Below are 70031 nucleotides of genomic sequence, written 5' to 3' on the forward strand. Positions count from 1 at the left end.
AAATTCACACATTCTTTTGGAACTCTTCTTCATTGAATTCCCATAGATAATTTTCATCTGTCCAGTTTTTGGAACTCTTCTCCAAACTCTCACATTGGTTTTGGAACTCATGGTCATTTGGCTCATAATGCATGATAACTTGTAACCACCGAAGAATGTCAGTTCAGAATATGGAGCTCCTTTGATAAAATTGCCTGTGTGGGTTCATCCTGCTGATTGATCTGAAGTTTCAAATCTTATAACTTCAAAGCAATATCTATATCTACTGTCACCATAGCATCCACATTCTGTTTTTACACAAAAAAATTTGTGCACATGTATGTAACTGCATCGTAATTGGATGTTTTTTATGTCGAATCACACAACTGATGTCATTACTCCTTGGCAGACTGGGGGAACCAGGTTGATGTTGTTGGTTACTGTTTTTTGAACCTTGGATCAAAGTATCAACCATCTGAAGAATTTTCTGAGTGGATACAGAAGGGATCTCAACCAATTTATATTGGGTTTGGAAGCATGGTAGGTGGTAATGGTATAGTAAAAATACGTTCTCAGCTAATCCAAAACTAATTTCTTGGATTCTGGGGTGAATACGTCTGTCTTCCTCCCATAATGTAGTAAACTAGTTATCCAAAAACCATGTTTCAGCAAGACCTGAAAAAAAAAAACGAAAGCTAATAATATTGGAAGAATGTTTTATAATGACTAGGTTTTTTTTGTCTCACATTTCTTTGGTTGCACGAATATGTAAATTTAACGGTCTAGATTTTCATCTTCATGAACCATTTTATCTGTCAGATGCATCAGTATTGTCTTTGTATTCTTGGAAATGTCAATGGCGTTAAATTGAATATTCTAAATTTCTGGATTTGGATTCTTGGCTAATGACTGATTAGAAATTTGCATTCAGTAGCTTGAAATAAAACTTACTGTCTTGGATTTGAGCAACTGCTACTGGTTCTACACTTTTTCTTTGCAAACATGTTCCCTTCACAAAATAAACAAATACTTATCCAAATACAAACACAGAAAGTTGAAGAACAGTCACACTTGCCTTTCTTTTTTATTAGTATATGTTGGTCCTCTGTTTTTTTGAGGTTTTCAAGAGTTTGGCCGAATTCATTAATAATATGTTTTGTCCGCTTGATAAGCCTCTGGATGATTCAAACAAAACTACTAAGACAATCTTGGAGGCTTTAGAGATTACAGGGCAAAGAGGAATAATTGATCGAGGCTGGGGAGACCTTGGTAATTGTAAGTATCTTTTGCTGGTTCAATCTCTTGGTATTTCTTTCTGCTTCCTCCGTCTAATCCTTACCTTTTCACAAAATTTATGCTGATTATCAAGTAAAGAATGATGTTTCCATTCTACCAAGTACCAATGGTTCCTAAATCCCAAACCTCCAACTGCACACTCGCACTCAAACCACTGTCCATGAAAATATCAAGTACACGGTCTACCAATTTCTTGCTTAAACCCATCAGGAGTCATTGGGATATGGTGAAATGAGATATGTACTTGAGTTGTAGAGACTGTAACGTTTAGTTTGAATTTCGTGTAGCCATAAACACCTGAAAGTAAACGAGCACCATTAAGTTACGAAATACTCAGAGTTTCTAGTCAGAGAGCCAATTGCCACGACTTCTAAGGAGCTTTTTCCCTTTCAGATTCAAATATTCCCGAGAATGTCTTCGTGATTGTGGATTGCCCTCATGACTGGTTGTTTCCTCTGTGCTCTGCTGTGGTATGTTTGTAGCTGCCTTTTCGGTCTACATAGTAACTGCAGATATAATGATCACATATGACATACTTATTCAAACACAGGAATCATATTTTTTTTTTCTGAAAGACTTAAATATCATATGCATTTTCAGGTTCATCATGGTGGAGCTGGGACTACAGCAACTGGACTAAAAGCTGGGGTAATCTTCCTTTAAATTTTGAAGCAGTGCTTTTTTGGTGCTTTAAATGTAATGTTACATGAAGATATGGAACAATTAACTAAACATTCTGCATTTCAATATGCAAGACGTAACGTGTTTCCTAATCTACGCATTCTATGCAGTGTCCAACGACCATTGTCCCATTCTTCGGGGATCAGTTTTTCTGGGGTGAGGTAATCTACCAGAAAGGACTCGGACCTGCTCCGATTCCCATATCACAGCTAACTGTTGAATCCCTCACAGAAGCTATAAGATTGATGCTGCAGCCAGAGGTATGTGTGAAGAACATTATGAAAATCCCAACTCAATTCATATGCTGCTGTGATTGCGAGCATTTAGATCTCACTCATTTTCACGTTTTTGTATGGATTCCGGGGTGGAGTGGCGAACATCAGTATTGGTTTTAGTCACAAGCTCACCCTCTCGCTATCTCTCTATGTTGTTCCAGGTGAAATCTCGAGCAATGGAAATAGAAGCTCGTATAGAAAATGAAGATGGCGTTGGAGCTGCAGTGGATGCTTTTCACCGTAACTTGCCAGCAGAGGTTCCATTACCGCCGCCATCACCGCCTCCGGAGAAGGATGACGGCCCAAATCCTCTACAATGGTTCTTCACTCAGATTGGTAGGATCTGCTGCTTGCCTTGTGGTTCTTAGATTTTGTTACGATGTTTCATTGTACATAGGCTACTTATTAGGTTATTATTCATTTATTTTTTTTGCGTTGGTATTTGATTACTAAATCTGTGTGTTGTGATAGCAAGAATATTTTCACCCTACAATTTTTCCCTCAAGAGATATAGATGTAATTTACATCGTTACTAATAATCATAATATTGTACTCTATCTTTTATTCGAAATGGAATGTTTGGCTAAGCTTATTTTAAAGAGCTTATAAGCTCTTGGAGCTTATAAGATGTTTCAAGAGCTTATAAGATGTAGTTTATTAGTAGCTTATAAGTTGTCAAAGTGTTTGGGTAATTTAACTTATAAGCTAAAGAGAGAATTTTTAGTTAATGAGAAAATTTTTGTTAGAGATAGAAAATCGAAGAAAAATGAAATTTAAATGATATATAATGAAAATAAAAATTTATAGTTGAATTATTTTTATAAAATGAGTGTTGCTTATAAGATAATGAGAAAATAAGTTGGGGTAGAGGAACATATTTTTTTGGGAGCTTATAAGCTCTTTAAAGGAGCTTATTTTGTCAAATACTTTAAAGGAGCTTATAAGCTCAGCCAAACACCCTCTTAGATTGAAAAGTTATAAAAATAATGAGAATAACGACATATTGGGTAATTTGCAAAGTTTCAAATATCATTGTGGATTCTATCAAATTTAGCAATATTTTTTTTTTATCTAGAATTTTAACCAGTCACATCGTGTACATAAAAATATATTCTCTAAACATGTTGATTCATTAGAAAGAAAAAATCACTCACACAATTAATTGTCAATATACAAATTGAGAATATTTTCTAAAATGTTACATTTATACGAGCACCAAATTTGGTGCAGAGAATAATAGTTTGGAAATGACTACGTGCGTATATAGTTTGGTGGGGAGTAGTAGGGATATCAATCCATCTTCAAATTCTTGGGTTGATTCGACTAGATCAACAATCTAAAACAATTACGGTTAAAAAAAATTTAATTCCATAAAATTATATATCGAATAGCTCAATATTCGATAGAGTTTACTAGAAAATAGCTTGAATCTTATAAGACTGACACAAAAATAATGTATTTGTTTAATTATACAAATTTTAATTATTTGATTTTCAACTTTATTACTTTGCTTCTGAAAGTTAGTACTATAATGGAGTAAGATTTTTTTTTCAAAAGTTTGTGAAATATATTTTGATTTAATATTAAAAAATTATATATATATATCATTTCAATTCTCTGTGTTTTATATCCAATATTTAACATAAAATGTTCATTTAATAAAAATGTGTACATCTTTATATATCTAAGAATTGCATATTAGTTATTTTATAAATCGATGTTGAAATGTCATTTATTTATGTGTGTATTTGTTTGTTACAAATATAATATTCATTATTTTATAAATAATTTTTTGAGCCTGACTAGCCCGAAACTGAAACGTTTAGGGTTAGGGCTGAAAATTTCTAACCCGAAATTTTTCAACTCGATTAACCCGCACCCGAATAATCTAACAACCCGATAAGGCTCATCCGGAACCCGGTGAATTGGCCAGATTGACATCCATAGAGAATAGTATAGAAATGATTACGTGTAATATATATAGGATTGGGTTATGGTAGAACTCTTTCCCTTAGGTAGTATATAGATCCGAATCTGGACCATTAGGCGGACTACACAGATGAATGACATGTGGTGCTGACATTAAATGATTTCATTTTAAAAAAAATAAACATAAGGGGCAAAAAAATTATTTTTATGTTTATTTCAATTAGTCGTGCATGGTTTTGTTTTATATGCATTGTTATGTTGTGCAATATGCAGTATTCTGTTTTGTCATATGTATGGTTTTTGCAATTAGTCATGCATTGTTCTATTTTATTGTTGTAAGGTTCATTGACACGAGATGCATGGTTCATTAAAATAATATGCAGGATTCATTGATACAATATGTATGGTTCAGTTTATATGAATGCATGGTTCAGCTTAAACATGACAAGTTTCATGAAAAATGATGCATGGTTCATTGACACGATATATTCGACCACTACGAGTTGAGCAATCGAATATCAATGGTTGAGCACTAGTACAAACATAAGGGTAAAAAAGTTCTAAATGGATCGAGCATTAGTACAAAAATAAGGGTAAAAAGGTTCTAATAAGTTACTCCCTCTATCCCACTTCAAATGTCTTGTTTTCCTTTTTGGGCTGTCCCACTTCAAATGTCTTATTTCCTTTTATGGAAAAATTTATTCTCAAAAAGTAAGAATATTTGGGGCTCACATCACCTTTTTAACTCTAGACCACACTATTTAATAATCTAATTAACATGTTCCTAAATAACCGTGCCGAAAAGAAACAGAAAATTTCAAATGGGACGGAGGGAGTACTTTTTAGGATAATACAAGGATTCACTAGCATTGCCGGTGGTATCCGTTTCAAATCATTGAAGATTTAATTCATCCATTTAGTTAGATTCAAATATTTCGTGTTATTTTCTGTTATTTTTACTTGGATCTGTAGAAAAATGAAGAAGATGAATAAAATGTTGAATTTTTTTTTTCATGAATTATACTTCGATTTGTTGAAACAAACTGCGAGTCTATAGTATTTTTGAAAACGAATGGTACGAAAAATGCCTATTCGAACCATTCGTTCCAAGTGTAGACGCAGTGGCGGATCCAGGATTTTTAAATTGGAGGTACAAAAAAAATAATCTCATAAACATAAAAATAATATATCCCAAAACATTATTAAAAATACGAAAACAAAAAACATTATGTAATTGTCTAATATATTCTATAGACTCTCGCAAGTGACAATGTCTTTGTTTTTAATTTAGTTAGTAGTATCTTTTTTATTAAATTAATTAATCATTCCTATTTCTATTCTCTACATCAACACACTTCAGCCGTCGTTTTAAAGAAAATTTGAGGCCCACCAAAGCCCAAATACAATTTAAGAAATTTGCGTCCACCTTATCCTATTGTTTGAGAACTTTTTGGGAATACATAATACATGAAATTTTTTCTTTTAGTACATAATTTATACTGTTATTAAAAGAAACTGGGGGTACAGCCGTACCCCCATCGCCCCACTTGTATTCGTCCCTGTGTAGACGCAACAGACCTTGGGACGAATGGTGCGATAGGCCCTTTCGCACTATTCCTTCCAAATGTTGGTGCGACAGATGTTGGGAAGAATTGTGTGAATAGGCCCTTTTGTACTATTTTCCAAGTGCTAGCGGGACAGTTGTGGCGAATGATGCGAATAGGTCATTTCTTACCATTCATTCTAAGTGCTGGTACGACAGACCTTGGGACAAGTGTTGGAAATAAGCCCTTTCGTACCATTTGTTCCAAGTGCAAGATCGACAGATCTTGAGACAAATGATGTGAATAGGTCATTTCGTACCATTCGTCCAAAGCGCATGATCAAATGTACATATCAAGATGATGCGTGGTCATGGTGCAATTGGTACGAATAAGCCATACCAGATCTACTATACAATTGAAAATTGATTTTTATAAATTTATTTGGAAAAAAATGGTAGGAAATTCGAAGAAAATAATAGTGGAACTCACGTCGTCGGAATCAAGTTGTCAAATTTAAATGGATAAAATGACCAAAAATATAAATGAACATTGCATTAATACAAATATAAGGGTAAAAAAGCCCTAAATAAGTTTTTTTAGGATATTGTCACTCATTTGAAATGATATCATTAATACAATTTGAGCATAAGTCGGAGATTGGAAATGTGACAATTGACAAATAACACTATATTTTGATTATGATGAGATTTATTATTATTATTATTATTATTATTATTATTATTATTATTATTATTATTATTATTATTATTATTATTATTATTATTATTATTATTATTATTATTATTATTTATTGCAGTTGCTGTTAGTGTGTATTGTATAAATATATTTTATGTGTAATAACTTATAAGTCACGTGTATGAATCAAATTATATTAGAAAAGTCATGTTATACAATAAAATAAACTTCAACATACGATAAAATAACGTTGCCTTAATACAAATATAAGGGTAAAAAAGTCTTAAATAAGTTTTTTTTAGGATATTGTCACCCATTTGAAAATGATATTGTTAATATAATTTGAGCATAAGTCGGATTGAAAATGTGACAATTGACAATTGACAAATAACACTATATTTTGATTGTGATGATGAATTTTTTTGTATAAATATATTTTATATATAATAACTTATAACTTATGAGTCAGGTGTATGAATCAAATTATATTAGAAAAATTATGTTATACGATAAAATAAACTTCAACATATATTTAAGACTAAATTACTAATTGTAAAGTTTAGACATAGTTGTTGGGAATCTTGTGGAATATCATAATCCTTGTTTTGATGATACCAAAATTCATAGGTCGTATTTGTAATAGACTAGAATTGTTTTGAACTCAAGTGTTAGAGTTCGGTTCTAGTTTAGCTTGCCGTATCGAAGACTGAAGACTGAAGAACGAAGGACTGAAGACTGAAGACTGCAGATACCAACTGAAGTATCAGTTGAAGAATCAGTTAGGAACTGATTACTTAATGCGCGCAATGGACTGATACTAAAGTCAAGTATCAGTTGAACATTCCTCCTAGGACTGATCTTCCAACGTTCAGAGGAAGCCACGTACTCACAAAGTATAGCCGCATTAAATGCAGAGATCTTAGGATCTTATCTCTGCAGAGGTCATTCCTATCTGGTGGTTACTTTTCAGAGACGTCACATCTCATGTCCATCAAGAGAGCCGTTTTCACCCAGACAATGAACCTCGAAGATTGAAGCCTCAGCCCAAATTCGAATTGCTCTCCAACGGAAGAAATCTTGATGACGTTCTACGCCAACGGATCTATTCAAGAATTCTCCTACAAATAGCGCTCGAGGATCACTTCAACCTTCACCGATTCAACGACATAAGCTGAAGCTCTGCTGAAATTGCTACTCAGCCTAAGCTTAACCTCCCCAAAGCTTGAATCGAAGAAGAGAATTCCAAAGCCAAAATCAGTCACTGCTGATTACACATATTCTCTTAGACCTTAGGCAAACCTCTGTTTACTCAGAAGCCAAAGGTCAAACTTGCTTCAAAGAACTTGTTCTTTGTAGTATAGTTGGCACTCGTTCAAACCTCCCCCCCAAAAGAGTGTTTGAGTGATTCGGAGTTCAGGAAGGTACTCTGACTCTGAGTGAGAAGTCTTAGCACGGGTTGTGCTGAGCAAGAGAAATCCGACGCGAGTGAAGCGTGGGTACTGAAAAAGGGTTTTCTTCAGTGGTACGGTTGTGTGAACCCGGCAAGCACACAGTTTGGTTTGCAGTGCACCTGTTAAGCACTTGCGGAGTGGATTGTTGGTCTGATCAACCGACCGTAGATGTAGGAAAGGGTTTTTCCGAACCACGTAAAAGTCTCTGTGTTGTTTACAGCTTTCAGTTTTACATTCTTACTTGTGTTATTTGAAATTGATAAACTGAACACTAAATAACTGCAAAGAGAAACCTAAAGACCAACAATGTGCTCCACCGAGGCTATTGCGAAACTAAGTTTAATTTCTGCTGCGTATGATATCAGTCTGACTGATCTATCTTGTGATAGTCAGGAAGAGTGTTATCATCTCTGTTTTAGCAAACCCGACTGAAGCCTTTATTTGCATCAGTTAAGTTCCAGAAACTTAACTGATAACTCTTTACTGAAGAGCTTTCAGTATCAGTCGTCAACCCTGTTTGGTCAAAACTGTTTTCAGTAAAACAGGTGTCTTTGTTTGCTTGTAAAGTTTCGTTTTGATCTCTGACTGAGATTCCTCTGATTGAGGAATTTAAATTAGCCCATAGGTGTATTCCCCCCCATACACCTATTCGAGACCCTCAGGACCTAACAATAGTCTTTGCTTCCAAACATGATACTCACATAATATAATTTCATTATTTCGACATCTCCACTCGAAAACCATGTTTTACAAGTGATCCTAATCTTCGACATCACCAACTCGAGGAATATGTTGCTACGTTATGTTTATATGAATCGTCTAATACAATTTGTAGACTATTACATAAAAAATGGTATATTTACTAAATGAACACCGAAGTCAATAGTTACGACATGAACAAAAAGAGAAAATGAAATCTATAAATGACAAGAATTGGTAAGCAAATTCAGTTGCATCTTAGAGCATCTACTGCGAGGCTCCAGCCCCACCTTGGCAAGCCATGCCCTCAGGCTCGCATAGAGGCTCAATTTCACGTTGCACGAGCAACAACAACAACAACAACAATAATAATAGCTTTTGCGATTGTTTTTTTTAAAACCAAATTTCTCTTATAAATACTTCCCACTTTCACTCATTTTTAATACTAAATCCACATATTCTACATTTATTATTCTTCTTCTTCTCCCATTTTAAATTAAGTTATTGTTTTTTTTCTCCTAAAAAAATAGATCATGAATGGAACAATTGGTTCGCCAACCAAACAGGTTGTCCACCAATCCCAAATTCTTCGCTTCTCGGCTTTTCGCCGTTTTCTTCGTCACAAACGCGTTCAACTTGAACGAAATACAATTAGGTAGAGATGACGAAGTCGCCAAAATTTTTGAGCTTTCCAAGGCGATAACGAGGCGTGCTGGCTACACCCATTCCGAAGATCGAGCTCATTCGCACCCTATGGGCCGAGGCAACCCCAATTTTGTTAATGGTGTCGATTAAAAGGTGCTCGTCTATTAGGAAGAAATCACAATACACGTCCTCCCAACACGCCGGTGCGCTACCAACAAATCAAATGTCACTTGCACCACGTCCAAAAAGATGTGAAGACTTGGGTGACGATCATCTACAAGTGCCGAACCAATTGGGGAAGCGACGATCAAACCACCCAAGAAATATTTCAAATAATTAACGAGGCTCAATTGGGGAAGCGACAAGTCCAAGAAATATTTCAAATAATTAACGAGGCTCAATTCAAATACTTATCGGTGTGGCGCATCCTCTGCGAATCTCAAAGATTGGCCTCTGTCGGCGAAGACGTTCATTCTTCAAAAAGGATGAAGAATACCTCTGAGGGAAGTACACGACGACGTCCTCTGAACCGAGCATCACGACTAGATTTGTAGGCCAAAAGGCGACAAAGGAAAGGGAAAAAGGTGAGTCGTCATCGGCCCCAGATAAGGAAAAGTATGAGGGTTTAACGAAAAAGGACGTTGACCAGCCCGACATTATTCAACAAGTGAAGCGCGACGCCCTCGACCACCAAATTTTAAACATCGACACTTCGCGAATGGAAGTTCAAGAATTAGTCATACATAATCAAATCGTGGAGGAGATCATGAAACGTTGAGGATGGAATATCTAGTTTAATTTTTAAGATATGTTTTAAATTAATACTCCATTCGACCCTGAAAATTATGACTTTATTACTATATTGGTACGCCCCTGAAAATTGTGACCTTTTCTTATTTGGAAATGACCTCATAAACTTCCCCTCTCACTATTTAAAAAAGTGTTTGAGTGGACTCAAACACTACTACCACATTTTTTTCTTGAAACTCATTTCATCTCCACTAGGTCACAATTTAGGGACAGAGAGAATATAATTTTAAATTTTAGAATAGAAAGGTAGCTCTCCAGAGGGGCTCTCTGCTATTAGTGCTTTTACAATTTGCAAAATGCAAAACAATAAAAATAAAATAGAAACTTATATCATTCATCTACTATGAAATAATGCTATGAAATATTAGAAGTAACATCCTCTACTGCAACTTTTTTTCTTCTCAAAATAATAATTACAGTAAAATAAAATAAATCTTCTCTACCTCGATGTCATGTGCGCACCTATAGCAGCTCTTGTTTAAAGAAAGAAAGAAAGGAAAGGAAAGGAAAACCTTCCTTGAATCGTCAAGATTTCAAAAATGACTTCCTCTGCAACTAGCAAACTATTTACACAAGAAATGTTTGTGTACTAGTATCTGTTTTCTATTTTTTTTTTTCTATAACTAGTTATAAACAATTATAACTTAAGGTACCTTCAAACATTAGAGATTTCTTTTGTGGACAAGTTCAAAGGGACTAAGCAACAATCATTCTTGCATTTCTCATGCTTTTTCATGTTTTCTGATATATGATGAAAAGTTCTGTTCAGTTTACAGAGTCCCCTTTCAACTGGTTCGACAACATGGGACACAGTGAACTTCACGTCTTCGACTATCTGGAAAAACATGAACCATCCACAAGTATGTGAAACAATAATTTGGAATGTATGGTGTTTTTGCTCAAGAAAAAGAAAAGAAGAGACTTGTCTTACAATCCCACCGCTCCCAAGGACCACATCACAGACGCTCTGATGGATTTTTGGGTGGGTTTCTTCTCCTTCTTTAATCATGGAATCATGTAACGTGGGAGATCTTTCACAGTCTTGAGCCTCTTCGGGATCTGGTGGAGCTTCTAAGGATGCATAATCTGCCATGACAGCAACATTTCGCTCGCATCTCTCTCCATGTTTGTAAGGCTCAGCAGGGAAGACGTGGATATGTATTACAGCAGCCACACCCATCTGACTCACCAACATCCAAATGCATCAGTCACAACATTGAATCCAACAAAAGTGCTAATATCATTACAAGCATTAGACCACTTACGAATATTCGAGGACAACATGTATGATCTAGAAATAAATATACATGTCTCATGTATAATCGTTTGAACAATGTTACACGCTTATATACTGGAATTTGGCAATGGTTTTAGCCTGATCATAATCCTTATCCTCTCTCAACAAGACCTTGGAAATAGAATATAGGATACTGATTGGTAAAGTTGATGAAGCCACAAGTAATATAGGATATTGATTGGCAAACTAGATAAAAGTAGCAAACATTCAATTCTTTCACATTGAAGAAACTAATATCAGATAGATTTGATTATCGGTGCATAATATAGAATAATTATATATAGTTGTACAAATTATCTTAATATACTAAAAGAGAAGTGGGTAATTTTCCACGCACCTCTAAACAGATGAAGTAGTCTTGTATACGGGTTTCTAGAACCTGTGCCAATGACCCCTCAAAAGCTCCTAATGAGAAAAGAAAGGCAACAGCGACACCTTGCCACCACGTCAGGAAGATAATTGACTTAAATGTCAAAAACTTGGCCAAAGGTTTAATCGGTGCCAATTTATTCTTCGTAACAGAATAAAACTGCACAAGGCAATATAAGGCCCAGGTTTGGCAGAAATTTAGTACTACCGCTAAATACGGATAACTGCAAGGAGATCACAAGCTCTTAGATCATGAAGAATTAGTGACTTTTTCATTTTTCCCAAAGACATAACAAAATTTTTAAATAAAATGATTGAAATAATACTAGTTCAAGTTACTAATAATAATATAGGACTCAATCATAATAACACAAAATCCAAGCTAGAAAATTCAAAGCTAAAAGTTGAGCAAGTTGTAGAATAGTAACTTACGCATATCCCCACTCGAACTTTCCTTCGCCATAAACACCCAGAGATTCAAAAATCATCGCAAGTAATGCACATATCATCTTCAATATCATCTGTTAAATTAGACACTTAGTTAATAACATATTAAAGCACCATATTGCCAGTTTCCACTAAAGTGTATGTACATACATACTGCACAATGCCAATTTTTACAGCTTGATAGAATTCAGAACCAAGCTTCCAATCCCTTAAGAAGCAATTTAATGGAAAAGGATGTCGAACAATTCCGTAAGCATAAATATCATCTACAAGAGATAAGTAAGAGGTAACCAAGCTTTGGCCTTCCATAAATTTAATGGAACTTTCCTCTCCACCTGCAAGACATAATTCTTTGACATAGTGAAATATTTCTCTTGGCGGAACACAACAAAAGTAAAGTTTGTCAAACAATTGGCAGATGTGAATATAGAGACTATCATCACGCAATATTGAATCAACTACAATTTCATAGTTTGTATTGACACAATTAAAATCAGACACTATAGTATATGCACTAAGCCCATTGATGAAATTTGAATTTGAGAATCGCTACATTCAAGGAGTTTAACTGGAGGAGAATTCTCTAGAAGAAGAAATAAAAAGAAAAATAAATTAATACAATACTAACTAGATAAGTATGAGATTTAGAAATTGTGAAGGTTTTTAAAGAAATATTTTAAATAAAACAATATTCTAAGTAAAGCGAAAATCGACATACCTAAGCATGCTATGAGATATCTCTCAAAGCAATACAAAGCAAAAGCTTCATAACAATCTCGTAGAATTTCACAAATGAAGGCAAGCTCAGAGTCTAATAGTGATAGAAACTGTTCACATAACCAAACAATCAACAAGAAACAAAATAAGCCCAGGTCGGAAGAAAATAAATCTCAAAAAGTAGAAATTGGCAGATCACAAAATAATGGCTCACAACAAACTGAAGTAGTTTGATTTGGAACAAGTATTCATGTCTGCTTCAAGGGTTTATGACAGAAAGAAAACACGCAATTTAAAAAAATCTGAAATCGCATTTTATGAAACAACAAACATAAAAAGTAGAGGATGACTTTAGAGGGAAAAAGAAAGATGTAAATCTCAAAATTGTGGTGAGCAAGAGGCAATTCCATAGTTCTTAATGTAGAATATCTCATCTTCAGTTGATATCGTCTCTCATAATCACAATGCCCTATTGTTGGAATTTAAATGCATATAATGTTATTCACCAGGCATCATTACCGATTCCATAGCATATACGGGGACCATTAGAATGAGTCCAACCAAGAACTTTTGCTCCTGAAATGAAAAAAGCTCGCTCAGACACTGTATAAAATAACATGGACACAACCAACTAATTATTAAAAAAAAAAAACGTCAGAAGACTCCGAGTCCTGATAAATAATTATGTTTACATGACCACTACTATCAACCAACAACAATACGATCAGCTAAGAAACCGAACAAACACCTATCTCGAAAATGGGACGGACCTCTGGCTGGTTGTAGGCAATTAAATGATCGAAGATTAAGTACATCGATAGAATGAGAGCCACCAATACAAATATGGTTGCACTGCTAACTATCCAACTGTGGAGGGCTGAAGTTCCTACATACATATCCACAGACCAAAATCTCTCTGACCTGCTCATAGCATCAACCAAAGTGGCAATTTGTAGCAACGACAGTAAAACCACCTTCCACCCCATTGCATATCATACAACCTTCTCAAAACTCAAGTAATAGACTCTTCCAACAATAAGGAGGCTGACATGTACTCTTTGATCAATAAACAACCTAAATTTTTCCAAACCACTTGATTAAACCTGCTAAATTAAGGCTGCACGATGAAATTATTCTCTGCGCTATTTCAAAATCATCTATATTTCCAAGTAATGCCTGACCACATCAAGCAATAACCGATTTTCCTGTGCCAGAAAACAAAATGCACTCAAAAATATATTTATGATAATATTTAACCCAAAAGAAACAAAAATATTAATGCATGTTGATGCCGTATTTCACCAGAATACCCTCAAATTCATTTGATAATAATGTAGCTTGGCGCACAAAACTTACACGAGAAATAATACCTTATGCATAAACATGAAAATTAACAAATTCAACAAAAAAAAGCCTGACAAAAAATTAGGGCAAAATAAAACCTTGATATAAATAGCTCCACGAATCTATTTAATTTCTTTTTAGAAATATATAGAATCGTTTCCTTTTATTTCAGGATGCATGAAATTGAGCTGGATAAAATTTTTCTCTTGAAATGCAATGGTTCGCGTTATCATACATTGATCTTCGTTTGAACGGCTGGGAACGAAATCAATTGCATAACTCATTTCGAAAATGAGAAATTCTAAATGCGTGCCAATTTTGTAAAAAGATAAATATATAATATTCCTATTTGTAGTGTTCGCAATATTTCTATTATTAGTATGCCACCCGTTAGAAAAACATAATATTTTAATATAATTTCAAAAAAAAATTATGTAAGAAATTTTGGTATTTACTAATTTACATATTATTACTCTCTTTGGTTAGATATTTACATGAAAATATAGAAGTAGGCTTAATAGTAAATCATCATTTCTTCAAATAATTGCTAAAATAGAAGTTGCACGTGCATCGCGCGTTACCTCTGCTACTTGTTTATCCACCTTTTTTTTTTGGTTGAACTTGTTTATCAACTTAAATGAGCTTTAGCTCACTAAACATATGATTGAGTTTGATCTCAAGTCTGTTAGGTATATTAGTAATTAGATAAAGTAGAATATTTGAACTTAAATTTTGGGAAGCTCTACTCTCTGCGTCTCCGACCACTGCACACCGCAACCGTAGATGCGCTCGCCGCCAATCTCCCAGCGGCGTCGCCGCTTAAGCTCCGCCGGGTTGGGGATCGCCGCAATAGCCTACGTTGGCGTAGACTACCTCCGCCACCTCTCGCCGCTGTGGCACGAGCGCCTGCAGCCAGCTCTCTGGGTGGCTCTCGCGATCGCCGCCCTAATTCGCGTCCCATTTTACAAGCATTGGTCGTTGGAGCTTCGGGCGGCTATACCGTTTATTCTGTCGATTCTTTTCATGCTTTCAGCCCTTCTGTTTGAAGCAATTTCAGTTCGCTCTGTCACCGCTGTTCTAGGTCTAAATTGGCACAAGTATGTATACCTAAATCGGCTTTCGTAAATATTTGTTGACGGAGATTTTTGCTATTTCGGAGAGATGTTTTCGCCTTTTTTGGGGGGTTTGGGTTGTGGGCTAGTTGCCGAGTTTGTTGCCATAGATTTCGTTGGGGGAATGGGGATTCTGTCAACTGCATCTCAGATTTGTAGTTCTGAATTTCGATTCTATTTATAGATTTTGCCCATTTTCAGAATTAGAAGATTTCAGACCATTTAATTATTTGAACAGATCAGAAATAAATTGTACATTGCTGATAATGATATAGGGTCCTAGTGATATTTCCAGAATGATCTCATTGCTATATTTGGCAAGTGCATAATTAAACTTCCATTTTTTTTACTCTGCTGTTTCCTGTGTTTCAAAGTAAGCTGTTAATTGTTGCAGAACAAAATAGTAATTGTCTCTGGGTAAAGAGCTTCCTTTATTTTGTTGAACATGCCATATAGAGATTATTTCTATCTATCATCAGAATTTCTTATATGGAATTTATGGCATTGTTTGTTAATCACATGGTGGGCAATATTGTAACTTATATATGATAAGTTGTGAGCGATATATAATAAGCAGCTGAAGTAAAAGAACTTGTATCTTACTATCTCAGATGTTGCTGTTGTCTAATCTCTAGTATTGTTTGAGCTTTGAAGTCTCCGAACGAGAATATATATTCTTTGAGTATTTTATTGTGCAGTTCTATGTATCTGCATATGGTCTGCTTTGGGTAGATGCCTTAGTAAATGGACAGTTCTACAATTTGATTGGCCTACAAATTGTGCAATTTAGTTTTCTGTTGAAAACCTATCTCCACTTAAACTATTGCTGATAAAAATTCTGTCATTCGATGTATGATGGGGCTTTTTATTAATATTTGGACAGTGAAACGCCACCTCTCCCTGATGTTGGCCAGTGGTTACTGCTAGCTTTGAACGAGAAGTTACCTCAAATAATGGTGGATATACTGAGAGCTCGTATCATTGGGTTGCATCATTACTTGATGTTGTTTATTATGCTTGGATTCTCAGTTTTGTTTAATTCAGTTGAAGCTCCTGGTCTAGGCCTGGGAGCAAGATATATGTTCACCATGGGTGTTGGGCGGCTTCTTCGCGCAATAGCTTTCATATCTACCATCCTTCCCTCAGCACGGCCATGGTGTGCTTCAGCTAGATTCCAAGTGCCTCCACACCCACATCGTTGGGCTCAGAAATATTATGTTCCATACGCCAAAGATTCTAGTGCTATACGCCATATTATTCATCATGATTTTGCATATGGTATTTCTCAAATTTTGCTTCTATGATGTCAAAGATATTGCAATCATTGAGCTAACTTGTCTATGCTCTCCAGCTGTTACAGGAGAATATGATGCCGACTTCATACCAAACTGGGGCGCTATGAACTTTCTTGCTGATTTTCTGCGACCTACAGCTTCCGAAGGATCTTCACCGTGGTACAGTCTTCTAAAGAAAGCTGGAGGCGGGTGCAACGACCTAATATACAGCGGCCACATGCTTGTTGCTGTCTTAACAGCTATGGCCTGGACAGTACGTATAGAATCTAAACCACCCCCACCCCACCCCCATATAATGGAATTCATGGAGATTATATTAAATTATTGCAGGAAGCATATGGAGGGTTTACTTCAGCCATTATATGGATGCTCGTGGTGCACAGTGCCCAACGTGAAATCCGGGAGCGCCACCATTATAGCGTGGACTGCCTTCTGGCCATCTACATGGGCATCTTCTTGTGGAAGATGGTAGGTGTATTCTGGCCAATCAAGGACAGCTCCAGATATAAGCGGCTAAATAAACTGGAGAAAATTGAGAGCAGACTAGTGCAAGCAGCCAAAGACTCCGACATGGTTCGAGTTCGAGAACTTCTAGAAGAGGTCGAGTCGAGCAGTCAGGTTAGGCAGGAAACGAGTAGCAGAGCTTTGTGGGTGTTTTCTGGTGCAACCATGTTGTTTGCATTAGTCGTAGTCATTCTTGCCTTCACATTGACAAGCGACGGCTGATTTTCACTCACTTTTCCACGATGGTAGCTTTACTCAATATCCTCACCTTTTTAATTGTTTCAATTGTTGTAGGTGAGATTGATTTGTATGGAGATGTGCCATGTTCATGTTGTTGTAAGATGAAATTTTGTTGTATGTTTCAACCTTTAAGCATCTATCAAGATAATTTTGACATTACTGATGAATGAAATTTTATCATACCGTATATTAGACAATTGTTTTCTCTAGTACTTGGATACCTCATAGAAGAATATTTTGTATTTTTATACTTTATTCTCAACACGAAGATTAAAGAGAATGTGTAAATTGAATAAAAATAGTAGAATTCACAATTTTTTAAGAATTAAATATTGGATTTTATGAAAATAAGCCATTTAGTGAAATGATACAAAAATAGAAAATAAGTCATATTTAGTTAAACGGATCGAGTGACATTTTTCTGCAAACTCACATTACATACTCCCTCCGTCCCATGAAGCGTAACTCATTTCTTTTCGGCACGAGAATTAAGAAATTGGTATTTTGTATGTTAAGTGTGGTAGGTGAAAAAGTGAAAAGGTGAATAAAGGGTAAATTTTTTACTATTTTTAGAAACAGGTCAAGCTTCGTGGGACAGCCCAAAAAGGAAAGTGGGTCACGCTTCGCGGGACGGAGGGAGTATAATAAACTAATATTGTTGTCTTCGGGTCAACCGGTCAAGTAAATGTTTAACTTACTTTTCGGAATATAGTAAAGCCCAGCTAATATTTAATTCTAATAATAATAAAATGAAAATTCTGCAGATCCTGAATATTACATGGTGTATATTAATTCTTATTTCTTATATAAGGGGTGATTTTTATTATAACGAATAATATCTATATATATATATATATATATATATATAATATACACATGATTTCCAGAAAATGAAAAAAAAAGATAATCGACTGAAAATGAGTAAGTAGAATTTCAAAAACGTACTTCATTGCTTTTTGATCTATCCATACACGTTAAATTATAGAAACCTCCATTTTATCTATTCCTACCTAGCTTCAACTACTACCAAAAAATATTTGAAATAATATATTCACATGATCATTTTGAAGAAGAAAATATAATATTTGACAACTAATTGAAAAAATATACTAAAATTTAGTCATTTTTAACGTTTTAGGACTGTTTTGCCCTTAATTAGAGCGGACCATATTCGGATTTGCGCGCGGGTTAGGCACGCATGACACTATTAAAACCAAAAGTACCAACAGAAAAAAAAAATGTAAATTAGTACACTTGGCACTATTAATGTCAATAGTGTCATGCACAAATAGTACTAGTGGCCATATTAGTGTTAATAGTGCCTAGGGATGTCAATGCAGCCCGAAACCCGTGGGCCGACCCGAATAGCCCGATAAAATTAGAGGGTTAGGGTTGAAAAATCGCAACCCGATTACAAATCGGGCTAATCGGGCTAGCCCGTTCGGGCTGTCGGGTTGAAGCGGGTCAGCCCGTCGGGTTGTCGGGCCAGCCCGTCGGGCTATTGAATTTTTAAAAAAAATAAATCAAAAATAAAATATTATGATTTTAGGCTTGTAGCTTTAAGGTCTGCTTCAGAATTTCCCTATTCAGCGGCGCACCTCCAAGTTCCAACTCTCCAAGTTCTCCAACACTTCCACCGTTCACTGCTTCCGATCATCCAACGCCGTTCATCGCCGTTCGGTGTTCACCGTTGAACCACGGTCAGCAGTTCAGCTCGCCTCTGCAGCCGTGGAGTCCTTCGTTTGCCTCTCATCTGCCGCCATTTGCCACCACCGCCTCCAGGCTCCAGCAACCGGTCCACGTCGTCGGCTCCTCCACTCGCGACAGTCGGCATTTTCGATCCACCTATCACCACCGCAGGACAACCCAGAAGCCGTCACATCCACCGCCGGCGAGCAACAGTAAAAACGGTGAGTCTTTTTTTTAATTTCACCTGATTATTTCATTAGATGTAGTCATCCTCTGGTGCGTTGAGATAGTTGTGAAGAAGATGGGTCAAACTGGAGGTCAAAGAGCCGCCTGCCAGCAGATCCTCTGCTAATTTCACCTGATTATTTCATTAATTTAATTAATTAATCTCAGTCTCTCTCTATATATATAAATATCTAATTAAAAATAGTATATGAATGTATGATGATGATGTAATTAATTAAAAAACCTTGGCTCTGAGAGCTCCGACGTCTGATTTGAGGACTCGATTGTTGGTGGCAGCATTTTTGCACTTTATGTTAATTACATTTTCACTTATATGAATATATGTTTTCAGGGGATTATTATAATAATATTTGTGTCTTTACCCGATTCATGATTCTTCTATGTTAAGGCTTTCAATCTACAACTTTTATGTTTTTTATTATGACAAGTTATATTTATTTATTTATTTTTAAATATTTGAATGTATTCATATTTCAAAATTATACAAAATTATTCATATACAATTATTTTTGTTGTAGGAATACAAAAGTTACAAAGGTGGAACTTCCGATTCAAAATCTCCAACCCGATGGGCTAGCCCGAAACCCGAACGTTTAGGGTTAGGGTTGAAGATTTACAACCCGAAAAAACCTCCAACTCGATTAGCCCGCACCCGATTAACCCGGAACCCGATAGGGCTAGCCCGAAAACCCGATGGGCTGGCCCGATTGACATCCCTAATAGTGCCATATATTTGTGTTGATATATTATCTTGTCTTATATAGATGAGTACAGTTATATGACCATTTTGAATACTTCTCCGTAGGGTTTAGATTATCATTTAGGATTTAGATTCCTCATTTAGGGTTTAGATTATTCATTTAGAGTTTAAATTCTCCATTTAGGTTGTTGCACGAATGATACTTATAGTCATATTAGTGTCATATACCCGTGTATGGTACTATTAGCACTAATAGTGCCAAATGTATTAATTTACTTAATTTTTTTCAGTTGGTACTTTTGGCACTTATGCCATATGTGTCTAATTTGCGCGCAAACCCGAATCCGATCCGTTCTAATTAAGGGAAAAACAGTCTTAAAACGTAAAAACATAATCAAATTTTGTATTTTTTTTAATTAGTGATCAAATATTATGTTTATTTCTTCAAAATGACTATTTCAAAAGCGCTTTCAAAATATTTTACGTCTCGACTCTTCTTTTCTCTTCTCCTTATCATCTTTATTACTTTGAAAAAAAAACACTACACTTTAAAACTTATCGCAAAACAAATATTTTGAGATTTGTTCTTAACCAGTTTTGTAATATTGTCGGTACAAATATTGTTGGGTATACCTACTCCATGCTGCATTAACTAAAACTTGATGCCTTTAATTATTCCAAGAAAAAGAAAAAACAAACTTGATGCTTTTAAGTAACGTTTTCCGCAATGGATAAACTTGATTTGTTTTGCTGTCTATTTAAGAGCATGTGTATCAACGATCACCTCATCTAACATTTTTTATATTTAATTATTTCTGTCTCTTACATATTATTAATATTAATATAAATTTAACAACATCTAATTTTATAGTTTATCAATGACCACTCTAACTACTCAACCACAATATTATAAAATTATTTTTAATTATAATAATTTTAATAGTATTAAATATAAATTAAAATATTGCAAAAATTTTAAGTACAAGAAAAATAACAAACTAATACTATAAATTTAATTTATGACAAACTAAGAACATAAATTACAACAATTCAAACTGATCAAAATTGAATGTAAATAATAGATACTAACATCCAGTTACGTTCATCAAATTTTTGTCATAAATGCTCGATCAAGTCATGTAACAGAGCATTGTGAACTTCTCTATTGTGAAGTTGTGACATAGTTCTCATATAGGTCGCTAGGCTTGCAATCCTATTTGTAAAGTATACAAATCATTATATATTTTCTTCCCCATCTTTACTTCGACAAGTATTTTGTCTAAGTCGATCTTCTATAAATTCTATCAGACACTTAAACAAGTATTTTGTCTAAGTCAATCTTCTATAAATTCTATTAGATCATGATACTTTAGATAAATAATTTTTTTTTTTCTACTATCATATTGTGCATAATAGAGCAAGTAATCATCATTTTTTCTATATTGCCATAATCTCAAATAAGACATAGAGGCTTGATAAAAGTAAAACGAGTTTGTAAAAGAAAAAAATGAGAATCATATGCCAACATCATTATATATAGCTAGTATATACCAAGAGACAAAAGCATGCAGAGATCATGCGTCTTCTTATATTAACAAACATAATTGAAACTACATATACAACATAACTGAAATAAAACAATGATTAAAATTATAAGTAAATAAAATACAATTGCATCTTATATAGTTGTCATTAGACGACGTCAGAGAGCTTCATCTTCTAGAGAGAACTGACCATTTTTCATCAACGTATAAATGTAGATATTTTCATCTATTTTTGACGTGTGATCCTTATTTCACAAAAGGATGTATTTACTTTGGTAGTAAAATTTTCATTTGAAAAGGATGAATAAGAAAAGGTGAGATAATATTATCTTTTTTTTCTTATTTTATCATGTGTTTATTTTGTTAGAAATAGATGGATAAATAAATTAAAATGTTGGAAAATATTTTCACACCCTCCCAATAGGATAATATTATCCTCCCAATAGGATAATATTATCCAATATTTGTGAGAAAATGAGTGAAAAGGAGCTGCCCGAATAAATTTTCCAGCCTGATCGGAGAAAATTATCCATCATAGGAAACATGTGAAAATGATGGAAAATATACTTTTTCTAACCTTTTCTATCAAAGTAAACACACACAGATAATATAGAAGATTGCAATGTCATTTTTTGACGTGTTTTTTCAATTATTTTTAAATTAATTATTAAAAAATATTTATATAAAAAAATCAGAGTATTTAAAAAATAAATGTGATCTTAAAATTATTTAAAATTATTAATTATATACTCTCTCCATTCACGAAATGAATATTTATATTTTTTTTGTCCGTCTACCAAATGGGTACCTATTTTCTTTTTTGGTAAATGTACCCCACATAACTCACTCATACTCCTTTCGTCTCATTTGTATTGGCTCCTTACTTTTTGGCACGAAGATTAAAAAAGCTTTTATAGTGTTTTACTTTTGCTCACTTAGGAGCCCTTATTTTTGTTATTTTAAGAAAGAGGCTAGGCCAATACAATTGGGACAACCCAAAATGACAAAGGGACCAATACAAATGAGACGGAGGGAGTAATAAAAGTGGATTCCTTATTCCACTCACACACACTTAATCAATTTTTTAAAACTTTGTGTCATCCCAAATGAGTATTAATTTCGTGGACGGAGGAAATATCCCAAATGAGTAGTAATTCCTTAAATTTTGTGCCGAAAAGAAATGCACCGCTTATATCGGGATTCAGGACGAAGAGAGTACTAGTTTTCTAGGCTCCTCCAAAATTGGAGTTTGTACATATTTGAAATTATACTATTGATCAAAATTTGACGCATTCGTATGTATTTATATTCATTATAATAAATATAATATTTCCCTAGAAAATAATACAAATAAATATAAAATATATATTTCATTCTAATAAGGGTAAATATCACAAAAACCCCTGAAGTATACCCGCTTTATCAAAAATACCCTGAAACTTTCAAAATGTTCTCTAAACCCTCAAACTATTAGATTTTTATCAAACATATCCCGCATTTATTTTCCGATCACCAAAAACGTGATGTGGCTCGCCGGATGCCACAATGTGATTTATATTATGTTTTTTTTTTAAATGCAATGGCAAAAACGACTTCATTTCGTACCATATTATTTTAAAAAAATTCACTCTGAAATTTAAAATTGACTCCTATCGTGTTTGAAATTCATGCTAATAACCTAGAATTAGGGATAAACACGGTAGAATATGGTACGAAACGAAGTCGTTTTTTCCATGTCATTTAAAAAAAATAGAATATAAATTACATCGTGGCATCCGGCGAGCCACATCACATTTTTGGTAACTGAAAAATAAATGCGTGATATAATTGATAAAAACCTGATAGTTTGAGGGTTTAGAGAACATTTCGAAAGTTTTAGGATATTTTTGATAAAATGAGTATAGTTCAGGGGTTTTCATGATATTTACCCTTCTAATAAATTCCCGGACTTTTATATTTAACCTCATAACGGTCCTTTTTTGATGAAGTTGCTTATTCATCAACTTTTGTCTAAATATATTCAACTTTGTTAAAAAAAATCAGGTTTTAGTATTTATGAATGAATATTTAATTGTATTGCGTTCTCAAGCAAAATAGGTTTTGCTTCATCATCGTTAGTTTCATCCAACTCCAACACGCCATTTCACATGCCATTTTTTATATTTTTTGTTTTATTTTAATTATAATTAGCATTGTTTAAGTTTCCAAATCTCTTTGCCTTCTTCATTGTTTATTCCCATTCTCTTCTGTTACAAAGCAACACAACAAAGCGCATAAAAATGGCGATTTCCACAACGGCGGCAATTCCTATCGTCGGTGAAACGTCGCCGTTTAACAATTCCAAGCTCGCTCACTTCTCCTCTCTCCAGTTTTCCAGTGAGCTCCGTATTTCCCAGTTTTCAAACCGTTGCCTGAAATCTAAGCCCCGCCATCCAACGCTTGCGCCGGTAATTACGTTTATTTGTGTGTTTGTATGCGTTATTGTGTGTGCGTTTGTGTGCAGAAACCAAAATAGTTAGTTGGAACTTTCATTCTATTTCGAGGTTGATCTCCGTTTGAATTGTTGTTAGATTATGATGCAATTTTGTACAGCCGCTGTGGAATCGTTTCTAGTGTTTTTTCGTCGCTGCTCAGAATTCGCATTGATGTTTGGATTATTTGTGATACCTGCTTACCGTTTTTAGTCGAATTATTTGAATCTTGGCAAACAAGAAATTGATGCAGAGTTTCTAAGTTGCACGTGAATTTGTTCAAGATTCTGATTTTACTTGGTTTGGTTACAGAATTGAACGTGAATATTATATGAGTTCTTTAAATTTAAGCATACTGAAAGAAGGCTTTTTGGAAGATATGGAGTTTCGACTGTTGAGCATTTAAATGCTGAGCTTTATCTTCAATTCTTAGGAAATATAGCATCAAAGGTCTAATTTGATGGAGATATAGTTCCCTACATATTGAGCTCAGAATACGTGCACCATATTGACTTGTTTGTGTGCATGATACTACTCTCTATGAATCTTGATGAATATATCCTTTGAGGTAAATGCAGTTTTGGCTGAAGCTCATGTGTCTCTTCTATGCCTCAAACAAAGGGCTTCTATAGCATTAGCTTACATAAATTCAAAGAAAGAAACAAAAATGGAAATGGCATTTTGTTTTTTGTGGGGGGTGAGGTTTTTTTGGGCAAATTCTCTTCCTCGTGTCATTCTATACTACTAGTCCCCTTGGCTGTTGTTCTTTCTCTTCCCCCCTAAAGGCTGTTACTTGGAAAAAGAAAAAGGGTGGTATAGGACAAATGTGAAGAGAAAGTCTGAAATGGATAACTGAATCAAAGTTTATATTACTTTTGAGTGTCCTTCTTATTACTGGAAATTCTTCTTCTGAAATTTCTGTTGCTTGTGCACTGTTACTAGACTATCTGACTTCATAATCTATACTTTGCATTTTGTTCTGTAAGGTTGCATCAAAGAAGCAGTCATTCACTTCATTTGAGGAGTTGTTGGAAAATTCTGATAAGCCAGTTTTGGTTGACTTCTATGCTACTTGGTAATGCCTCTTATATTTGTCCACTTTCATCTCTATATATATCTTTATCCAAGCTGTATGGTGCTGATTTACTCCTGGATTGTATAATAAATTAATAAGCATATAATTGATGTTTTCATAGCTCAATGAACATTTCCCCCTTCAGTGCCTCCCCCCCTTCCAACTAGATTCTAAAGTTTAGTTCCTCGATGCTGCATTTACACACTTCAGTTGGTGAGGCCTTAATACAATTACGTTTTCCTTTTACCTTCTCAAGGTGTGGTCCTTGCCAATTTATGGTTCCCATTCTTGATCAAGTTGGTACTTCAATGAATGATAAGATCCAGATTGTTAAAATTGACACGGAGAAGTATCCCAGCATTGCAAACAAATACAAAATAGAAGCATTGCCAACTTTCATTTTGTTTAAGGATGGAGAACCATTCGATCGCTTTGTAAGTAATTATGTTTTGTTGCATTATTTGATGCTGATTAAATTTCTTACTTCTTGTTTATAGTTTTGTGCTTAGCCAGAGAAGAGGAATGGATGATTGCTTTGAGCAAATGTTTCACTTGTCCAAGTGTAGATTATACAACAGTTAGGGCACACCAAACACCAAGTATAATTCCTTTTGGTGGTATATATAGAAGAAGGCCTATATGAGATGAGATTATGGGTTCTGGAATGAGAATCTTATAAACCAAACTTGTTTAGTTGTGATATCTGTTATTTGAAATCCTATTACTATTTGATTCAGCTGGAAAATGGTACATATTATACCTGAATTAAAACATCATCTGAGGAGAAAGTCTTTTCAATATTTCTCTGATCTGCTTAAATGAACCTATTTTAGTGCATCCAAGGACACATATATATATGTATGTATGTATGTATGTATGTATGTATGTATGTATGTATGTATGTATGTATGTATGTATGTATGTATATATATAGGCAGACGGACGGTAACTAGTAACTTATTATATTATTTTAACATTTTTTATCGATAGAGAAATGCAAGTTAGGCCCCATGAATACATTTGCAGGCCTTGTCACTATATAGGCTTGACACTTTTTAGTTTGATTAATTAAGCATTAAGCTGAAAAATAGGTTTTGCCACTATATCAGGATGTCTATTTTTTTTTTTTTTTTTGAGGCAGATTGGTATCAGGATGTCATATGATGAAACTACTGCAAAATAGTTTTCTATTCCGGATTAATAATTACTCAATGCTTTGCAGCCAGTGTTAGAAATTTGTTAGAAATGTGAACCCTTTTAAGCTCCACGATGATTAATTTGCTGATTTCTTCTTGTGGCATTGGTAATGATTTCTTAAATTTCTTAATTACATTTTTTATTTTTAGGAAGGTGCAATGGGCAAAGACAAGCTTGTTGAACGCATAGAAGCTTCGCTAGAAGTTAAACAGTAGTGCCAGTTTGTGGTGAGCCAAGATGTCTATACATATATAATTCCTTCAGAAAGTATATATAAACTGCAGTTACACCCAAACTGACTGCTCACACTTGAATTTTTCTCATCTACCAGGATATAACGTGATCTGATAACAATTGCAGAAGGTTATAAAGGGAAATGACAGAAAGTGTTGTAACTTGTAATGTGGCTATGATTATTGATTCTTCTATTTAGCATATCAACCAAACCAGACAGATTTTAGATCATGCAACTTGTTTGTTTTTGTTGCTCAAATATGTGTCAAGAAAATGAATTTCATATTCTTGTGAATTGAATTTTATCAGATGATTGATTATGAAAGAAGTCTTCTCATTTTTATATAAGTTATTATATACGTTCAGAAATCATCATGCTCATGATCCATCAGCACCCAGGATCCATCTGCCTGCTGCACCATCCCTTTGTTCTTCTCACACCACCAAGAAACTGGGGCACGATACTCATCCTTCAACCCTTTGATAAACTTGTTGACGAGCATGATATCGTGTTTAATTTCCAGCTTGAATCCCCCCCTACTCCCCTGTGTCCCCGCAACCCCATGCAGGTAAGCCTCCAAGTTGTGCCATATGATTAAGTTCCCTTGCCTCAAGTAGTTCGACTGGTCAGTGTCGATGGCTAACTCTTGGCCGACCTCACTGTAGCCCATGAACGGGTACGTTGGGACTATATCCCGTGCATTCTTTACCCGCAGGATATGCAGATTGTCCAAATTTGTAACGAATGCATGGAAGCTGTTGTCCCCAACGCGAGGGCTGGCAAACACAAAGGCCGTGACCAGACAAGCCTTGTCGGGCATGTCCCGCGGCTTGTTGTAGCCGTTGACAACAATGTCAACTGCGTTTAAGGTAGAGACTGCTCCCCCTAAACTGTGACCTGTGATAGTTATGCTGATCTCCTCATTCTTGTACAGTTCAACCAATCTCCTCACCTCACCAAGAACCTTAAACACATCAAAAACTGCTTATAACTTGCAAGAAAATAATTTTATTTATTTTTTACATGCTAGAAAGAAATCTATATTACCTGATGCCTTGCACTGGTCTTGTTGAATGGTGATTTTGGATCTGCGCAAGTGTAGACGGAATGCCAGCCGAAATGCACCTTCGGTTCATCACTGCCTCCAAAGATTTCATGTGCAGTAGTCAAATTGAACTCCAAATCATTCACCCATTCAAGATTTTGAACCGTCCCACGCCACGCAATCAGGATGTCCCTACGGCCTATGGCTGACTTGCCTTGGTCCGTGGCTACGGCCACGTACCCCATCCAGTTTGACTCCCTGGTCCATGACTCTCTGGACCACGACGTGATGAACAAGGCACCGGCTACTGGAGTAGACGACGTTGCATACAAGTATTTTGTGACCCGATACTTGAATGGATTGCCATTATCTATCCCGACCTTAGTGAAGAGGTCTTTCTTTGCATATCTGCAGCTCCCTGCGTATCTCGATGCCTCCTCGGATATGAAAGCGTCGTAGGTCACCTCGGCCATCGTTCCATAATGAAGTATGTAGCGACGCAGATCGTTGTCTAAAGGGTCTAATAAACCTTCCCATTTCTTTTCCCCACTCAGAAGCTTCCATCTCTGGCCGATGCTTCCTTCTCCGGCGGCAATGCCCTTGTCTCCCGCGACTATCTCTCTCTTCCCCCAATTGAAACTACTCAAGATCATGCCTGAACCAATTAAGCAAATGCAGATCTCTTACAATTGTGGTTTTCATAATTCATGCACGAAAATTGCTCAAGATTTGTTTCATGCACCTTCATCAGTTCACTTGTTTTGTTCATTTTAACTTTGTTACCAAATATTTTATATGACCCATGAGTTAGAATTTATACATATCAAAAAGAAAAAAATAATTAAGGCAACATACCCATATCCGTTCCTGTACACGAACCAAAACAAGAAACTGCTCCTGCATGTACAACACCACGAACACATAACTCATTGATTCTATATATCTAAGTCGAAAGGGATACATAGTTAACAAACATGAAACATGCTGAGATAATAACATCATAAATTAACTTGTAATTACCTCTTTGCCTTGAGCTGAGCAGCTTCTTCTTTTCTGCGTCCGACACTTAGCTAAAACTAAGCATATTATATACACCACGGTGGCAAGAAAAATGCTGAACTTGCTTACGTCGTATGAGATAGCAAACAAGCTAGAAATGGCAACATGTCATCAATGGTTCCGAGATTGTTGTAAAATTAGTGTAAATGCAAATGTCTATTTTGGATTTGAAGGCTGAACCATGCACTCAACGTATAAGCAAAGATTAACTTCCCAAAATCTGTTAAAAATGACGATTTTGCATTATTCGACTCATGTGATTATGTGCCGAAGCAATTAATTTTCCGTGCCTCAAACTTATCTATTTATTATATGAAAACACAGTTTGTGATAAAACGACAATTAAAGAATCATGTTAAGGGTATTTACAAAACTCAACAATACTCAACAAATCTCATATATTTTCTCTCTTCTCTCTCCCCTTTCGTCACAAGTTTCTTTCACTTTTCTATATATACACTATCTCTCTCTCTCATATTCTCTTTTTCATATTTTTGTAATTTTTTTATAAAAACAATCAAATTTTATTTAAAAAAAATATTCAATATATATCTTAAATTAAAGATAAATACAAGATCTTTAATTTGATATAAAAATTATCAAATATGAATTTGAAACAAATAAATTATTATACTTTAAAATTTTAAGATGTTTATTTTTTCTCTCCTCTTTTTATTTATTTTTATTTTTTTTAATCAAATTTTCATATTTTTTGTCTTTTCTTGTTTACACGGTTGTTTTAAGGTTGCCGTTATTATTAATATTTTTTCTCTCTCATTCTCTACAAAATTGTGTTTCTATTCTCTTCTCTTTTGATAAAAAATAAATAAATATCATTGAAACATTATATTTATATGTTGGATTATTTTATTAAGCATAACATAAAGATACCTTTAATTCTTTTTGTGGAAAATATCACATCTCTTTAAGACTAAACAAACGTTTACTTTTTTTCTTTGATTTCCTCATGTATATAAATTTAGTGGCCTTTGCACATTAATTTTAAAATATATATTAAAATTATCCAATTATTATATATATATATTTTTTATTTAGCATACTCGCTTATTTTTTGGTTAAATTTTGTGCTGAAATTCTATATGAAATCTTACGTACCATATTTGTCGATTACTAATACAATATTAATTTGGTCATATTAAAACAATGTCATTTACGTTTAAAATTAGCACCTAACTAAATAAATTAAGAATCGAGGTATTAAATTGAGAGAAAGTGAGATGAATGAAGATAATAAGAGAAAATGACAAGAAGTAATCCAAGAAATCAAAGTAATAGATAGAAACTCTTTTTGCTACAACAAATTTGATTAGATATAAGGATTATGAGAAAACGAAAATAGGAATGAAAATAATTTTAGGGTTTTTAATTGTCTAACACCCTGAAACGACGTTGTTTCCATCCAACTGACATTATATCTATTTTACCACACGGTCATATTTATGTCAAGCTGGGATTATATGAAAAATAGAATTCCAAAAATGATTTTTTTTTTAATTTATGATTGTGAATGAAGGTATTTAATTACTATATAATAATAATGTGTGATGTTGTTGGGAACCTTGTGGAATATCCTAATCTTTGTTTTGATGATACCAAAATTCATAGGTCTTAATTGTAATAGACTAGAACAGTTTTGAACTCAAGTGTTAGAGTTCGTTTCTAGTTTAGTATGCGGTTCTGAAGACTGAAGGACGAAGGACTGAAGACTGAAGACTGAAGATACCAGCTGAAGTATCAGTTGAAGAATCAGTTTGGAACTGATTACTTAATGCGTGCCACGTGGACTCAGCGGACTGATACTAAAGTCAAGTATCAGTTGAACATTCTTCCTCGGACTGATCTTCCAACGTTCAAAGGAAGCTACGTACTCACAAAAGTACAGCCGCATTAAATGCAGAGATCTCGGGATCTTATCTCTGCAGAGGTCATTCCTGTTTGGTGGTTACTTTATCAGAGACGTCACATCTCCTGTCCCTCAAGAGAGCTGTTTCCACCAGACAAGGAACCTCGAAGATTGAAGCCTCAGCCAAAATTCGAATTGCTCTCCAACGGAAGAAATCTTGAGGACGTTCTACGCCAACGGATCTATTCAAGAGTTCTCCTATAAATAGCGCTCGAGGATCACTTCAACCTTCACCGATTCAACAACATAAGCTGAAGCTCTGCCAAAATTGCTACTCAGCCTAAAGCTTAACCTCTCCAAAGCTTGAATCGAAGAAGAGAATTCCAAAGCCAAAATCAGTCACTGTTGATTACATACATTCTCTTAGACCTTAGGCAAACCTCTGTTTACCCAGAAGCCAAGGTCAAACTTGCTACAAAGAACTTGTTCTTTGCAGTATAGTTGGCACTCGTTCAAACATTCTTTCCGAAAGAAAGATTTGAGTGTTTGAGTGATTCGGAGTTCAGAAAGGTACTCTGACTCTGAGATTCTTAGCGCGGGTTGTGCTAAGCAAGAGAAATCCGACACGAGTGAAGTGTGGGTACTGAAGGAGGGTTTTCTTCAGTGGTACAGTTGTGTGCACCCGGCAAGCACACGGTTTGGTTTGCAGTGCACCTGTTAAGCACTTGCGGAGTGGATTGTTGGTCTGATCAACCGACCGTGGATGTAGGAAAGGGTTTTTCCGAACCACGTAAAAGTCTATGTGTTGTTTACAGCTTTCAGTTTTACTTTCCTACTTGTGCTGTTTCAATTGATAAACTGAATACTGAATAACTGCAAAGAGAAACCTAAGACCAACAACGTGCTCAACCGAGGCTATTGCGAAACTAAGTTTAATTTCCGCTGCGTATGATATCAATCTGACCGATCTATCTTTTGATAGTCAGGAAGAGTGTTATCATCTCTGTTTTAGCAAACTCGACTGAAGCCCATAACTGCATCAGTTAAGTTCCAGCAACTTAACTGATAACTCCTTACTGAAGAGCTTTCAGTATCAGTCGTCAACCCTGTTTGGTCAAAACTGTTTTCAGTCAACAGGCGTCATTGTTTGCATGTAAAGTTTCGTTTAGATCTCTATCTTGAGATCCCTCACTTCGAGGAAAAGAAAAATAGCTCATAGGTGTATTTCCCCCCCCCATACACCTATTCGAGACCCCCGGGACCTAACAGGTGTCAATTGCCATTATAAGATAATTTAAATAGTTTACAAATAATTAATTATAAATATATGTTTATATACCATGTTCAAAATTATAAACAATAAAATTTTATAAACTTTGAAATTATACATTTTTAGCAAAAAAATTTATTTTAGAAATGTATTTAAATAAGTATGTTTGAAGGAGAAAGCTCAAGCAAAATGATATATTTCATTTTTATTGGGATTTGTTTTTTGGCATTAAATAATTATTCAATTCTTTATTAGTATTCTAAAAAATTCTAATAATATAATTTATTTTCCTACTGATCAATTGAAGCTTTTCTAATAAGATGACATAGGTGATGAGCTAACTTAGAAAAAATAATTTTATGCATGATTAACTCATGTTTTAAAAATATATATTGTGATGTGAATACTTTTTTTATTATTATTTCTTCGTTTCTTTTAATTTGAATGATGTGTTTATTCTATAATTTTAGGGAAGAAAACAAAGTTATGATACTTTTGAAAATTATAAAATAAAATTAAGGATCTTTACTGAGTAATTGATGTAGATTATTTTATTTTTTAAGAAAAAATAATTTATATTTACTTATATTCTAACTATATTTAATATTTATTTTTTTTATTTATTTGATACATCATTTAATTTTTAATTTTTATTTTTATAGATTAACATGATTAAATAAAGAATTTTAAAGGCCGAGCCACAGGGGACTCGAATCCAAGACCTTCGGTTTTAGACATTAACTCCTAATCGCTTAGCCGATACACACACTACATCGTTTAATTTTAATGCAAAGCTATGTTCGCTGTACATCGCACGGACGAGTGTACTAGTATATTTGAAAGAAGCACTTCTGCAACAACAAGGTCGTGGCTGTCTAACATTCTGATATTAGTTAAAACATGCACCAAATGAAAGACCTTGCTTTGAAGATACTAAGGTTAGGCTAATTTATGACAAAAATAAGAGATGCTTATAAGGCAAGGAAAATAAGCAAGCTGATCTCACTTTTGTGCACAAGATCGTCTACTCAAAATTGGTTTAACTTTAATTTAGTACTTTATTTATTTTGTACTCGTGTGTCTTCGACCAATTTCGAAGGAGAATCACGAAACAAAATTAAAGGGGCGTTTACTCTGAGTTATATGATGGATTGGTAAAAATTATCTAAATTAATCTATCACTAAATTTGAAGGATTAATTAATTTTGCAATTTTTTTTTACTAATATCTTATCATTCAAATATTCAATTTTATGTTTTATCAATCCATCTTATCACGTTTGGTTTGAGTGATAAAGCATGATTGATAAAATAATTCACCTTAATCAAGTGTTTGGTTTGCATGATTGATCCCGTAATTGATAACTCGGCCCGTACCTAATCACCTAAATGTGTGATTGTTCAGCCACTAAATCAAACACCAACATGCCCCCTAAGATATTCACGTGATGGAAGCTGGATTGTATAATTTGGAATTTCTAATCGAATAATCTAAGGGCATGTTTGTTTGGCACGGATTCTGTCCTGGGAAAGTAATCTGATTCTAAAATATTAAATTCCTGTGTTCGATTAAATTTTTGTCAGATAGAGAAAGTAATCATAATCCTAAAAACAAGGAAAGTAGTACAACTTTCCAGGATTCTTATTTCTAGCTTTTCTTAGGTATTCTTTTTCCTCATTCTCAGGATTCTTACTTACATATATATCCAATATAATTTTTTTATAAAATGAAAATTATTATTATTATTATTATTATTATTATTATTATTATTATTATTATTATTATTATTTTAAGAAAATCATAATTTATTTTTTATAATATTGAATCATACTTATTATTATTATTATTATTATTATTATTATTATTATTATTATTATTATTATTATTATTATTATTATTATTATTATTATCTAAGAAAAAAAATGAATTTAATTTTAGAATTATAAATCATTTAGTTAATCTTAATAATGTACTTTGTTGTTACTATAAAATTAAGGGTAAATATCACTTTAAACCCCGAACTATTTTCACACTATCAATTATATTCTGAATTATTGAAAATAATTTTTTAAACCTCAAAAATTATATTCTGAATTATTGAAAATTAAGGGTAAATATCACTTTAATTCTTACATATATTAATTAAATATATTTATTTAATGATACAATCCATAATCCTAATAATTAGTTTTGATATTTCCAAACACTGGATAATGAATCTATTAGGATTCATTTTCCATTGAATCATTTTCCTGGGAATAACAATCTCAATTCAGATTACTTTCCTGATAAACAAACATGCCCTAAAAGTATTGTTCAAATGAAGGTACATGACTTTGGGGATATAATGAATGTGATATTTTTGCCCAAATCAATAACTAAAATTGATTTACATCTTATATTCTTAAAAAACTAGCGATAACATGTCATATAGACCAAGACGAGAAATGGAATATCATTATGTAATTGCAAATGTCATTTCTCACATTCTTAACAGAGAAAACATATGAGTATAAAAACAAAAACTCCGTTGTAGTCTAGTTGGTTAGGATACTCGGCTCTCACCCGAGAGACCCGGGTTCAAGTCCCGGCAACGGAAGATTTTTTAATTGTTTTTTAACTTGGATGTTTATATCTCTACATAAACATTTTTTGAATTAAATATTATTGTATGGTTTAAGATAATACTCCCTCCGTCCCATAAGCTTAGGCTGATTGGGATTTTCACAAAGATTAAGAAAAATCATTGGAAATGAAAATATATAAGTAAATTTCCTAGTATGCCCATATTTATTATCTAATGATGTATTAAAGTGGGAGTAAATTAAAGAATTAAATAGGGATATAATAGTAAATGAGTAAAAAAACATTACTTTTTATGGAAACAAGCCTATATAAATGGGACATTCAAAAAAGGAAAACAAGCCTAAGCTTATGGGACGGAGGGAGTATAATATTAGTGACGGTGGTGTTCATGATAATAATAAAATATTAATGAAAACAGATCGGCTGCTGCGTGCTTCAATAAGTTGAATCAATAACTTACAAATTTACAATTGTATTAATGCACCTATATATACAATAATGCATGCTAACACGAAAGTCTACCAACATGCCCAATTCTTGAAGTATACAAAAATTGACATGATAATTAATCGGTAATACTTATTGCACATTAAGTTTTTCTTGCTAAATCCCTCTTGTGCGTTTACTTTCAACTTAAATAATTTTTTGGAAATTTTGTGGGAAATTAAATTATATGGTCTCTACCTTGCTCGCTCTACATGTAATGTCAATGTGTTTGGCCATTCACTGTACACATTCAAGTTAATTAGTCTTAATTGGTTTAATAAATAAGAATAGAAAAGTGATGGTATAATAGGCAGCCATAGCTTACTTGTTGGTGGTGCGATCGACCATATGTGTGTATCTAGAGACTAGAGTTACGTATACGTCATACGCATAGGGGTGTAAATGAGCCGAGTCGAGTATTGACAAGCTCGAGCTCAAACTCGATCTATATGTATCAAGTTCGAGTTCGAGCTTGAGATTTTTTAGCTCGAGCTTGACTCGATTGCATATTCAGTGAGCTCGAGCTCAACTCGGTTCGGCTTGATTATTGAATCTTAATCGAGCTCGAGCTCGTTTAAACTCGTCTCATACATACTTCAACAAATTGTATATATTATAGGATATATTAGTAATTAAGCTATATAGTATAGAGATAAAATCATATTTTTTTTGAAAGCTTGATTAGACTCGCGAGCCTAATGAGTCGAGTATGATGAAACTCGAACTCAGGCTCGATACATAGTCGAGTAGCTCGAGCTCAAGCTCGACTCGACTTATACCGAGTCAATTTCAAATAATTTTGAGTCGATTTCGAGTAGCTCGCGAGCTAGCTCAATTCACTTACACCCCTACACACCTCTTTGATAAACTATTTATGTGCCCTATACACTCTAACTAGACAATATCCATTTAGCGAAGGGATTGATTTTAATATTAATTACCGTATCCATTTAAGGAGATGTTACGGTTACAAATTACTGCAATTAGGGGTGGGAAGATAGGGTATCGGGTATCGGGTACCCGACTACCCGACCCGAAAAAATCGGGTATAGGGTACCCAATACCCGAAAAATTAGGGTATCGGGTCGGGTTCGGGTATTAGGGTGGTCTAAAAATCGGGTATCGGGTATACCCGATCGGGTATCGGGTATACCCGAAATACCCGAATTAATTCCTTCCCATTTCCCAAGTTTGACTTTTCCTTGAATCCCTTCCCTTCGGCCGCCCCTTCCCATTTCCCATTTCCCATTTCCCAAGTTCCCTTTATTTTAAATTGAAACCAAAATCCCAATCTCAATTCTCTCTCTCTGCTTTCCCATTTCCCAATTCCCCAATTCCCGATTCCCTTCTGCTTTCCCATTCCCCAATTCCCCAATTCCCTTGAATCCCTTCTGCGCCACCACTCGGCGCGCCTCCCACTCACAGCGGCGGCCTCCCACTCCCCGTCGAACCCACCCACAGCGGCGCGCCTCCCACTCACAGCGGCGGCCTCGCACTCCCCGTCGAACCCACCCACAGCGGCGCGCCTCCCACTCACAGCGGCGGCCACCGCCCCGCCTCCGAGCTCGAAGCACAGCAGTCGCCAGCACAGCAGTTCTTCCTGTTTCTTTTTGCAAATTTCTCTTGAAATTTTCGGGTGACTTTGAGGTGTCTAATTTCAATTCATTAGTCGGGTAATTTCGGGTACCCGAATACCCAAATCGGATACCCGACTCGGGTATTAGGGTACCCGATTTCAGAATCGGGTTCGGGATCGGGTAGGGGTTTTGTTCAATTTCCGGGTTCGGGTACCCGATTTTTTCGGGTAGGATACCCGAACCCGACCCGATTCCCACCCCTAACTGCAATATATACAACCTAATAGTTAGTTAAACACCCACACAGATACGTACTCTATTATTATACTAACATAATACTATGTTTACTTTTTTAGATACAAGATATACTCCATATTATATCATAAAATTATACTCCTCCGTTTACAGGGCGTCCGCCCAAATTATGTCAATTTCTTTTTAAGGCAATAGTCCCACCATATGCTTTAATATTTTATCCTTGCTAACACTCTTTATTTACAAAAAACTCATCTCAAATTCAATTTCAACTACACATCTCATAAAGTGGTGGGACAATTTCTTCATTATATCAAAATTATCACCAATTTTATTAAATCTTGTGCCCAAGCAATTTTACATAATTTTGGCGGACGGAGGGAGTATATATATATGGTTGATTATAGTGAAAACCGTAATCTAAAATAAGAATTGAGAATACTACACTGATGTGTAAAGTTATTGCATTCGTTGTTCAATTAATTTTTGCCAAGATGAATCGAGAATTCTATTAGATCTTAACTTTTTTTTTTTGAAGTTACAAGAGGTATTTGAATACAATTAATTATGCAATCGGCACGCAGGCGGGACCTCAACACCACTCAACAGTGGAAAAACATCACATCAACAACAATACATCACCACATAAAATGGAAAAATATCACCGCATGCAGGTGAGAAACGCTTTGCGTATGGGATCTCAACACCGAACAATATAATACAACAACAATAAATCACCACATAAAATGGAAAAACATCATCGGACGCAGGCGGGATTGAACCCAAAACGTGTGGGACCTCAACACCAAATAATATAATACAACAACAAGACATCACCACGTAAAGTGGAAACACGCAGGCCTGATTAAACTCAAAACGTGTGGGACTTCAACACCAAACAATATAATACAATAATAATACATCACCATATAAAGTGAAAAAACATCACCGCACGCAGGCGGAATTTAACCCAAAATCTTTCACAAAGAAAGGTCTTTGAGTCCCTTCGCTTTGCCGCTAGAGCAATGCCTCGTTGACTTTCCTAGAATAAGGACTTCTAATTAGGGTCCAGTTGCTATCTCGGGTAGATAGAAAAAATATAGCAAAATCTCAACTGTTAATTAAATGGCCAGTTAATGCCTCATCTAGCAGTAAGATATGCGAGTCCACATACCCTCAAACATCTTTCCTACATAAATGCCACTTTAAGTAACCCAAATCACATCACAAAAAATAACAAGTGCACTACTACATAGCATATATATATACCTACTAGTAACTCATATTATAATTTTACCTTGAATTTCAATCTATAATATGGCCGAGGAGAAGCGCCGCCACCACCACCACCGCCACATGGAGGAGGAGGAGCCCGTCGAGGCGGCGACCTACTCGGAAACCGCCTATACCATCGACGGCCCCGAGCAGTACACGAAGACCGAAAGCTACGCCGCCGTTGATCAGAACAATGGGTATGAGAAATTTGAGATAGAAGAGAAGCAGCACAAGCGCAAAGAGCACCTCGCGGAGATAGAGGCCATGGCCGCCGCCGGTTTTGCCTTAGTAAGTCATCATATACATTATATTACTAAATATGAATATTTTTAAATGTTATAATTATCTCATCAGCTTAAGTTTATAGACAAATAATATTTTTTGTTGGTGGTATAATAATTATATAAGTATGAGAAGCGCGAGGCGAAGAAGGATCCACAGAACGAACACAGGCATAAAATAGAGGAGGAGATAGCAGCGGCGGCGGCAGTGGGAGGCGGCGGTTATGCTTTCTATGAGAAGAAAGAAGCTAAAGAAGAGGAGGAGAGGGCTGAGGGAAAGAAGCACCGCCACTTCTTTTAATTCATACCAACTAGCTAGTATATGTTTATATATATACATATCATGCTACTTAAATAAGAAAAAATGGTGTGTGTTTGTGCGTTTGTGGATGTTAATGTGTTACTAGTGAGTGACTGTGTGTGTGTGTGTCTGTGAAAAGAGTAGTATCTATCATAAGAATATATCTTGTATCATCCATGTAATTGTTTCTCTTTTGATTTGGTTTGGTGTATTTTGGATCGAGCGGTACAAAAAGATCCTAATATAAATCGATTTTTAACCAATTTCTATTTATACAAATTACCGATTTCGTCGGAGTCTGGAAAAAAAAAATGTTGATAAAAACCGATAAACAACCAGTATCGTAGGTATATAGAACACCTGTCTTTATCAGCGCCATGTTTTGTGCTCACTGCTCATAGGGATTAGGATCCCCTGCTGTGCACAGCACCATGCTGTGCACAAAAATAAGGTGATTTACATTTAAATAAGGAGAATTAAAAAAAGAAAAAGAAAATACAAAAATACTAACTTACCTTGTTTCTGTGCACAGCATGGTGCTATGCACAGCAGGGGATCCTAATCCCTGCTCATAGACACTGCCGGCACTGCAAAAGATGTTTTCTAATAACAAAATAATGGAATGGAATAAAATCTAATTATTAATAAAATAAAAGATATATGTCTTTCATCGTCTTCATATATAAATATAACTAGCATTTGCACCCCGTGCAATGCACGGAAAATATTTTTATATTTCTAAATTTATATAAAATTGATATCAACTCAATATCATATTTATAAATATAATAAAAGTTTACTTTAATTAATTAGATATACTTTATTTGAATATTGAAAAACAAAAAAATAAAAAAACTTCACAATAATAAAAATTGATATTATATAAAGACAAAAAAATAAGTTAAAGATAAAAAATTAAAAGATAGATTTATTCAAAAAAAGATGAGAGAGGAGAGAGATTTTCTTAAAAAAATTAATCTTTAAATATATACTCCCTCCGTCCCTGAAATAAATTCCTCTTTGGGGACGACACGGGTTTAAGGAAAAGTTGTAAAGTGTATTGATAATGGAGAAAAAGTGTTATAATTATTATTGGAAGTTGTGAAAATGTGACAATTAGTATTGAGAGTGGTAAAAAAGTGAAAAGTAAGAAATGGAAAGTTATTTGGGGGAAGTCCCAAAAAGGAAAAAAAAAAAGAACTTATTTCAGGGACGAAGAGAGTATAACTTTTATATTTCAAATAAATTTTTTTACAAAAAAATAGTATATCAAATTAAAATTCTTATCGTGATCTTTAATTTGATATGCATATTAAATATATTATAGTAATTAAGTGGGATCCATAATTTTAGAAAGAAATAAAACAAATAAATAAAAAATTAAAGAAAAAGAAAATATTTTTTTTTGTAGATTATAGAATTGTAAATAAACCTTTTATGAGTTAGTGAGGTTAAATATTTTAATTAGATGTGAGAATGTAAGTGAGAGATAGTGAGATTGTGAATGTATCATTTAATTCATAACCTTCATATTAAAAATATTTTTAAAATTGTCATTTAAATCAATTTGAAATTGAGAACTCCCTTTTTAATATAGTACTAGTATTTGCACCCCGTGTAATGCACGGAAAAATATTTTTATATTATATATATATATATAAAATTAATATTATTCAATTATCGTATATATAAATATAACTATGAAATTAATTTAAATAAAAATATTTGAGTTAAATATTAAAGTAAAATACGCACTTTCCTTTTTTGACTGTCTCATTTCCTTTTTGACAATATACTATCTCTCTATACCCAATATTTAAATAAAAAACACCAACTCACTTTATCTAATTTTACACATTTCTTAATTTCCGTGTCGAAAAGTTATGAGACACTACTATTGGGACAAATGGAGTATAAAATAATAACAAACAATTAAAATATTTGATATTATGAAAAGTAAAAAGAAGTTAAAAAATTAAAAAATATTTATTCTAAAAAGGATGAGAGAGTGAAAATTTTAAAATGTTGATATTTAAACAAATACGAAGTTTACATTTTAAATCAAATATTTACATAAAATATATGAAACTAAAATCACAATTGCATAAGATTTACCTTGCTTGCAGCAATATCTGGAGCTAACCAACTAATGCTGTCACTGATATTTTGTGTCTTAGTGCTTTGATGAAGAATAGCATGTTCTAATAGTCTCTCTTACCTAACTCGCAATTTCTAATAATTATGCACGGATGCACCTACATATTGCAGAATGAGCAACTAACAAATAATGTAAGTTGTGCTTCTTTTCTTTTCTTCTGTGTTTTAGATTTTTGCTCACTGTCCATTTCATTCGACAAACACTCACTTTTACCTAAAGTTATATCAGCTGTTTATACCATATGTTTTGTTTGTGCTTGCGTGTGATCTTATCTACTGCTGTGTCTAACCATTCAATGGGTTTATTTGGTTTCCATGATGTAAGCATTAAATCAGAGTCTTTTATGATTACTCTCTTATTTATATCATGCAAAATGCAATTTGTTTTGTGTTGCTTTAGACAGATGAAGGGATAGCCTTAAAGTTTCATTGAATGGTTTATCGTTGTACAGATGTGTTACTTGATAGTTTCATTACCTGAGATTCATTTCAGTCCTAGCTGTTCTATGTGATCCTTTTTTATTTGATTGCAGTGGATTGCCAAAGAAATTTCTCTGTTGCAAAAGCGTGCCAGTGAAAAAGGATGGCTGCCTACTTCATTTCTTTAAATTTTACAATCGTGTTAATTTTTCATTTAGCATTTGAGCATTTTTTAATTAGAATCTCGGTAACATTATCAGTTTTGGCTAATTGATGGAAAAGAGTTGAATTCAGAATTTAGGAGAATAATATTTTGTAATGTGTCTACTTGCAGAAATGACTAAAGTTTTTCTTACAAAGAATGTTGTCTTATATTGCTTTCAGCGGATCATTCATCTGTTGCTTTGTTTTTTCTACTCCGCAGATGGCTTTAGTGATGTTCTCCTTTTACCTCTACATAATCTTTACCTGAATAACTTTGGACAAATCTATGATGCTATAACAATTGTGATATTGCATCTTCCAGAATATAAACCTTAAAAGTTTTTATCCAACAGCTTCATGTTTCAAGTTGGGCATATTACTTCATTTTGCTGTTTTTTACATTATTTTTGTGTGGGTGGTAATTTGTTATCAGATCTTCTATTCCGTTGTTGCATAGCATTGTTTACTTAACCCCTAGAATTTACAAAGTTCAATACCTAGAAAGAAGAAAAATTATTGCTTAAGGTGGTTAGAGCTTGAATCTACGGTAGCTGCTTCTTGTGAAAAAACAGAAATAAGTGCTTCTTCTCCAAAATCGATTCTTAGGGAGAGTTCTGATGTCTCCAGTGTCTTATCTCTAATCTCCTTGGATTATGTCATTCTACGCTTCATCTTTCACTCCGTCATATATTAGTATATTATACACTTGTCATCTTCTTCAGCTCAGCATCATATTTGATCATTAAAATATGCCAATTTATATCTTTTGGAGGTCTCTCTATCTTTGATAGCCCTAGATAAAGCAAGATAGATAAATAATCATGTTTTATCTAAGCGTTTGATAGCAATATTGATTAACAAGAAGGCCCGCATTAAGCAAGAGCTCCGCTCTTATATCACTATTCTACTGGGAAATTTAATATCTCCTCCCCCGGTATTAGTTATCTAGGTTTTATTTATCTAACTTTTATTTATCACCCTTTATCTCAATTTATATATCAAACACACAAATGTAGCTGTAATCCTTGCAACTTGGTGTGACACTTGTACTAGCTTAAAATATCTGATAAAGATTACTGTCTACACTGTTTTCTTGACCGAATGACTTAAAATTAACCATAATGGATGTAATTATTACAGGTTTGATTCACTTTAAAGTAAAATGGCTATTGTAAATCATTTGTGTTGCTTGGCATAAATTTGATTATATGCCTAAGAAGATTATAGAGAATGAGCATCGGCTCTGGTTAGATTGGTGTTTATGCAAATTGCGAACTTGTGCTTCAATGAGACAGCAGAATTCGACGTTTACTGTTTTATGGTATCTGAAGGAAGTTTGGTGGAGCATCCCTCATCCAGTCTCTAATTTACTTTTATGTACTGTAAGAGGTTTTGTAGCAAAAAGTAGATTTTAAGGGGAATAGTTTCAACATTATGCTGGTCATTTCAAGCAAAGGATATTAGACTTTATCAAATATAGATTCGTATGAGTGTATGGACTAATTAAATTTGTTTGTTTCTTACAAAAAAGGTGTTCTGAAAATGTGATCATTTTCATATGATGAAGGAATTAGAAGTTGTTGCATGAGGTTAGTTGGGACATAAATTGGTATATGATGTGATATTCGTATGTTACTATAGTGGATGAAATTGATTATTTTGTTATTGCATATATGTGGTGTATTTGTATAGTCTTTCTTTTTTGTGGTTAAGGCTTAGGCTGTGATTTTCATGGATTAGGATTTAGGTAATATCTGCTGCCTCCCGAGACTGTTATGGCTGATCTGAAGGGAAGTTAGTTGGCTTAGCTCAACCTGAAAATAAGTTTCCACCCATTTGCAGTTCAGTCACACCACCTAAGCTTCCCGGACTCACTCAGTTATCCCATAACTTGAGCAATTCGAGTTTGTTACTAAGATCAAGCCTCTCTAGCTTTATGCAATTACCAAACAACCGGTTGAAAATGCAGCGACGAGGAATGTGGCCAATGAAATTGAAGCCTCTCTATGTTCCTAAACTTTCCAAGAGCTCGAGTGCTGAGAGCTTTTGAAGCTTCGTATACTCGACAGAAAGACTTCCAGTGAGCAGCTGGTTGGATCCGACTCCGAGGCTAAGGAAATTCAACGTGTGAAATCGACATATATGTGGAGGTAATGATTGAGATGTTGCTTTTGTATCCAAGAAGAGGAGGGATCACACCAATGTTGCTTTTGAATGTCCTTAAGGAAAGGGAGGTCTTGAAACTCGAAAGGAATCGAGCCGGGTAAGTTGTTTATGTAGAGATCAAGCCTCCTCAACTGCTGCAGCTGCCCAAGCTCAATAGGAATGTTTCCTTCAAGATGGTTCTCAAAGAGATAGTATAAAGGTAGACAGTTTCCCTATTTCTCTAGGTAAAGAGATTCCCATTCATTGCTAGCAACTCCAAACTAGTGAAATTACCTAAATCAGGAGGAATCTCACCAGTAAAAAGATTATTCCACAGAATGACAGCGGTGAGTTTTTGCAGCTGAGAAGGGAAAGGGCCCTCTAGCTTATTCTCACCCAATCCTAACATTCACACTCACTAATCTCAACAGGGAGAGGGCCTTCCTCCCAGCCCTGATCATCCTCAGCCTCTTCAAATGCCCAATAGACGACGGGATTTCGCCTGTTAGATATATCACAAGCTCCTCAAGGGAGACAAGATTGCCAATCTCATTTGGGATTTCTCCAAACATGTCATTCTCACATAGATACATCTCCGTGAGGGATGTGATGTTGCAGAGTTGAGATGGGAATTCACAATGGAGCCTATTAGTGCAGAGGTCTAAAACTTCAAGATTTTACAAATGGTGAAAGATAAATTTCCAGACAAGTTGAAGCCACTAAGATTCACAGAGACAACCTTAAATTTGGAGCTACATGTTATGCCTGTCCAGTTGCAAGAATTGGAATCCATAGGATTCCAGTTTTGGAGATTAAGGTAAGGATCAGTGATAGATTTCTTGAATTCCAAGAGAATGGTCCCCTCTTCATTTAATGATTGAATTGGAAAAACTATGCAGCAAAACATTATTGTCAAATGCAAACTCTTGTGGCCTCCCATTAGTGAATAAAACAAAAGGGAACTCAATTAAACAAGATAAACTTACAGATGAATATGATGCTGCCTTTTAACATGTCAAAATGGAAAGAAAGGAAGAAATGTTAAGGAGGAAAGAAATATATTTAAGAAAGAGAATTGAGTTTATGTTGAGATTACTTACAAAAGAGCAAATTTTAGCCATCCAGCTAAATAATCTCACAATTCAAGAAAAGATGGTGCCCTACATTGCTGCATAGTGATCACTTAAAAACAAGATTAATGAATAGAAAAAACAGCAATAATTGATGATCTTGTGAGCCATAAAGCAAGCAGAAAGGCCAAGAAACTGAAATAGGAGCAAAAGAGAAACAAAAAGGAATTGGGTTTTGAGCTCTTGAGTGTTAGTCAAAAAGTTGCAGGCAGAGGTTTCAACTATTATGGCAAAAGTATCAAAAGATGCTGCCATTATTTTCAACTTCATTGTCAAAAGTTGCTGCTAAGTTTTCAACTCTTACGGCTCAGTTTCCCTATAAATGGAGCCTTGCAGCAACACAACCAACACACCAAAAACAGAAATCTTCTTCTGTTAGTTGAGAGAGCAAGAGTGAGTTGAAGAGAAATCTCAAATACGAGAGTTTGAGGGTTTGAGACAAAAGCTTAGTTAGAAGCTTTTGGTGTGAGAAAATTAGATAGTAATTTTCTCGGGGTATAACGGGTTGTGAGTTGAGTGTTGTGAGTGTTGTAAACACTGTATATTTTTCTCCCTTGTTAAATAGATCTGCAGCAGCTCCGGAGACGTAGGCATAATTGGCCGAACTCCGTTATCAAATTTGTGTCTTTATTATTCCGCATTTATCTCGCTCTCACATATCTGGTTAGAGGGAAATTGCACATAATTTCCCAACAACTGGTATCAGAGCCACGTTGGTGGCAGATACTTTCTGATATATTTTTTCGCTGTTACTATTCACGTGAATAGTGAATTCCGTGAATAGTGAAATTTGTCGGCGGTTCCAGTTTGTCGACAAAAAGGTGTTCTAAACACAGGTGGTTAGCTGAAAAAAATTAGAAACGATCCAAGGAGTCCAGATCGAGTGGGAGCGATGGCTGCAGATGAAGGAAAGGTGAAAATCGAGAAGTTCGATGGTGCGGACTTTGGCTTCTGGAAAATGCAGATTGAAGATTATCTGTACCAGAAAAAGTTATATCAACCTCTCTCAGGAAAACAACCAGAGGGCATGAAGGATGAAGACTGGATCCTTCTCGACAGACAAGCCCTCGGAGTAATTCGACTGACGTTATCCCGTAATGTTGCCTTCAACATAGCAAAAGAAAAGACCACGGCAGGTCTTATGACGGCTCTCTCCAGTATGTATGAAAAACCATCGGCCTCAAATAAAGTTCACCTGATGAGGCGATTATTCAACCTACGGATGGCGGAAGGTGCATCGGTGGCTCAACATCTCAATGAACTCAACACAATAACAACCCAATTGAGTTCTGTGGAAATTGAGTTTGATGATGAAGTTCGAGCTTTGATTCTCTTATCATCTCTACCAGACAGTTGGAATGCTACTGTTACAGCAGTTAGCAGTTCATCGGGAAACAACAAATTAAAGTTCAATGATGTTCGGGATCTGGTATTGAGTGAAGAAATTCGGCGGAGGGAATCGGGTGAATCGTCAACCTCTTCGGCTCTACACACCGAGTCTACAGGAAGAACTTCAGAAAGAAATACAAATCGCAGTAGATCCAAATCTAGAAGAGGCAAATCTAGATCGAGAAAGAAAGATCTTAGCTGCTATAATTGTGGCAAGCCGGGTCACTTCAAGAAGGATTGTCGAGCACCAAAAAGGAATGGTGGTGCTCAAGAATCTGCCAACGTAGCCGAGGAAGCAGGTGATGCTATGATTCTAAGCGTCAACAACCCGATTGAATCATGGATTTTGGATTCAGGGGCATCATTCCATGCTACCCCATGCCGAGAAATCATGGAGAACTACGTCACTGGTGATTTCGGGAAGGTTCATCTAGCTGACGATGAAGCTTTAAAGATCGTGGGAAAAGGTGATATACGTTTGAAGCTGCCAAATCAGACTACTTGGAAGCTGCAAAATGTAAGACACATTCCCGGTCTTAAAAGGAATTTGATCTCGGTGGGTCAACTTGATGGAGAAGGTTATTGTACAACTTTCTCAGATCATGAATGGAAGATTACCAAAGGAGCACTCATCATTGCTCGTGGAAAGATGAATGGTACTCTCTATGTAACCTCAAACTTAGAGAATATCATTGCAGTAGCAGACGCTGAAGGGGAATCCAGTTTGTGGCACCAACGGCTTGGCCATATGAGCGAGAAAGGGATGAAGACATTACTGTCAAAAGGGAAGCTGCCGCATCTGAAGAAAGTAGATGTCGGGCTTTGTGAAGATTGCATCTTTGGCAAACAAAAGAAAGTTAGCTTTGCAAAGATTGGCAAGGAACCCAAGACGGAGAAGTTGGAATTGGTTCATACAGATGTATGGGGACCATCACCAGTTCCATCTCTTTCAGGCTCAGTGTATTACGTCACCTTCATTGATGATTCCACACGGAAGGTGTGGGTTTATTTTCTGAAGAAGAAATCAGAAGTCTTTGATACCTTCAGAAAATGGAAAGCGATGGTGGAAAATGAAACCGGGTTGAAAGTCAAACGGTTGAGGTCTGATAATGGAGGCGAATACAGAGATAGCAGATTCAGAGAATTTTGCGCAGAAAGTGGAATTAAGATGGAGAAAACAATTCCCATGACGCCGCAGCAAAATGGCGTGGCGGAGCGCATGAACAGAACTCTGAATGAACGTGCCAGGAGCATGAGGATACATGCCGGCTTGCCCAATATGTTGTGGGCTGAAGCTGTCAACACTGCGGCCTACTTGATCAATCGTGGGCCATCAGTCCCGTTGGACGGGAGAATACCAGAAGAAGTTTGGAGCAAAAAGGAGGTAAACCTTTCACATTTAAGAGTGTTTGGTTGTATTTCGTACATACACATTGATTCTGCTCAAAGAAGTAAACTCGATGCAAAATCTAACAAATGTGTTTTTGTTGGATATGGCGGAGACGAGTTTGGCTACCGATTTTGGGACTATGAAAATCGGAAGATCATCCGAAGCAGGGACGTCATATTCAATGAGAATGTGATGTACAAAGACCGGATGACAGCAGAATCAAGAAGCCCAAACAATGATGCTGAAACAAAGGAGGAATTCGTTGAGTTTGAGGAGATTTCTGAAAAAGATGTTCAGGTCAGTCCTGAAGCAGTCGATGGCGAACCAAGCACGCCAGTACTAAGACGCTCCTCCAGAGTTCCCAAGCCAACCCAACGCTATTCGCCTTCTTTGCACTATCTGTTGTTAACTGATAGTGGAGAACCAGAGTGTTATGATGAAGCCATGCAAGTGGAGAATTCAGCCAAGTGGGAGTCTGCCATGAAAGATGAGATGGACTCACTCATGTCAAATCAGACATGGGAATTAGCTGAATTACCACCTGGTAAGAAAGCACTTCATAACAAGTGGGTTTTCAGGATCAAAGAAGAGCATGACGGGAGCAAACGCTACAAAGCGAGATTAGTTGTCAAAGGCTTTCAGCAGAAAGAAGGTGTTGACTACAATGAAATTTTCTCTCCAGTCGTGAAGCTGACTACAATCAGACTGGTGTTGAAAATTGTAGCTGCGGAGAATTTACATCTTGCGCAACTGGATGTAAAAACAGCTTTCCTTCATGGTGACTTGGAGGAGGAAATCTATATGAAGCAACCAGAAGGCTTCATAAAGGCAGACAAGAAAAGCCTGGTGTGCAGGTTGAAGAAGAGCTTGTACGGTTTAAAACAAGCTCCGAGGCAGTGGTACAAGAAATTTGATAGCTTTATGGGTGACATCGGTTTCACTAGATGCCAAGCAGATCATTGTTGTTATATTAAGAAGTTTGACAATAGCTTCATTATCTTATTGTTATACGTAGATGACATGCTCATTGCAGGTTCAGACATGCAAGAGATTGATAATTTGAAGCATAAATTATCAAAGCAGTTCGCAATGAAAGATCTGGGTGCTGCGAAGCAAATTCTTGGCATGAGGATCAAGAGGGACACAAAGTCGGGGACTTTGGTGTTGTCGCAGGCTGAGTACATCAACAAAGTACTCTCCAGGTTTAACATGCAAGATGCTAAACCAGTAAGTACACCTTTAGGTGTTCATTTCAGGCTTTCCAAGGAACAATCAGCGAAGACGGAGGAAGAACGTGCACATATGGCTAAGGTGCCATATGCTTCAGCAATTGGAAGTCTGATGTATGCCATGGTTTGTACCAGACCAGACATTGCTCAAGCAGTGGGAGCAGTGAGCAGGTACATGAATAATCCAGGCAAGGTTCACTGGGAAGCAGTCAAATGGATCCTCAGATATCTACGGGGTACCACTAACAAAGCACTATGTTTCAAAGGTGGAGATACGACATTGACAGGCTATGTGGATGCTGATTTAGCTGGAAATGTTGACGTCAGAAAGAGCACTACAGGGTATATCTATACTCTGGGCGGAACAGCAGTGAGTTGGGTTTCTCAACTGCAGAAGATAGTTGCTCTCTCCACAACAGAAGCAGAATATGTTGCTGTCACAGAAGCCAGCAAGGAAATGGTCTGGCTACAAGGTTTCTTGGAGGAATTGGGCAAGAAACAACAAGACAATGTCTTGTATTGTGACAGTCAGGGTATCATTTTATCCGGTCACTTCTGGAAGATGGGATTTTGAAACTCGAGAAGATAAGTGGAGCTCAAAATCCAGCGGACATGCTAACGAAGACGGTAACCATTGATAAACTGAGGTTGTGTTCAACTTCAGTTGGTCTGCTTGAGTAACAAGACCAGAGGAGCTGTTGCATTGATCGGGGTGTGAAGACAGATTAAAATCAGTCTTCAAGTGGGAGATTGTTAGTCAAAAAGTTGCAGGCAGAGGTTTCAACTATTATGGCAAAAGTATCAAAAGATGCTGCCATTATTTTCAACTTCATTGTCAAAAGTTGCTGCTAAGTTTTCAACTCTTACGGCTCAGTTTCCCTATAAATGGAGCCTTGCAGCAACACAACCAACACACCAAAAACAGAAATCTTCTTCTGTTAGTTGAGAGAGCAAGAGTGAGTTGAAGAGAAATCTCAAATACGAGAGTTTGAGGGTTTGAGACAAAAGCTTAGTTAGAAGCTTTTGGTGTGAGAAAATTAGATAGTAATTTTCTCGGGGTATAACGGGTTGTGAGTTGAGTGTTGTGAGTGTTGTAAACACTGTATATTTTTCTCCCTTGTTAAATAGATCTGCAGCAGCTCCGGAGACGTAGGCATAATTGGCCGAACTCCGTTATCAAATTTGTGTCTTTATTATTCCGCATTTATCTCGCTCTCACATATCTGGTTAGAGGGAAATTGCACATAATTTCCCAACAACTGGTATCAGAGCCACGTTGGTGGCAGATACTTTCTGATATATTTTTTCGCTGTTACTATTCACGTGAATAGTGAATTCCGTGAATAGTGAAATTTGTCGGCGGTTCCAGTTTGTCGACAAAAAGGTGTTCTAAACACAGGTGGTTAGCTGAAAAAAATTAGAAACGATCCAAGGAGTCCAGATCGAGTGGGAGCGATGGCTGCAGATGAAGGAAAGGTGAAAATCGAGAAGTTCGATGGTGCGGACTTTGGCTTCTGGAAAATGCAGATTGAAGATTATCTGTACCAGAAAAAGTTATATCAACCTCTCTCAGGAAAACAACCAGAGGGCATGAAGGATGAAGACTGGATCCTTCTCGACAGACAAGCCCTCGGAGTAATTCGACTGACGTTATCCCGTAATGTTGCCTTCAACATAGCAAAAGAAAAGACCACGGCAGGTCTTATGACGGCTCTCTCCAGTATGTATGAAAAACCATCGGCCTCAAATAAAGTTCACCTGATGAGGCGATTATTCAACCTACGGATGGCGGAAGGTGCATCGGTGGCTCAACATCTCAATGAACTCAACACAATAACAACCCAATTGAGTTCTGTGGAAATTGAGTTTGATGATGAAGTTCGAGCTTTGATTCTCTTATCATCTCTACCAGACAGTTGGAATGCTACTGTTACAGCAGTTAGCAGTTCATCGGGAAACAACAAATTAAAGTTCAATGATGTTCGGGATCTGGTATTGAGTGAAGAAATTCGGCGGAGGGAATCGGGTGAATCGTCAACCTCTTCGGCTCTACACACCGAGTCTAGAGGAAGAACTTCAGAAAGAAATACAAATCGCAGTAGATCCAAATCTAGAAGAGGCAAATCTAGATCGAGAAAGAAAGATCTTAGCTGCTATAATTGTGGCAAGCCGGGTCACTTCAAGAAGGATTGTCGAGCACCAAAAAGGAATGGTGGTGCTCAAGAATCTGCCAACGTAGCCGAGGAAGCAGGTGATGCTATGATTCTAAGCGTCAACAACCCGATTGAATCATGGATTTTGGATTCAGGGGCATCATTCCATGCTACCCCATGCCGAGAAATCATGGAGAACTACGTCACTGGTGATTTCGGGAAGGTTCATCTAGCTGACGATGAAGCTTTAAAGATCGTGGGAAAAGGTGATATACGTTTGAAGCTGCCAAATCAGACTACTTGGAAGCTGCAAAATGTAAGACACATTCCCGGTCTTAAAAGGAATTTGATCTCGGTGGGTCAACTTGATGGAGAAGGTTATTGTACAACTTTCTCAGATCATGAATGGAAGATTACCAAAGGAGCACTCATCATTGCTCGTGGAAAGATGAATGGTACTCTCTATGTAACCTCAAACTTAGAGAATATCATTGCAGTAGCAGACGCTGAAGGGGAATCCAGTTTGTGGCACCAACGGCTTGGCCATATGAGCGAGAAAGGGATGAAGACATTACTGTCAAAAGGGAAGCTGCCGCATCTGAAGAAAGTAGATGTCGGGCTTTGTGAAGATTGCATCTTTGGCAAACAAAAGAAAGTTAGCTTTGCAAAGATTGGCAAGGAACCCAAGACGGAGAAGTTGGAATTGGTTCATACAGATGTATGGGGACCATCACCAGTTCCATCTCTTTCAGGCTCAGTGTATTACGTCACCTTCATTGATGATTCCACACGGAAGGTGTGGGTTTATTTTCTGAAGAAGAAATCAGAAGTCTTTGATACCTTCAGAAAATGGAAAGCGATGGTGGAAAATGAAACCGGGTTGAAAGTCAAACGGTTGAGGTCTGATAATGGAGGCGAATACAGAGATAGCAGATTCAGAGAATTTTGCGCAGAAAGTGGAATTAAGATGGAGAAAACAATTCCCATGACGCCGCAGCAAAATGGCGTGGCGGAGCGCATGAACAGAACTCTGAATGAACGTGCCAGGAGCATGAGGATACATGCCGGCTTGCCCAATATGTTGTGGGCTGAAGCTGTCAACACTGCGGCCTACTTGATCAATCGTGGGCCATCAGTCCCGTTGGACGGGAGAATACCAGAAGAAGTTTGGAGCAAAAAGGAGGTAAACCTTTCACATTTAAGAGTGTTTGGTTGTATTTCGTACATACACATTGATTCTGCTCAAAGAAGTAAACTCGATGCAAAATCTAACAAATGTGTTTTTGTTGGATATGGCGGAGACGAGTTTGGCTACCGATTTTGGGACTATGAAAATCGGAAGATCATCCGAAGCAGGGACGTCATATTCAATGAGAATGTGATGTACAAAGACCGGATGACAGCAGAATCAAGAAGCCCAAACAATGATGCTGAAACAAAGGAGGAATTCGTTGAGTTTGAGGAGATTTCTGAAAAAGATGTTCAGGTCAGTCCTGAAGCAGTCGATGGCGAACCAAGCACGCCAGTACTAAGACGCTCCTCCAGAGTTCCCAAGCCAACCCAACGCTATTCGCCTTCTTTGCACTATCTGTTGTTAACTGATAGTGGAGAACCAGAGTGTTATGATGAAGCCATGCAAGTGGAGAATTCAGCCAAGTGGGAGTCTGCCATGAAAGATGAGATGGACTCACTCATGTCAAATCAGACATGGGAATTAGCTGAATTACCACCTGGTAAGAAAGCACTTCATAACAAGTGGGTTTTCAGGATCAAAGAAGAGCATGACGGGAGCAAACGCTACAAAGCGAGATTAGTTGTCAAAGGCTTTCAGCAGAAAGAAGGTGTTGACTACAATGAAATTTTCTCTCCAGTCGTGAAGCTGACTACAATCAGACTGGTGTTGAAAATTGTAGCTGCGGAGAATTTACATCTTGCGCAACTGGATGTAAAAACAGCTTTCCTTCATGGTGACTTGGAGGAGGAAATCTATATGAAGCAACCAGAAGGCTTCATAAAGGCAGACAAGAAAAGCCTGGTGTGCAGGTTGAAGAAGAGCTTGTACGGTTTAAAACAAGCTCCGAGGCAGTGGTACAAGAAATTTGATAGCTTTATGGGTGACATCGGTTTCACTAGATGCCAAGCAGATCATTGTTGTTATATTAAGAAGTTTGACAATAGCTTCATTATCTTATTGTTATACGTAGATGACATGCTCATTGCAGGTTCAGACATGCAAGAGATTGATAATTTGAAGCATAAATTGTCAAAGCAGTTCGCAATGAAAGATCTGGGTGCTGCGAAGCAAATTCTTGGCATGAGGATCAAGAGGGACACAAAGTCGGGGACTTTGGTGTTGTCGCAGGCTGAGTACATCAACAAAGTACTCTCCAGGTTTAACATGCAAGATGCTAAACCAGTAAGTACACCTTTAGGTGTTCATTTCAGGCTTTCCAAGGAACAATCAGCGAAGACGGAGGAAGAACGTGCACATATGGCTAAGGTGCCATATGCTTCAGCAATTGGAAGTCTGATGTATGCCATGGTTTGTACCAGACCAGACATTGCTCAAGCAGTGGGAGCAGTGAGCAGGTACATGAATAATCCAGGCAAGGTTCACTGGGAAGCAGTCAAATGGATCCTCAGATATCTACGGGGTACCACTAACAAAGCACTATGTTTCAAAGGTGGAGATACGACATTGACAGGCTATGTGGATGCTGATTTAGCTGGAAATGTTGACGTCAGAAAGAGCACTACAGGGTATATCTATACTCTGGGCGGAACAGCAGTGAGTTGGGTTTCTCAACTGCAGAAGATAGTTGCTCTCTCCACAACAGAAGCAGAATATGTTGCTGTCACAGAAGCCAGCAAGGAAATGGTCTGGCTACAAGGTTTCTTGGAGGAATTGGGCAAGAAACAACAAGACAATGTCTTGTATTGTGACAGTCAGGGTATCATTTTATCCGGTCACTTCTGGAAGATGGGATTTTGAAACTCGAGAAGATAAGTGGAGCTCAAAATCCAGCGGACATGCTAACGAAGACGGTAACCATTGATAAACTGAGGTTGTGTTCAACTTCAGTTGGTCTGCTTGAGTAACAAGACCAGAGGAGCTGTTGCATTGATCGGGGTGTGAAGACAGATTAAAATCAGTCTTCAAGTGAGAGATTGTTAGTCAAAAAGTTGCAGGCAGAGGTTTCAACTATTATGGCAAAAGTATCAAAAGATGCTGCCATTATTTTCAACTTCATTGTCAAAAGTTGCTGCTAAGTTTTCAACTCTTACGGCTCAGTTTCCCTATAAATGGAGCCTTGCAGCAACACAACCAACACACCAAAAACAGAAATCTTCTTCTGTTAGTTGAGAGAGCAAGAGTGAGTTGAAGAGAAATCTCAAATACGAGAGTTTGAGGGTTTGAGACAAAAGCTTAGTTAGAAGCTTTTGGTGTGAGAAAATTAGATAGTAATTTTCTCGGGGTATAACGGGTTGTGAGTTGAGTGTTGTGAGTGTTGTAAACACTGTATATTTTTCTCCCTTGTTAAATAGATCTGCAGCAGCTCCGGAGACGTAGGCATAATTGGCCGAACTCCGTTATCAAATTTGTGTCTTTATTATTCCGCATTTATCTCGCTCTCACATATCTGGTTAGAGGGAAATTGCACATAATTTCCCAACATTGAGCCAATTACAGTTAAAGAAAATGTGGGATATTAAATATGCATATAAATAAGTGGTACAAGAGATAAGGCAGTCTAGTAGCTTCCACAGAGCAACTCTCTCTCTCTCTCTAGAGCTAGCACAGCACATAAAAGATGGAAAAAAGAAAGGAGTGATTGATTGACAAGGCAAGAAGCAGGAGAAGAACCATGAAAGTCACAATCTAAAGCAGGAGAGAATTAAAAGGGTCAACTATATAAAAGTCGTCATCAGAGAGAAACGTGGTGCATGTGACTCTCTCTCTCTTTGAGTGCTGAGTTCTGAAGCTCCACAATCACCCTCTTTCTCAACCTCCCTTTAAAAAAAATTCTTGTGAAAATTATCATTTCATTTATCTCTATTATTGGTTGCAATTTTGAAATGAAATATCTGCTGTTTTGCTTTATACTAGCACGTACCAAGTGGGATAGAGATGGGACGTGGGAATACTAGGATTATAATCTGTGCCATTGTTTTCTGGGATTTGAGAAAATGGGATGAGATTTTTAGAGGAATCAAAAGATTGAATTTTTATTTTATTTTTTTTTATTTCTTGGAGAGTTCTATTTTGTAGTGTTGTGATGAGTGATAGAATTGAATTGGGTGTGAAAATGGTGATGATTTGGATCGAAGGTGGGTGAGATTATAAGTGTTAGTGGATGACTGAATTGGGTTTGGCATCCTTGGAAAATTCTTTGCATGCTTACTGCTTAGAAGATAAAAACAATTGGATTATCCCAAACGCTATCTCCAATTCAATGTGGGTCACTTCAATACTAATAAAATTTAACTTTTTTGGAACTTGCTTATATATCTCCTTATGGATTGTTTATTGGTGGAGTAGGTAGTTTGTCTTAAATTAAAGCTTAAGAATATTTTATATGTGGAGTATGTCGAGCTAAAAAAATTTCTCGTACGTGATTTGTAGACTATTGCACAAACATTGAAGTTCACGGATTAATCAAACGGGATATTAATTATAGCGTTTAGAATTATGATAGAAAATGATTAATTTCCAAAAACTAATATTTCGAAAAATATATTGTGTCCCAACATTGTCGAATTTCCAACCTTATAAATTTAATACTCAATGTATAGATATATTATAACTAAAATGTCTCGGGTTTGGTTTCTAGATCAAATTATTGGGCATATTAACTACAACGAAGATGGACATGTATAATTCTTCACTTGGCATATTTATTACTCCCTCCGTCCACCAATTAAAGGCCTAGGGGAAAAAACACGGGTTTTAAGAAAAAGTGTATTTTTATTAGTTGAGTGGAGAAAGGGTCCCACTTTTTAAGAAAAAAATGTATTTTTATTAGTTGAGTGGAGAAAGGGTCCCACTTTTTTGTAAAGAATCTTTGACTTTTTTGATTAAATAATGAATAAAAACTTACCAAAAATAGGTAGGCCTTGTTTTTGTGGACGTCCCAAAAAGGCAAGTAGGCCTTGAATTGGTGGACGGAGGGAGTAAATGATTAAGTCCCACTTCATATGTTGATTTTCTAATCTCAGAAATCAGATTCTCGACATTTTAGTTATAATTGAGAAACATTATATTTTTCCTTCGTATGTTGCGGCAAATTTTGATATTAATTTTGCTATTAGAAACATAAACAAGCTATGAGAAATTCTTTTAAACATAATTGCGGTATAATTTAGAGTTTTGGATTATTATCCATGCTTGAAACCTCATTCAGCAATTTGTCGGAAACAAAAAATAAAAATCATACATAAGTAAATGATTTTATCAAGTTTATTTAATTATTTAAATCATTTCTTCACGTGCGAATGCACGTTACTTATAGTAACACAAAAAAAGTTGATGCATGTGATACGATCCGTATCAATGGTGGAGCAATTCGAGTAGCTCAAACTCCAGAAATCAAGAGAGAAGAGAGAGATTTGATAAACATCAACCAAAATATTCATTCCATTCATGAGTAACTTAGAGATTACAATATTTATATCATTGATAAAGGAAACCTAATGGGCTAATGGGCTGTAGCATAATAGGGTTAATCTAGATTGGGTTTGGCATATCATTCCCCACTCCTTCACAATCACCTTGTCCTCAAGGTGAAGATATGAAAAAATGGTGGTAGGAAGTCAGCAGATGATTCAGCTTGCTAATTATAAAAATGAAACAAAATAGTGCCGACATAAAGATTGTCCGCCACATTCTTGGTAAGAAGCTCAGGCTGGAAACGAGTTGAAAGCTTGATAAAGCTATGCCCACCATGTGCTCGACATTAGTCCCAGCCGAAAACCTGTACAAAAATAAACTCAAGAACTGATACGGCGTGGTATGGAATCGGCTGGGTCATCCCAAGAGATCCGGCGGCGGTTCGCCACATAGCTGGACTTCTTGACCAAGTCCACGATCCTTCTCTTTAACTTCGACGGCGTGATGTGGCGTGGGGAGAAAGCGACGGAGACAAGCCTGTGCAATTGGGCTGTGGGCAGCCACAAGCAAAGCTTTAAGGCCACTGATATTGGGCCCAAATATAATGATTGGGCTTGGCATATCATTCTTAGACTTGGGCCAAATATGAATCTCAAAGAACTTATTCAATGGGTCATCATAAACCCTCGCTCGCTGTAGAATAATTGAGATTGTCGGCAACGTCGGCAGTGGGGGTACACCCTCAATAATCTCATCGTCGACTGCCGAAATAGGATTGCCCGGTGGATCAAGGTCATCTTCTCCATAACCCAGAAGGAGTATTTTTTTGTTGCGGCAACGGTGGGTTGGAGATGGTGGTGACTGACTAGGTGGGGTGGGCGTTGGTGGGGGATTTCCCGAAGGAGTTATTGGTGGCGGTGGTTGTGGTGGCGGCGGCGATGGTGGTGGTGTTGCAGGGAAAGACGGTACGTTTGGGGGTGGCTCGGTGGGAGGAGGTGGTATTGGCAGTGGAGGTGTTGACAGCGGCGGAGGCTAGAGATCTATCGGTGATAGCAGAGATGGTGGTTCGAGTCCTGTAAAAGGATGGGGCGAAGGGAATGGCTGTGCAGAGGCGCAAATGCTGGAGATATCCTTCACTTTAACTTCAACTCCACCCGTGGAATAAGGAGACTTGGGATCTCCAAAGTCATCCTCATCATCGGTGCCGAAAAGAATCAAATATTTGCGGCGGCATCGGTGGGTATCGGACCAAGTTTGGTCACAATTGTAACACAGCCCGAGGTCATTTTTAGCTTCGATTTCAGATCGGCTTAGACGGCGAATGAGAAGAAGTGAGATGGAGTTAGTTGTATGTAGGATTGGGGGAAACAATTTTGGTGGGTAATGGGCTGGAGTAATGGGCGGTGGGGAAGGGGATGGACACCAGCGGAAATCTGGAGCCGTAGTTGGTGATAGAGGGAATGGATTTGTGGCTTGCAAATTGGCGTAAATGGAAGGTTGCAAGTTGGAGATGGAGGTGTGAAGCTCTTCAATGGCGGCACAGATTTCAGTTCTTGACATCTTTTTTTTTTTGATAAAAATGGGATATTCAAAGAGAGAAACTCTCAATGAAAGCACCAATTGATACGATTCGTATCAATGGTGGAACAATTCGAGTGGCTCAAACTCCAGAAATCAAGAGAGAAGAGAGAGATTTGATAAACATCAACCAAAATATTCATTCCATTCATGAGTAACTTAGAGATTACAATATTTATAGAGTAAAATTTTGAAGTAGCCAAAATGAAGCATAAAACACAATTTATGGCCACACATTGAAAAAACACAAATTTTGGCCATTTTTATTTATTTGGACGTTTTTACCCTTAATGAGGCGGATCAGGTAGGATCAGGCACGCGGGTCGCGTGCCGGGTCGGGTTAGGCACTTTAGTGCCATAAGTGCCAAGATTTTACTTTGATTTTATTTTGGATTTTCGTTGGGCACTTATGGCACTAATAGTGACATAAGTGCCATACGTGCAGCACAATACGAAAACAACAACATCATTTAAACTCTAAATAGATAATCTAAACCCTAAATGGAACATCTAAACCTCAAATGGATAATCTAAACCCTAAATGAAATATTTAAGTCCTAGGGGGGAAGTGTGCACTTATGGCACTTATGGCACTAATAGTGCCATAAGTGCCATACGTGCAGCACACAGATCAGATCAGATCTGCCATGGCTGAAATCGAAGGAGGCGGAGATCAGATCTGCCGATGGAGGAGGCGGTGCAACGATCAGATCAGATCCACCGCCGCCGCCTCATCAGACCAGATCTGCCGCCGCCGCCGCGCGCTAGAGAGAGAGGGAGATGAGAAAGAGAGAGGAGAGAGCGGCAGCCGCTGGAGAGAGAGGAAGGATCTCCTCCACCACCGCCGCGAGAGCTCCGACGAATTCTCCAAGCTCGGCGCCGCTGCCGCGCAGCCGCTGGAGAGAGAGAGAGAGGGAGAGGAGAGAGAGAGAGAGAAGGGTAGAATAGTCATGACATACAAAAAATGGACAAAATTTATGTTTTTTCAAATGGTGGACAAAATTTGATGTTGCATGTTGAATAGGGCCATTCGGCCCTATTGTTTCATATTTATATCATTGATAAAGGAAGCCTAATGGGCTAATGTGCTCTAGCATAATAGGGTTAATCTAGATTGGGCTTGGCGTATCAGCATGTCTATTCACGTAAAAAATTACATATATTTATAATAAACATAATAATGTTAATTTAATTTATAATTAATATTTTAATAAACAAAGGAGAAGTTCTGTCTATTCACGTAAAGGGCACCTGACTTAGCTAGGGCACGTCCAAAAAAAATAGTCGAACAAGCCTTACAAATGGAAAAAGTACTTGTGTATTTTGGGCTGTTACTGAGTTGTATATCTTCAATGGCCTTTAAACTCATATATGATTGTTGGATATGCAAGTTCCCGAGTCTGACGAACTCTGATGATGATGTCATTTGTGTATAAATTTTCAATCATAATTATTTGGAACAATTCTTGAGTATCTATAAATTGAGTAATTAATATGCATTAAACATTTAAAATTGAGATTTTATTATATAAGTTTTGCTTCTTTATTTTCTTAGAATCTTGCGAGTTCTTGCTTCGTGAAATCCGTCGGAGTGTACCTTCAAATTTTTGAAATATAAGTTTTGTATGCTAAAAGGTTAATTCCTTGAAACTATTTTGCACCAAAAGTGGGAGGAATTAATACCTCCAAAGATAGTATCCCTTTTTCTTGTGCCTGATTAGTATATACGTGGAATATAAGCAAACCATGTCATTTACCTTTAAATTATCTTAATTGGGTTTCTTGCTTTGGAGTTGTGTGATTGTGCGTCTGTGTGTTGCGGTGGTGATGGCGATATGATTAGCGGTTGTGATGCTGATAGAGAGAAGTTGACCGAGAGTGAGAGAGAGAGAAATTTCATTTAATTTTCCTTTTTTAAAATTTATATAAATACTTAATCATTTAATTTAATTTCATTTTGTTTGGCAGTCGAAATGGGCGAAATAGCCACTGGTGGACGTCGTATACCACCAAATAATTCCTGCAGAATTATCAAGAACTAATTAGTATAATGACAAGCAGGGTCGATCCCACAGAGAGCAGATAAAATCATTCAATTCCCTAAAATCTATAATTTTGGTGATGCCACCACGCCTTAACTTTGAGAAAATTAATTATAAATAAGAAAGCAAATTAAATCAAATAAAATAACACTAGAAAATAATCAATAGAAAGGTAATTCGGCTCGAATAAATCCACATTAATTCAAAGCTCTGATCATCGACGCAATAATTAATTAATCAATATCAACCAACCAGTTATAGGATACCGTGAAACGCAACGGACGTACTCCAATTCCTACTTACTGTGTCGATAAACAGCTGGAGACTCCAGACCTGCTTATTTCCCTTATTAAAATATAACCTAGCTGGAGACGACATACCTAGATTTAATATTCTAATAGCATTAAGAGGAAGGAACTCAGTTTATATCAATTATCCTAGATACGCTAGTAATAATTAATATACCAAATAATTCCTACTACGAACATGGTAGTTTTATCACTAATCAGCCATATTCCAACAATTACGGATTGGAGGTGCTAATTGACTGTAATCCAATTAAACCTAAGTTGGCCAGACTTAAATAAAATCAGAATTATCTTTAAACCCTAGGAATTAATCGAAATCAATAGGAATCAATTTTAAAACTAATTAGGTCTCACAGATTATTAAATTAGAGTATCATTATTCTCGCCGAATTAAAAGTTTAGCTACTCATACTTAAATTAAGAACAAGCAAATAAATTAAGGGGGTGTATTTGTTGTGGAATTTGATGGATTTCTATGGATTTTAAAAGTCTGGGTGTATTCGTTCAAGACTTTTAAAAGTCTGCAGAAATCTGGGTGTATTCGTTCAAGACTTTTAAAAGTCTATATAAATCTGGGTGTATTCGTTTCACACTTTTTAAAATCCATACAAATCTAGCTGTATTCGTTATTCCATTGACTTAAAATTCGGAATGACTTTCATGGATTTCATCCAAAAATACACATGACGAAATCCGGCCAAGAACCACGAGAATTGAAATCCATGAAGTTTTAAGCGAGCGCTGAGTTCCAGCGCCCGCGGCCAAGAAGCCAGCGAGCGCCGGAACTCACTCCTGCCTGATTTCACTCCTGCCTCTCCTCGTCTCCTCCTTCTCCGCCGATCACCCAACCGATCGTCGGATTCTTGTTTTGCTCGACGATCTCTCCCTCAAATCCTCGCATTCCCTATTCTTCTCATCCCTAAAATCCCGAGGTTTCAATCTCGATTTCAAGCTCGCCGACGATCCCGCCATAGCGGTCAAGCGATATGGATAGTACATGTTCGATGGGCTTATTCTGTTATCCCCTTCCACCGAGCGTAAGTTGATTGCTATTTTTTTTTTAATAAAGAAATTCGTTTTCTTCTCTTTCTGATTGATGATGATTTATTTAGGTTTTGGAGGATCATTGGATCTGGACGGGGTTTTGGATTTTGTTGATTCCGAGCATGACTTGATTTTGGCGGCGGATGCGAACGCATCAGATTTGATTCGGAACATTGCAGCTGAATGCGGGGTGGATTTTGATGAGGTGGGTGATTTATTATTGTTAACTTTGGTATTAAATTTTGATACTACGTGTTAGAATTATGTTGAGAGATGTTCAATAATTTAAGCATGTCCGACGGTCCAATCCTGCTTAACAACTGAGAGCTGTCCAAGATACAATGCTGGGGAGAAAGGCATTACTGCCCCCAGTCTCTGTAGGTTCTGAACTATGCTTCATGCTGCACTATCCATCTGTCTAGAACTCAAAAAACCAAGTTACTATGCTTCAGTGTACTATGTATAATCATATCAGCGCCCGCTGAGCATATATATATATTCCACTTATTCCCAGCGGTCGCTGGAACCCAGCGGTCGCTGGGTTTCCAGCGGTGCTGGGACTCAGCGGGCGTTGGTTTCATGGAATTTAATTCCAAAATTATCCCGTAAAGTCTTCGAAAATCAGTGAAAATCGGGGTGAAATCCAACCACGAATTCTTTGAAAGTCATCTATGTGAATTCCATGGAATTTAAATTCCATGGACTTTTTAAAGTCTGTGGAAATCCACAACGAATACACCCCCCTAAAGCAAGCATGAAACAAGAAAATAAATTAAATTGCGAATAAAATAAAATCACCACTTTTCAATTAAAAGAGAAATCGTCTTCTGCCAAAGTTCAAGAATTCGAAAATCAAACTAAAATAAAGTCTAAAGTAATTCTTAAGGAAAAGGAAAATAAAACTTCAATTCCTAACTCCCTTATGCAGCCGCCACTTTCTTGATCTCTCTAAGTAAAATAATGTGTAGTGCCAACTTCAAAAACTAAAGCAAGCAATTAACCAAATCTCCAAAAAAAACGTGAAGTACTAAATTGAAAAGGAATCAAAGGTGTTTTTAACAAAGTCAAACTAAAATCCTCTATATGCTAAATGGCGGCTACTGTTAATAAAACAAAAAGATAACCTAATTAATTACTAAACTATGCGGCTATGCTTTAAATAAGCTAGGGGAATTAAAACCCTTAAGTTGTTGCTAATGGGCTTCGGCCCTTACAAAATAAAACATATGAAATAATTAAAATCAAGAGTTTTGGACTTAATTAAATTCTAGATAATTAATTCCAAGCCCAATCTCCAAACTTCTTCTCCATAGTCCACCATCTTCATCAAAATCCATGCAAAATTCGATTTCTTCGACTTCTTTCATCCACAAGATCCATCTCCAATTTTCGCTCAATTCCTACATCTAAAATACCATAAATCATGTAAAAGCATATAAAACCATAGCAAACACACACTAAACTAGGTAACTAAAATACACACATCAGCCACATAGGATTTTAAAGATGCAATGTCATCGCATATTTCGGAGAAATGACAAAAGTTCATAAGTTTATAGGTCATTAACCTTTTTTATTACTCCCTCCGTCCCAGGCCAATAGGCCCAGTTGATTTCGGCACGGAGATTAAGAAAGTCACTTTTTGGTAGGTAAATGGTGTGGTCCACCAACAATTAATGTTTTAAGTGTTCTCTTATTTTCCTTAATCACATTTGTTCAATTAATCAAACTGAGAAATGCTTCACAAAACCCTAAATCAAAATGAGAAATCAAACTTTCGAATCTGCAAATTCAGCAAGAATAAAAATGAAACAATCAGCAATCAAAAATCAAAACAATCAGAGAACTGAGAAAATCAAAACAATCAGCAACAATCAAAAATCAAACAATCAGCAACAATCGAAATTCAGCAACAATCAAAATGCTTCAATTAATCGAATCTGCAAATGAAGAACCCTAAATCAAGAACTGAGAAGAGGAGAGGGGGCGGTGGAGACGGAGAACGGCGGTGGAGACGGAGAACGGCGGCGGTGGGGGCTCCGTGTGGCCGGAGCTCTGTAGAGTCAGTGGCGCCGCTCGTTGTTGAGAGAGAGAAAAGGGGGAGGGGGCGGCGGTGACGGAAGAGCGGCGAAGACCGGAAGACCGCAGAGAGCGGACGAGGAGAGGGGGCGGGGGCACCGTGGCGTTGAACGAAGGAGTCAGCGGCGGCGCTCGTCGTTGAGAGAAGGGGGAGGTGGAGCTTTGATTTTCGCCTCTTCCTCCGCACCGGTCACCGCCGCTTCGTCTTCTTCCGCGACCACCGGCTCCGGTAACGAAGGTCTCCGACACGTCTACAGCACCGACACGTCTTCTTCCACTTCGTCTTCAGATCTGCAAATCAAAAACCCTAGGTTGATTTTGATTTTGATTTTGATTTTAGATCTAGGGGAAGAGGTTGAGAAGAAATGAGGGAGAAGAAGATACGCCGGCCTCGCCGCGCCGGAGGCGGCGAGAGCCGGCGACATTCGCCGGAGAGCAACAGAGAGTGAGAGACGCAGAGAGATGGAATGAAAGAAGGGAGAGAGCAGAGATGAAGAAGAAAAGAAAAGTGGGCTGGGACGCAGAGAGGGAGAGAGAGGGAATGAAATTAGGGTGTATATCCTCTTTAATTGTGTAGCTAATTATTTTAATTACAACCCTAATTATTTCCATTTTAAGACTGAGCCTATTGAGCTGGGACGTCCCGAAAAGGAAAACGAGCCTATTGGGCTGGGACGGAGGGAGTATTAAAAATGAAAAAAGAAAAAAGAAAAAAGAAAAAAGAAAAAAAAGAAGCACTCCCTCTATGAAATCTATGTTGGAAATTGGTTATTGAGTAACCAATATTTGATTAAATTTTCGAGTACCGAAAATATTTAATTTAGCATAATTAAATGGCACAAATCGATGTACGTTTCGAGTAGATGATCACAGTATATTTATTTACTCAAAACCGATTTCCGATGAGTGAGAAATAATTAATTAAAGTTGGGTACTTGAAATGTGGAGTTGTGAGAAATGATAAGCATTAAAGAGAGATTAATGTTTATCCCATATTGATTTGTGGATAACATTTATTGCAGTACAAAAGTTATTACATCAGAGCATGTAATAAAACTGTGTGCACACGTGACGGGTTGCAAAGCCCACACGCGCGCGCCGCCACCGCCCGCCCATCCCCGGCACTCGGTCCCCGTCACCCGACGCGTGGCCGTGGACTTGGATCTTGGCAATTGGTCTTTAGCCTGGCCTTTGGGCCTACCCTTAGCTTCCAACGGACCTTATCTTTTTGGACCAACGATTTCTCGGTCCGAAGAATTAGGCCCTTTGGGCCTACCCTTAGCTCCCAACGGACCTTATCTTTTTGGACCAGCGATTTCTCGGTCCAAAGAACGAGGCCCAATCCGTTTGGACCTACACGTGCATACGGGGCTTGACCCGACGGGAGGACCCGTTGGTCTCCCAGCTAGAAGCTTCCCACATCTCTGTAACTCCCGTCATAATAGGACGGGAGGGAGTTACCTAGCAGATTTCAAACAGCCCTACTGTTACAAATGTTACAAGAGTAACTTCCCTGCAGCACTTGAATTTCATCAATGGATATTAAGGCTGCAGGCTCCCCCTATTGATGTGGTATGTGCTTATAAATAGGACAGCCTCCATGCATCCAACACACAGAACATACATCATACAAGCACTCTGCATCCACGCACTCCCTTTGTATTTCATAGTCGGAGTTCTGTTCTCGCTTCGTTCCAGTTCGCCAGAGCTCGTTGGTCTGCGGTGCTGCTACCTACGAGACGAAGCCGTTTCATCTTTGGAGACAACACTCCAAACCGAGAGCACTACCGAGGTGTATCTCATCTTGCGGATAGAGGATCATCCTCGACTCGGCCTTTGTCTTTCCTGGTTTCATTTTATTTGTATTTTCAATACAGTTTGTTCTTTGTAATCTCATCTCCTACATTTCTGTTTAAAGTGTAATATGCCCGCAAGCATTGTATCTCTAACAATCTATTAGCTGGCTAACTCTGCCTCAGCTCTAGCGACACGAAATATATGGAATATTTAAAATTAAATTATATTATGATTTTGAATAATCAAAGATTCAAAACAAGGTCACTAATTAAGGGGACATTTTGTTTCGGTTCAAACATTACCACTCCCTCCTATGATCATATCCATGCCAAAAAGAAAAAGATTACTGAAAAGATGTTCTCAAAAATAAAATAAAGTTAATTGAAAAGATTTAAAATTTCCATAACGTAAACATCTCCCAAAAATCCGCACCCCCAGAATCCCAAAATAGTCTCAATATTCCTTCTTTCACGCTCTCGATCAAACATCGTCCTCTCATTTTGAATGTGATTTGTGTCCCTCTCTTTCTTTCTCTCTCTCTCTCTCTCTCATGCAACTTCTCTTGCGAGTTCAGTCCGAGGGAAACTTTTGTTCACGAATATTTGATGTTACAGATAGATTTATTCAGTGTTTCTTGTTTTGCGTTGTTGATGGAATTTGAAATATATTCACGTGGAAATGTAGGAATAATTGTGTGTTTAATTTTGGAGGTATGCTGCCGTTTGATTCAATTTTGATTATATATTTTCGTTTTCTTATGTTCTCATTCTCAAACAGAAGGCAAAAATGATGAGCAATATGAAGCTCAAAATCCATAATAAGGGGTGTATTTTTAATAGTGATTAATATATTTTAATCATGAAGGAAAGAAGATATATAAATGGAGATTGTATATTTTACTTCAATTTATTTTTGAAACATTGTGATTATTATTCCAGCACAAAATTATTTTAACAAGGCTTTAATTTTCAAAACTAATAGCCAAAGAGAAGTTGTAAATATTTGTATTATGCATTGAGCAAACTAACTTTGATTACTTCTTAATTTTCTTCCCACCAATGAAGTTATCTTTAGCTTTTCTTTCAATCTGAGAATGGAGACGGATCAGCCAAATAAATTCTTCTCGCGTCTAACGACATCGATCTTCGTCATTGTGCTTCCTTTGCTCTTCGTCGATATTATGTGGGGCAACATCGCTCACTTCCAGCAACGTATCTTCCGTAATTTCATCAATTTTATCATTGATTTCATTTCAAGTATACTTAACTTATGTTTATTCATCTCAATAATCCTTTCTAATCTGCAGGCTCCAATTATTCCCCGGCTAAAACCATCTCCACCACCACCGCCGCCACAAAATCTGTCGGAGATTCCGATTCTTTAGATTTTGTCCTCTCAAGATTAGTCCAAGGTCTCCACATCTCTCTCTCTCTCTAAACTAGTTTTCAATTCACTATGGCTTCATTTATTTTGGTTGTTAAATTTATCATGAGAAATGGAGGGAAAAATAAATTTTGATCACCTTTAAACCCTCCTCACTTTTCCAACATTTTCCATGGACAACCTCTTTTCTTCTTTTCACTTCAATGAGAGAAAATATCATCACGAGGTGTGATAATATTTTTTATTCTAGAGGTGTAAAGAAAGAAGAAAAGAGGTTATCTATGGAAAATGGAGAAGGGAATTTTTTTTTTTTTTTTTTTTTTTTTTTTGATCGGGCAAAGTCATGTTAGATGTTAGTAATTAGTTCCTCATCCACTCCAAGAACCACCTTATCTCTCCATTCACCAAAATCCACCTTATATCTCCAATCTCCAAATTCGCTCCCAAGAGGAATCGAACCCGGGTCACTTCACTTAAGTGAGGACCCGGTGGCCAGTGGGCTAAGCCCCCTGGTTATGGAGAAGGGATTTAAAGGGTAAGAGTTTTCTTCCTTCCTTTTCCCTCTTTTTCTCATGATATATTTAACGATCAAAGTAAACGCACCCTGCTCTTACATTTTCATGATCACTTAATAAACAGGGGAAGACCTGAAGAGCTTCAGAGCAACCGGCTTCGGATGCGACACACAAGAACACTCGAAGCACTGCATTACAAATCGAGCTGCGCACATCGACACCACAACCATGACAGTCACAATCCCCTCCGAAGATCCTTTCATGAATGAAATGACGCTCCACCCCTATGCCAGGCAGGAAGATAAAACCCTCATCGAAAAGGTAACCCCGGTGAGGATAGTGCGAGGAAAGACAATGGCCCCACCCCCGCCCTGCGACTACAGCCACAACATCCCAGCAGTGGTGTTCTCGACTAGCGGATTCGTCGGCAACACGTTCCACGAGATGGATGAGACCATCATCCCCCTCTTCATCACCACCTTTCTCTTTAATACACGCGTGGTCCTTATAATGGAGGACTACAAACCTTCATTTGCCAAAAAATACCGCAAAATACTCTCTGGCCTCTCTTCCCGCGAGATCCTAAACCCCGCCGCAAATCGGAGCGTCCACTGCTTCCCGGCGGCGGTAGTCGGCCTCAAGTTCCACGGTTTTTTGTCGGTGAACTCCTCCGACATACCGAGGGGGCTAACCACCTCCACTTTCCGACAGTTTCTCCGGCGAGCATATGACCTCAAGTACAGCCACATCTCTCAGATCAAGAACACTCCGACGGTGATGCTGGTGTCGCGCACGACGTCGAGGCGGATCATCAACCAGGATGAGGTGGTGGCGATGATGGAGGATTTAGGGTTCCGAGTGATTGTGGTGAAGAGAGCGAAAGTGGTGGCGAATCTCAACGTGTTCTCGAGCATGATAAACGCGTGCAGCGTGTTCGTGGGGGTCCACGGGGCCGGGCTCACGAACGAGGTGTTCCTGCCCGACGGGGCGGTGTTGGTGCAGGTGGACTTAATAGGTCTGGAATGGGCTGCAGAAGCATACTTTGGTCGTCCGACCCCGGGAATGGGGCTTCGGTACTTGAGGTACAAGATTGAGCCCGAAGAGAGCTCGCTCTTAAGGATATTCGGATCGCGAAGCCATAAGGCTTTCACAGACCCCGGAGGTGCATTTCCGGTAGACGCGGGGACGGAAGTGTACCTTAATGGCCAGAATATTAACATTAATGTAGACAGGTTCAGGCAGACCATGGCTATGGCAATGAGCTTTATTAGAGATTAATCTTGTAAATAGATTATTTATTATTTCTTTATTGATCAATTGATACATTCTTTAGTTAAATTAGAATATTTTACAGACTCCTTTGTCAACTCATGGCTTATTTAGTTAAATAATAACTCTTGCTTAGAAATAGAGAGATACAGGCTTTTTTAGGACCGTAACTAAGGGGGTAATGCTGATTCAGGACACTTCATTGCGGGCCTACTATTTGAGGACAATTAAGAATAAAAAAAATCCTCCGTAGGACAATTTTTAGACCGACTGGGCTAAACAGCACGTGCCTTGCACGTGATCAATTACTTGTGCCCGATTGCCTACGTGGCAGCCACGACGCCTCCACTTTACCATCCACTCACATTTTATAAAAAAAATAAAAACAAAATAAAAAATAAAAAAATATATCCCTCTCTTTATCTTCTTCTTTATTCATACGTGATTATCAATTCATTGTCAAATTAGTTTTGAAACTTGAATCAATGTAAAAAGACCAAGTTACTTTAGCAGGACCCTAAAAATGAGACGTTAGTCCGATGTAATTGAGCCTACTCCGACCGTCACCCCCAAGCCTCATCCGCCTCAGCCGTCGTCGTCAACCCCAGACCTAGGCTGTGGGGCCTAGTCTTCGACATGGATGGAACCCTAACAGTCCCCGTCATCGACTTCCCGGCCATGTATAGGGCGGTTCTTGGCGAACAAGACTACTTCAGAATCAAGTCACACTGTCCTTCCGTCATTGATATTTTACATCACATTGAGATGTGGGCCCCCGATAAGCAGAAACATGGCTACCAGATTATTGCCGATTTTGAGAAACCGGGATTGGATCGACTCCAGATTATGCTCGGTTAGCTTTCTCTTTCCCCAATTTCTTGTTTATATGCTTATTTCGATTCTATGAAGATCCCTTGATTGCAGATATGCTCTCCCCCCACGCCACTAACCCTAGCTGCCCTAAATCCTAAATTGTCATTCGTTCCTACCGGTGATGGACTCGAGTTCACCGACTGTCCGTCGAGACAAGGGGGGCCTCAACCTTTCCCCGGTTTCATCTAACTTTGACGGGTTTCGATCTAAATCCCCTGCCAATGTTCCGTCTCAGCACCCGCCCCTCGAAAAGCCGGGTTATTCTTCCGGCGCAGTGGCTGTTGGGCAGCGCTCGTCGGGCTTCTCACCGAGTATAATCGGTGACCAATCTACTCCTAACCAGGACATCCCTGGTTCGATACTGTGACAGCCCGAAACCAATTTATTTATTTGAAATTATTTATCTTTGAATTGTTTGAATTTTATTTATTTATTTATTGTAAAGTCATTTAAAATTTTATTATATTCTCAGTTACAAATTTATTTAGTCGCGCCCCTAGTTAGATATAAAACTTTGAATTATAGATTATGTCTATAATTATAGAAATTTATATTCTAAATTTTAATTTAATTGGGTCTGATAGGTTTAATATGTTATGCTTTATATTGGTTTCCGGACGAAGATGGGCATATTTAACCCAGTTCAGATATTTGGTGAGTAAATACTTATTTGATTTTAATTTTAAGATTAGTTCTGACGTGTTGCTCAGCTCCAACATCCACCAAATTTTACTTCACCATTTTTTAGCCACGTATCATTCCAGATTTTTATCTCATTCAAATCCCTCCATCCTCATCAGCCTTTACCATTTTTCATGTCTGAAATTCCTGT

At 36.9% G+C, this 70031-nt stretch overlaps 7 protein-coding genes, 2 long non-coding RNA genes and 1 other non-coding gene across 13 annotated transcripts in view; 7 read left to right on the forward strand and 3 right to left on the reverse strand.

The window, feature by feature from the left end:
- Positions 1-2802, forward strand: part of LOC131011648 (sterol 3-beta-glucosyltransferase UGT80B1-like) — a 9539-nt gene extending 6737 nt beyond the window's left edge. For both annotated transcript variants that reach the window (XM_057939425.1, XM_057939424.1), the window contains 6 exons: positions 389-519; positions 1152-1254; positions 1669-1745; positions 1876-1923; positions 2067-2216; positions 2393-2802. In XM_057939425.1, the coding sequence (XP_057795408.1) occupies positions 389-519; positions 1152-1254; positions 1669-1745; positions 1876-1923; positions 2067-2216; positions 2393-2599 (716 nt within the window). In that variant the 3' untranslated portion in view covers positions 2600-2802. The remainder of the gene's footprint in view (positions 1-388; positions 520-1151; positions 1255-1668; positions 1746-1875; positions 1924-2066; positions 2217-2392) is intronic.
- A 7611-nt stretch (positions 2803-10413) lies between these two features.
- On the reverse strand, positions 10414-13322 carry LOC131011650 (protein LAZ1 homolog 1-like). Of its 2 annotated transcripts, none has more exons than XM_057939426.1 (5): positions 12269-13322; positions 12104-12192; positions 11640-11895; positions 10937-11185; positions 10414-10840 (listed from the first exon to the last, which is right to left on the reverse strand). In XM_057939426.1, exons 1-5 carry the CDS (start codon positions 12425-12427, stop codon positions 10661-10663), a joined length of 933 nt encoding a protein of 310 aa, XP_057795409.1. In that variant the 5' UTR covers positions 12428-13322; the 3' UTR covers positions 10414-10660. The 2 variants fall into 2 exon arrangements, with proteins under 2 accessions (XP_057795409.1, XP_057795410.1); XM_057939427.1 differs by having other exon boundaries at positions 10416-10840; positions 12273-12407.
- A 1479-nt stretch (positions 13323-14801) lies between these two features.
- LOC131011651 (protein PHLOEM UNLOADING MODULATOR-like) lies at positions 14802-17489 on the forward strand. The gene is made up of 4 exons (XM_057939428.1): positions 14802-15276; positions 16175-16569; positions 16643-16839; positions 16917-17489. Exons 1-4 carry the CDS (start codon positions 14963-14965, stop codon positions 17310-17312), a joined length of 1302 nt encoding a protein of 433 aa, XP_057795411.1. The 5' UTR covers positions 14802-14962; the 3' UTR covers positions 17313-17489.
- A 6103-nt stretch (positions 17490-23592) lies between these two features.
- Positions 23593-26834, forward strand: LOC131011653 (uncharacterized). Its single transcript, XM_057939432.1, has 5 exons — positions 23593-23956; positions 24967-25055; positions 25312-25489; positions 26402-26479; positions 26584-26834. The coding sequence occupies exons 1-4, from the start codon at positions 23789-23791 to the stop codon at positions 26465-26467; spliced, it is 501 nt and encodes a 166-aa protein (XP_057795415.1). The 5' UTR covers positions 23593-23788; the 3' UTR covers positions 26468-26479; positions 26584-26834.
- Positions 26835-26848: 14 nt separating this feature from the next.
- Positions 26849-28967, reverse strand: LOC131011652 (phospholipase A1-II 1-like). Of its 2 annotated transcripts, XM_057939430.1 has the most exons (3): positions 28553-28967; positions 27535-28187; positions 26849-27451 (listed from the first exon to the last, which is right to left on the reverse strand). In XM_057939430.1, exons 2-3 carry the CDS (start codon positions 28183-28185, stop codon positions 26849-26851), a joined length of 1254 nt encoding a protein of 417 aa, XP_057795413.1. In that variant the 5' UTR covers positions 28186-28187; positions 28553-28967. The 2 variants fall into 2 exon arrangements, with proteins under 2 accessions (XP_057795413.1, XP_057795414.1); XM_057939431.1 differs by lacking the exon at positions 28553-28967 and having other exon boundaries at positions 27535-28280.
- Positions 28968-34251: 5284 nt separating this feature from the next.
- Positions 34252-34324, forward strand: TRNAE-CUC (transfer RNA glutamic acid (anticodon CUC)). The gene has a single exon. It is a non-coding gene; the product is annotated as a tRNA-Glu (tRNA).
- A 2790-nt stretch (positions 34325-37114) lies between these two features.
- LOC131011655 (uncharacterized) lies at positions 37115-44721 on the reverse strand. The gene is made up of 3 exons (XR_009097065.1): positions 44513-44721; positions 44399-44416; positions 37115-37671 (listed from the first exon to the last, which is right to left on the reverse strand). It is a non-coding gene; the product is annotated as an uncharacterized LOC131011655 (long non-coding RNA).
- Positions 37788-38747, forward strand: LOC131011654 (abscisic stress-ripening protein 5-like). The gene is made up of 2 exons (XM_057939433.1): positions 37788-38192; positions 38313-38747. The coding sequence occupies exons 1-2, from the start codon at positions 37947-37949 to the stop codon at positions 38484-38486; spliced, it is 420 nt and encodes a 139-aa protein (XP_057795416.1). The 5' UTR covers positions 37788-37946; the 3' UTR covers positions 38487-38747.
- A 20995-nt stretch (positions 44722-65716) lies between the features above and the next one.
- LOC131009589 (alpha-1,3-arabinosyltransferase XAT3-like) lies at positions 65717-68335 on the forward strand. Its single transcript, XM_057937004.1, has 4 exons — positions 65717-65869; positions 66224-66370; positions 66466-66570; positions 67182-68335. Exons 2-4 carry the CDS (start codon positions 66253-66255, stop codon positions 68333-68335), a joined length of 1377 nt encoding a protein of 458 aa, XP_057792987.1. The 5' UTR covers positions 65717-65869; positions 66224-66252.
- A 1535-nt stretch (positions 68336-69870) lies between these two features.
- Positions 69871-70031, forward strand: part of LOC131011656 (uncharacterized) — a 1993-nt gene continuing 1832 nt past the window's right edge. Inside the window, exon 1 of the long non-coding RNA XR_009097066.1 lies at positions 69871-70031. This exon is cut by the window's right edge and continues 60 nt beyond it. This is a non-coding gene — a long non-coding RNA (uncharacterized LOC131011656).

The sequence above is a fragment of the Salvia miltiorrhiza genome, chromosome 2 (genome assembly GCF_028751815.1).
Source record: "Salvia miltiorrhiza cultivar Shanhuang (shh) chromosome 2, IMPLAD_Smil_shh, whole genome shotgun sequence".
NCBI lineage: Eukaryota > Viridiplantae > Streptophyta > Magnoliopsida > Lamiales > Lamiaceae > Salvia > Salvia miltiorrhiza.

What these genes read in the sequence shown, in the direction of transcription:
- LOC131011650 (XM_057939426.1), bottom strand. Translation starts at nt 12,427, where the DNA reads ATGGAAGGCCAAAGCTTGGTTACCTCTTACTTATCTCTTGTAGATGAT. An exon ending in AAATTGGCATTGTGCAGTAT is followed by an intron (nt 12,193 to 12,268) that starts GTATGTACATAC and finishes CTAATTTAACAG; the next exon opens with ATGATATTGAAGATGATATG. An exon ending in TCCTTGGGAGCGGTGGGATT is followed by an intron (nt 10,841 to 10,936) that starts GTAAGACAAGTC and finishes ATGTTTTTCCAG; the next exon opens with ATAGTCGAAGACGTGAAGTT.
- LOC131011651 (XM_057939428.1), top strand. Translation starts at nt 14,963, where the DNA reads ATGCGCTCGCCGCCAATCTCCCAGCGGCGTCGCCGCTTAAGCTCCGCC. An exon ending in CTAGGTCTAAATTGGCACAA is followed by an intron (nt 15,277 to 16,174) that starts GTATGTATACCT and finishes ATATTTGGACAG; the next exon opens with TGAAACGCCACCTCTCCCTG. An exon ending in TCATCATGATTTTGCATATG is followed by an intron (nt 16,570 to 16,642) that starts GTATTTCTCAAA and finishes TATGCTCTCCAG; the next exon opens with CTGTTACAGGAGAATATGAT.
- LOC131011653 (XM_057939432.1), top strand. Translation starts at nt 23,789, where the DNA reads ATGGCGATTTCCACAACGGCGGCAATTCCTATCGTCGGTGAAACGTCG. An exon ending in GCCATCCAACGCTTGCGCCG is followed by an intron (nt 23,957 to 24,966) that starts GTAATTACGTTT and finishes TTGTTCTGTAAG; the next exon opens with GTTGCATCAAAGAAGCAGTC. An exon ending in GAGAACCATTCGATCGCTTT is followed by an intron (nt 25,490 to 26,401) that starts GTAAGTAATTAT and finishes TTTTATTTTTAG; the next exon opens with GAAGGTGCAATGGGCAAAGA.
- LOC131011652 (XM_057939430.1), bottom strand. Translation starts at nt 28,185, where the DNA reads ATGATCTTGAGTAGTTTCAATTGGGGGAAGAGAGAGATAGTCGCGGGA. An exon ending in AGACCAGTGCAAGGCATCAG is followed by an intron (nt 27,452 to 27,534) that starts GTAATATAGATT and finishes GATGTGTTTAAG; the next exon opens with GTTCTTGGTGAGGTGAGGAG.
- LOC131011654 (XM_057939433.1), top strand. Translation starts at nt 37,947, where the DNA reads ATGGCCGAGGAGAAGCGCCGCCACCACCACCACCGCCACATGGAGGAG. An exon ending in CCGCCGCCGGTTTTGCCTTA is followed by an intron (nt 38,193 to 38,312) that starts GTAAGTCATCAT and finishes TAATTATATAAG; the next exon opens with TATGAGAAGCGCGAGGCGAA.
- LOC131009589 (XM_057937004.1), top strand. Translation starts at nt 66,253, where the DNA reads ATGGAGACGGATCAGCCAAATAAATTCTTCTCGCGTCTAACGACATCG. An exon ending in CATCGCTCACTTCCAGCAAC is followed by an intron (nt 66,371 to 66,465) that starts GTATCTTCCGTA and finishes TCTAATCTGCAG; the next exon opens with GCTCCAATTATTCCCCGGCT. An exon ending in CCTCTCAAGATTAGTCCAAG is followed by an intron (nt 66,571 to 67,181) that starts GTCTCCACATCT and finishes CTTAATAAACAG; the next exon opens with GGGAAGACCTGAAGAGCTTC.